Source organism: Nansenia antarctica (genome assembly GCF_963989245.1).
Source record: "Nansenia antarctica genome assembly, chromosome: 5".
Taxonomy (NCBI): domain Eukaryota; kingdom Metazoa; phylum Chordata; class Actinopteri; order Argentiniformes; family Microstomatidae; genus Nansenia; species Nansenia antarctica.
The window spans coordinates 45,029,493-45,101,581 of NC_137690.1; the positions used below are offsets into that span (position 1 = coordinate 45,029,493).

At 44.9% G+C, this 72,089-nt stretch overlaps 1 protein-coding gene across 1 annotated transcript; it reads right to left on the reverse strand.

The window, feature by feature from the left end:
* Positions 1-32,916: 32,916 nt before the first annotated feature.
* Positions 32,917-53,754, reverse strand: LOC308158042 (PR domain zinc finger protein 1-like; the record flags this gene model as incomplete). The annotated part of the gene is made up of 6 exons (XM_080531633.1): positions 32,917-33,519; positions 37,280-37,408; positions 37,540-38,444; positions 41,056-41,299; positions 50,047-50,166; positions 53,584-53,754. The coding sequence occupies 6 exons, from the start codon at positions 53,752-53,754 to the stop codon at positions 32,917-32,919; spliced, it is 2,172 nt and encodes a 723-aa protein (XP_080387759.1).
* Between the last annotated feature and the right edge of the window lie 18,335 nt (positions 53,755-72,089).

The following is a 72,089-nucleotide window of genomic DNA, read 5'->3' on the forward strand; positions in this document are numbered from 1 at the left end:
CCTGGTTTCTTGTTTTTCGCCGTCTACCTTGTTTTGTGTGCCCGTCTTCCCCCGGAGGTCTCCGCTTTTTATTTTTCTTCTTTTTTTTTTCAAAGTATTTTTGACCTTTCGCCGACCTCCGCTGCTTTCCCCCCCGCCACCTCCCGCCTCTCACTGCCTCCACTACCGGATTACAGTATCCATCGCCTCCGCTACCGGACTACAGGATCCATCGCCTCCTCTACCGGACTGCAGTATTCACCGCCTCATCGTTCCTGTCCCCCGGCTTTGTGTTGCTGACCGACCCGCTGCGCGCCGCTCTCAGACATCGCTGGCCTGGCTGTACTGTGCCACTACCCCCGTCCCGGGAGGTAGCCACCACTCCCTCCCCGGTTCGGGGGTTGCCATCTCCGCAGGTGAGTGTCAGTCCTTCCCGGCCTTCACTCACTACTGCAGGTTTTGGTCGCTGGCATGGCACGGTTAGGCTGGCTGGCCGCGCGGGTTCAGTCCCAGGCTGGCAATACAGATGACAACAACAACAACAACACCACGCTGTCACTCTGGTCCACTGCCATGTTTACACAACCCACTGCCCACCAACTACTAGTCACTCCCAACCTATCCACTGAACTGCTCCCACCTGTACTCTGGTTTCATCTCCAACTTGGACTCACCCTCCTGCTGCTCCTATCGTTTTGCCCTGGACCCCCGCCCACCATACTCACCTATACTGCCACTAACCTTCACTCACTGAACCATAACCATCGCCTCACTGCTGCTGCTGCCACCGCCGCCACCAAGGCAGGCATTCTCCGCCGCCGCCGCTACATCCACCGAGGCTCCCAGCAACATCGACACCGGACTCTACACCACCCTGAAGGCACAAGCATCCCCTCATTCTGGACTAACTCTCGCTCACCTGTCATCACCCCACACCGCACCGCTGACCCCTCAAACCTCCGCTCTCTCCCTCCTGCTCCCCCATCCATCTCCCTTGCACTATTGAACACTCGCTCTCTCTCCAACAAATCCCCTGTCATATCTGAACTGATACTGGACAACAACCTGGACATACTTCTCCTCACTGAAACCTGGCAACAACCCTCGGACTACTACTCACTCAACCAGGCCACCCCCCCTAATTACACCTACATCGCTAAACCCCGCCTCTCCAAGCGAGGGGGTGGTCTCGCTGTTCTCCACAAACAGACCCTAACTGTCACTGTACTGGACCTCAACCTCCCACCCATGTCATCCTTCGAATACCTCGCCTTTTCACTCCCCAACTCCATAACTGCACTCCTACTCTACCGCCCACCGAAGCCACACCCCTCTTTTCTGTCTGATCTCTCTGAACTCCTCACCATTGCCTCTTCCCTTTCTACCCGTCTCTTACTCACCGGTGACATTAATATCCATGTCGACCAACCCAACTCCAACCTCACCTCTGATTTCCTCTCTCTCCTTGATTGTTTCCACCTCACCCAGCACATCAACTTCCCCACCCATGTAAAAGGCCACACACTCGACCTTGTCTGCTCTGCCTCCCTACCCATATCCAACCCCCACCCTTTTCCTTTCCCACTCTCTGACCACCACTGCATCCTCTTCTCTGCCCCCCTGCCCCTACCGCGCCACCCCATCAAACGCACCATCTCCTTCCGTAACATAAAATCTGTCAACCCACTCACTCTATCCCAGTCCATATCTTCTGCCCTCCCCACTGACTCCACTCCCACCAACCCGGAAGACTATGCCACCTTACTCAACTCCATTCTCTCTGACTCCCTTGACTCACTGGCCCCCTTGAAAACCATCACTGTCTCCTTCACCACCTCCTCCCCCTGGTACACCCCTGAACTACGCACCATGAAACAGACCGGCCGCCAACTTGAACGACTACACAATAGAACCCCACTGTCCATGCCGAAGTCTACAAGCAACATATCTCCTCCTACCGTGACGCACTCCAAGCTGCCAAATCTGCCTACTACTCCACCCTCATCAACACCTCCAATCGAAACCCCCGCAACCTCTTCTCCACTGTCAAGACACTACTCCAACCCCCGGACAACAACACAACTTCCTCCCCTGACCTCTGCAACTCCTTTCTCCACGCCTTCAACAGCAAGATCTCCCACATCAATAGCTCACTGACTGCCTCCATCTCCAACTCCACCACCCCCGCCCCCCCTGCTGTCATCTTCCCCCCTCCTGACTACCCTCCCCCTACTCCTCTCACTACTTTCTCCCCTATTGACTCCTCCCTCATCACTACTATCATCACCGCCTCCAAAACAACCACCTGCTCCCTCGACCCCCTCCCTACCACCCTGACCAAGGCCTGCCTCCCTGCCCTCATCCCCCACCTCACTGCCCTCTTCAATCAGTCACTATCCCAAGGCCACGTTCCCTCAAGCTACAAACTTTCCGCTGTCACCCCCATTCTCAAAAAGCCCACTCTTGACCCAGCCAATCTCTCCAACTACCGCCCCATCTCCAACCTACCATTCCTTTCCAAAACCCTAGAGCGCGTTGTCGCTGCCCAACTTCACTCCCACCTCCAATCCAACAAACTGTATGAACCCCTTCAATCTGGCTTCCGCCCACATCACAGCACTGAAACAGCCCTGGTCAAAGTAATCAACGATCTCCTCACCTCTGCAGACTCAGGTGCCCTCAACATCCTAGTTCTACTAGACCTGAGCGCAGCCTTCGACACAGTGTCCCACTCCATCCTCCTTCAAAGGCTGCGCCAACTGGGTGTTGAGGGCACCGCCCTGGACTGGCTCACCTCCTACCTCACCAACAGACACCAGTTCATCTCCCTCTCCGGTCACACCTCCTCCTCCTCTGTCACACAGGGGGTCCCACAAGTCTCAGTCCTCGGCCCCCTGCTCTTCCTCTGCTACACACTCCCCCTCGGTAACATCATCCGCCAATTCAACCTGGACTTCCACTGCTACGCTGATGACACACAGATTTACATCACCACAAACTCCACCCAGAACCCACCCCTCACTCACATCGAAACCTGCATCTCCGCAATAAAAACCTGGCTCACACACAACTTCCTCAAATTGAACAGTGAAAAGACCGAAGTCATCCTCATCGGCACCAAATCCACCCTCAATAAAACCGGACCCATCACACTCACCATTGATGACACTACCATCACCCCCTCCCCCCTGGCTCGCAACCTCGGCTTCATTCTGGACCCCACCCTCTCATTCGATCCCCACGTCAGTTCCATTGTCAAGACATCCTACTTCCACCTCCGAAACATTGCAAAAATCAGACACTGCCTCTCCCCCCCCGCTGCTGAATCCCTCATCCACGCCTTCATCTCCTCCCGCCTCGACTACTGCAACTCCCTACTCACCGGCATCACCTCCCGCTCCCTCCATAGACTCCAGATGGTCCAAAACTCTGCTGCACGCCTCCTCTCAAACACCCGCTCCCGTGACCACATCACTCCTGTCCTCCACTCTCTCCACTGGCTCCCCATCAAAGAACGTATACAATTCAAAGTCCTCATCCTCACATACAAAGCCCTCCATAGCCTGGCCCCCCCTTACCTGACTGACCTCCTTCTCCCCCACCGCCCTACCCGTACCCTCCGATCCTCATCCATTGTTCCCCTCACTGTCCCACCCTCAAAACTCAAAGGCTTCGGTCACCGTGCCTTTTCACGAGCCGCACCCCGCCTCTGGAACTCTCTCCCTCAACCACTCAGAGACTCACCCTCACTCCTCACTTTTAAATCCCACCTCAAAACCTACCTGTTCTCCCACGCCTACAGCCTCCCCTACCCCTAACCATCTCCCCCATCCCTGCCACCCCCGCCCCCCCCCTGGACATGCATACAACCTCCCCTTCCCTGTTCGTTAACTCTGTGTTCTATGTGCTCATGTTATCTGTTGCTTGATGTTTCTGTGTTTTCCGTTTTTCCCATATTGTCAGCGTCTTTGAGCCTCGGAAAAGCGCTATATAAATCTAATGAATTATTATTATTATTAATAAAAATCCTCCCTCTTGATTGATAACCCTCTTTTTTCTCGATATAGGAATCTTTTTGCCAGCTATGATTTTCAGATTAGACTTAACCTTTGACAGTCTTTTAAATTGAGTCTTTGATAGAGGAATAGTACCACACAGCACGTTCAATGCCACTTCACACAACGCCTGAATTAGATCTTTTGAAGCATTCTTTAAAATAGCCCGTATTTCCCCCGGCTTAGATTTCATCAACAGTTGTAGTAGCGATAAATGACGTTCTAATCTAGCAGACATTTCAGCCACTCGTCTTCCTCTGTTTGTACACAACCTGATAAGTGGAGCATAACGCTGTTCTGAGACGATAGGCCTCTGGCGTTTTAGCTTTATAATCAACCAACAAATACCCATAAGGGGCATCTTTAAATGACTCCATAAAATATTTAGTATTACCAGGATACATTTGTCTAGCCAATACAGAGATTTGATTATTATCACAGGGGTTTTTAAATAACACTAAATAGTTTGTGTTCAAGCTAATTGTCCTACTGGTTTTACCCTGGAAAAACAAATTCTGTACTAGATATAAAACACTGAGATTTCTATGGTGAACATACTGGGTAAAAACCTTCTCAACTTCGAGGCTGTTACTGGCGTCATTCATGACGTCGTCAATGATTAACAAATTATTCTTGGACACCGGCAGGATTTCATCATTGTCTAGTCTTTCGGGAATCCCCTCGACAAAATTGATATCCCTAATCTTTAACAAATCTTCATATAACGGTTGCCAGCAAGCATATATATATACAATATTTTCAATGTGATGCGAGAGTAAAAACTCTGCATTAGCTAACAGCTCCTTAACAAAATAGGTTTTACCCGAGTTAGAAGGGCCCGACAACAGCAAGCTGAACGGATGCTGTAGTCTAAAATCAAAATAACTATTGACAAAATCGGACATGATTCAAAAACCATACGGTAAGGTTGTGTAGTCTTGCATTAAAACCCTTTTGTTGTAGACTATTCTAAACCTCTTGACAACGGTTGTGTTCTTCAATGTGAGAGATTTCTTAACACGTACAATATTTTCAGTGCGGGCCAACACATGACTTGTGCTGTTCCTGTCGGCTACGAAATTATCAACGAGCCCCACCAGAGAGTCTAGTTTAACAACTTTAGAATTCTCAGTGTTCAGGGTAATAATACCTTTAACTTTCATGCATGTAACACCCTTTAAAGTTCGATAACCATATGTTTTAGGCCCCCCTGAACAAAACTCCACAATATGGTCGCCGCCCCCTATCTCGTCAGTTAAATCACCCAAGTATGGTCCTAGTGGAGGGACCCAATCACCTGGCTTTGTTACAAAGATCACCGAATCCGTGTCACTATACAAAAGTCTGTCATCCAGTTTATTCATCAGATTATACAACTCGAGCCTAGCAAGGGCAGTTGTGAAAGCTCCTAGAAAGACATTGATATCCTTTGTATTCCATAAAGCCCCGTCAGCATGAGCCCACTGGACCAATGCAACTGTGTCAGATATGAATGCAAAGTATTTCAAGTCCACATCGGCTGAAAATATGTATCTAGCAAAATCTTCAGGATCCTTCAACAATTCAGTGTTGGGGAGATTCTCTCTCATGGAGAATCTACCCCACAAGCTGTTTAGGAGTAGTTTGTTGATAGATCGTCTGGCCTGATTTAAAACTATTTTGGAAGGATCGAGTCTTATCCCTTCCTTGGCGTAATAATTATCCACATAGGTTTGCTTGTCGACATCTGACACAACATGTTCAGGGTACCCACTGGCTTCCTGCTTATATTGCAATAATTTTTTTACATATCCTGCAAACAAGTCATCACTCTTTTGAGCAAAATGCCATACTTCGTCTACCCTGGTGACTATGTAACCAAGCTCTATAGATTTTAACAATTCGATACTAACCCAGGTACCTGAAATGGCTCTCTCGTCATCTGTATGGGTACACAACCCTGTCTGGTTCTCACTCTCTGCACAGCTGCAGCACAATGGAAACATTAGTTTACCTCCGCATCTATAGGGTAGAACTGGGTGGAGCAAACCTCTGGGGGGTAATACAGTAGCCTTGATTAAACCGTAATAATTCTCCAGGGACTCAAAATCGTTGAAGATGATTTGGGGGTGACCCACCGGGTAAGACTTACAAGCTTGGCAGAATGGGTATAACGATGTGAAGTCTAGATATTGTATCTTCTCATCAACACTAGCCTTGTGGTAGAGTTTATAGGCATTAGTACGGCCCCCGTAGAGAGCGTCCATAGGTTTCAATCGTTCTGTGTGTGTGTATGTTGACATGAAATTAATAACTTGCTGATCATGGCGTTTAGCCCTCTGCCATTGGCATTCCCACATGATTTCGACAGTCAACCCATGAACCCTCTCAAGTGTCTCAGCTCTCACATCGGCCTCTGCCCTAAAATCACCATATGTCTTTTGAAGGAGAGGGTTTAAATGATTTGGATCATGTTTACAATTGTGTCCATGGTGGAAACAGCCGTTAAATTCCAACGCCACTTTACCCCCGTCTTTCTCATAATAGCTGTCAACGTGGTATGCACCAAACTTTCTCTCCCCATCGTTTAAAGCATGCTGTACACAAACAGCTCGAGTGTGTTTAACATACTCCAACCATTCAATCGACACAGCAGAATAGGTCTTGTGTTGTTTTATGTACGCATTGTCATAAGTCAAGGCAACAAGATCCTTTGGCAGGAATTGTGTTTTGTAAACAGCCATGCAACAGGCGGCTAGTGTTGTTTGGTTAAATGGATCAACATCTGTGCACGCCAGGAATTCAAGACGGTATTTTAGACAAGCCTCTCTTAACAATACAACATCATTCACACCATATGCATGCAACTGTTTCTGAAAGTCAAACACCTCATCTTTGACCCCCTCATACCAACTGTCAAAAACCTTTTGATCCTTATCGGACATATACTCAAAGCCGTACATGTCCTTTGAAGGGTATGGGCCTATGTATCGATCATTCACACTCTTGTTAAATTTGTGAGGAAAAAAGCCTTTATCCTGTGTCACTAACCCGGCTCAGAGAAAGTGACAAAATAGGGAGACAAGTCGAGGGTAAAGGTAAATTATTATTTTATTAATAACTAAAGAATATAAGTAATGGAGAAATGGGATGTGATAGTCAGTTTATCAGTTGTGTAGGGTGTGGGTGAGTGATCTGTAATGTGGAATGTTGTAAGGTGTAAACAAAGGAACAAAACGTTGCCACTAACAAAGGAGTAACAAAAAGGATAACCTATATGGAGAGAGAGAGAGAGAGACTGATCCCCAACGCACAACCTAAATAGGCACAGGTGTGCTACATCAGCCAATCAGGCCTCCTCTCCCCACTGCCATCCTGCAACACAATCAGAACAAGACAGCAGTGGAGGGAGGAGACCGTAACACCTGGGTTTGTAAGTCAAATGCAGCAACGGTCTTTGACAACCTCATAGGTACAAAAGAATAACTGTCAATATAACGCTGGTTGAACACAGCATCAATCATTGTCACCAATCGACCCCCACTCATTATGATTTTAACTACCAACCCCACGCTCGATAAATATTCTGCCAGAATATGATGGTCAAACCTTGCAGCGTTATGAGCAATGAATGTGTAGCCCTCAAACAAACTGTTTCTGAAATGTTTGACAAGTTTTTCAACACAATCCTCGCCCGTACCATGAAATTCTCTACCGTCGTATGTCATAGCACAGACAAAATTAGCAACATGCTTGCCGTCTTCAAATCTAGTTTCAAAATCGTAGAAGATTAGTTTGATGTTTGGCTTGGCAGCTTTCATAGGCTGTATAAAGCAGTCATGCTTGGAATTTGGGACGAGATTTACCCTGCAATACTTGCATTTACCTATGACGCATTTATGCTTTTTACCTGCGCGGTGATAAACTCGGTCGCAGGTTTTGCAAAATATCAATGTATTGCATTGTGATGGTAGTGTGCTACCACTGGGGGTGGTCATACCCTCTTTGTGTCTGTTGTAACATTCTAGGGAATGACACCATCTGTTACAATCGCAACAGTACACCCACGATTTACCAGTGTCACAACAACCTTCCGTTGCACACGTCGAGCAATGAATGAATGAATGGACTTTATTGTCATTGCTACAGTACAGGTACCAAACAACGAAATTTAGGAGGGGTGGCTCCCCTGGTGTTAGGAAAGGGGAAAAAAAACTTTTAGAAAAAGAATAAAAATCACAAGAAGGTAAGGAGCTGGTTTACATAAATAAAGGCTATGTACACAATCCACTGTACTATACTGCACAATGATGGGGACAACGATGCGACCTATAACTATTGTGACCTTGGCAACAATGTTTACAGAAATAGGAGGTCCCCAAGAACCTGTGGACACTAGTTATTAAGTGGTAATGATTGTCTTGCAGGTACAAGTATGCGTTATTGTTGTTTGACGCGCTACCTGTCATAAACCACTGCATCTGGTTATTTACATTCATGGTTACTACCGCTATTTTAACATCTAATACCCTCTCAAACAAGGCTATGTCATCAAGGGCTATTTCAGCATCCTGTGTAAACCCTGCCTTTGCATGTATTTCGGTCGCTATGCGGGGGATAGCTCTGTCGGACACTTTAGGATTCATATGTCGGGCTAGACAGTGTGAGAAACACATATTGTCTGCTGTATTGTTTGGAGAGTATACATTTAGTTTCTTTCTGTGTGGTATTCTGTAGTACGAAAGTAGTTAGGAAAGAATGAGACCGGGAGACACGCAGTTGCTCTTCACTTCGCACGTTTATTCAACTCCTTGTTCTTCACATCCGTAAGTGCATACATCACTTCCGTCATTGCATACATCACTATCATACTAGCGCCCACTGGCGGTATAAACAGGACACAACATTTCCCCCTTTCTTAAAGGGATTACAGTACTCAAAGAATGCAATATTCTGTAGACTGGTGTCAGTACAATTGAAATAAAATGAAAACTAAGGAAATGAAAATGAATGAATCAGCAGAATGAATAACAACAATAAACAGTTTATGACAGTGAAACATGAAATGAACATTCACTTTTGTCATTGCATTGTAGGACCTTTTTGTACTAAGTTAGAACCGTGTTCTATCCTACCCTTTTAGTACGTTCTCTACGGCACAAAGTCTACCAGCCACCTAGGTGGGTTTCTGACTCTAAGGTTCCTTCTTGGACCTGGTTCATTAAACACATTCTCTGTCTCGGGCACCATGAACTCCTCTAGCTCAATCTCCTTTTCACCACTGGTGCCAGACAGAGCATCCTTGGGGAAGCGTGTAAGCTTGGATGCATTCCATTTTCGACCATCACTGAGCAGGTATGTATTCTGTCCTGCTTTACTAACTACTGTCAGCGGTTCTGTGAATCTTGATGATCCCTTTTTTACATGCTCCGGTCTGCGGACACGTACGGTGTCATTCACTTGGAACATGGGCACTTTCGCTCCCCTCATTCTGTCTGTGTACTCCTTACTCTCCTGTTGCTTGCGACTCACTGTCTCCTGCACTTTCTCATGTGACTTAATTTGTTGTGAGACAGGGAGGACATTTAGTTTTGTACGCATCTTTCTGTTCCTCAGCAACTCAAAGGGAGTAGCTCCTGTAGTAGCATGCGGCGTAGCGCGATAGTTCATTAAGAACTCTGTTACTGCATGTTTCCATGGCTTGTGCATTCTCTCAGCCGTCTGAATACACTCTTTGAGAACTCGATTAAATCTCTCAATAGCCCCGTTGGCTCTTGGATAATAAACACTGGAACGCAGGTGCTTTATCTCTCTCTCTCCCAGAAAGCTTGCAAAAGCATGGGAGGTAAACTGACATCCGTTGTCAGAGACCAGGAAGGAAGGGTTACCTTCACGACTAAACACTGTAGTCACCCTGTCTGGCTCCTCCTCCACCTCTCCTGTCGAAGGCAGAGGGAGTCTGGACAAGCAGTCAGCAGTCACATTACGTTTCCCTGGATGGTAAGTGACATCATAAGTAAAGCATAGTAGATGTGCAGACCATCTCGCTATTCTCAGACCTGCGCGACCCGTACCCCTGGAAGTGAGTAGGGTTGTCAACGCTTGGTGGTCTGTGCGTAGGACAAAACGATGTCCCCACAGGTAGGTTCTCCACCTTTCCACCGCCCAAACGCATGCCAGCGCCTCACGCTCGACGGTAGAGTACTTTCTCTCTGCAGGAGAAAGTGTCCTGGACGCAAAAGCTATGGTTCTCTCTGTATTGTCTGGGTGAATCTGGCTCATTACAGCCCCCAATCCATAGTTAGAAGCATCGGTAGTGACATAAGTAGGTAACTCAGGATCATATAATGCTAAGGTAGGACTCTCAGTAATCAGTCTCTTAACCTCAGTAAAACTGGACTCTGCATCCGCTGTCCATTCAAACTTAGTGTCAGTAGATTCCCTGAGTGTAGCACGTAGCGGTTCCACCACAGTAGAGAAGTCAGGTATGAATTTACTATACCATGATGCAAGTCCTAGGAAGGACCGCAGGGAGGATGTGTCGTGCGGGGCAGGCGCGTTCGCCACAGCACTGACCCCGTCTTGGTCAGGATGAAGACCATCTTTGGACACAGTGTGGCCCAGGAAGCGCAGAGCTTTCTGGTTGAACTTACACTTGTGCATGTTCAGTTTAAGTCCCACTTCATTTAGAGCATGTAGCACTCTCCGTAGGCTGACATCGTGATCCTGCTGTGTGATGCCGTAGCAAATCACATCATCCAGGTAGGCCTGTACGCCTGGCAGGCCTGTCAGTACAGTCGACATCATTTTCTGAAAAGCTGAAGGAGCAGAAGCGAGGCCAAATGGCACTCGGCAGAAACGAAAGAGACCCTCATGCGTGATAAACGCAGTTAAATCACGGCTATCTGGATGCAATGGCAACTGGTGATAAGCAGAGGCTAAGTCTATAGTAGAAAAGACTGTGGCTCCACGGAGCTCAGCGAACAGTTCATCCATGTGCGGTAAGGGATGACAGTCACTGATGATTGCCTTATTAGGTTCTCTGAGGTCAACACACAGGCGAGGCTTTCCTCCCCCCTTTCTCTGGGTCACCACTATAGGGGAAACCCATGGAGATGCGTCTATACGTTCTATAACGCCTTTTTCCTGTAGATCTGCGAGCTCATCGGTCACAGCCTGCCTCACTGAGAACGGAAGCCTCCTCAGTTTCTGCTGTACTGGCACAGCATCTGGTTTAACCTGTATTTTGTGCATAAAACCTTTTGCACACCCTAACTCCTGTACTAGAACCTCTGGTTCGGTCTGTGGAGTGGTACTCTGTACAGTAGGTGCTCGGAGCACAGTAGGAGAGCTAGCAGGGCTAACAGTAATAATTTTGTTACCCTCAATGCACATCTGCAATGCTACAAATAAATCTAGTCCCAGCAATGCATTTCCTGATTCAACCACTATCAATGAACCTGTAACTGAATGTCCATTATGAACAACTGTAGCATGCATGCAACCTTTAACAGGAATTTTCTCTCTGGAGTAAGTAAGCAGATTCACTGTAGGCTCAGCAAGGACACATGTATGGAAAAGTGTCTGGTAAGTACTCTCTGGAATAATAGAAACAGATGAGCCTGTATCCACTATCAGCTCAACATCATGGGAATGATAATTTGCATCAACTCGTACAGTACACATAATTTTATCATTCACGACGGCCCCCTGCATGTAAAGCACAGTAACGTCATTCACCACTACCTCACGCACCTCTTTTTGAGCCGATCTACACACCTTGGAAAAATGTCCAACTTTTCCGCATGTATTGCAAGTCACCTTAACCGCCGGGCATGTAGGCTTGTTAGCTAAGTGTCCTGTGGATCCGCATCGGAAGCAGGCGCGCTGATTCCCAGTTGTAGCTGGCTGGTTGTAGACCGTGGCAGGTGCAGTCGTCGTCGGAGCTTTCTTCTTGCCCTTGTCGAACCTCCTCCTCGTCGGCTGTTTCTCGATGGCTCTCACCGAAGCTGTAGCTCCAGAGAGAACGTTGGAGTTCCGTAGTCCAGCCTCGATTTGTAAGGCCATTGAAGTAGCTTTGTCCAGAGACAAGTCCGATTCAAGCAAAAGTCTGTCTCGTATGCGTGTATTAGCAACACGCTCAATCAGTTGATCACGAATCATTTGTTCCTCCATGGCACCAAATTCACAAGCTGCAGCTAGCTCGCGTAATGAAGCAAGGAACTGATTAACCGTCTCGTCAGGACCCTGAGCTCTCTGTCGAAATTTGTGACGTTCAGCAATCACATTCACCTTAGGAACAAAGTACTTTTTCAGTCCATCCACGGCAGAAGTGTAGGTAACACCCGTATCCTTTAGAGTGTAGAACAGTCTTTGTCCTTCGGTCCCAAGTGCATGGAGAAGAATCGCGCGCTTTCTTTCCTCCGGCCATTTTTCTCCGGTAGCATCAATTATGAGCATGTAATTTTCAAACATTCTCAACCAAGTAGGAAAAGAAATAGCAGGTTCGCCTGGCACAGGCATGAACGGTGTAGGTAAGGGTACGGAAATAGCCATCCTCGTCGCCAAAAATGTGGTATTCTGTAGTACGAAAGTAGTTAGGAAAGAATGAGACCGGGAGACACGCAGTTGCTCTTCACTTCGCACGTTTATTCAACTCCTTGTTCTTCACATCCGTAAGTGCATACATCACTTCCGTCATTGCATACATCACTATCATACTAGCGCCCACTGGCGGTATAAACAGGACACAACATTCTGGTCAAAATCTCATCACGTGCTAGTCTGGTCAGCTGTTTTGAGCGGCCTCCACCACTCATGTTACATACAATAGAGACTACAGCTTCTAAGCTATCATCGACCATAATATTGTCATTACTCTGTAAAATCTTGCCAAACTCTTGTAAGATTAACTCACTATCGTAACCCTGTTTATTGTTTAACAGTCTGTTAACAGAGCTCTGTATGCTAGAACCTCTTATGGTAATATTCAGAACTGCATTATCACCCCCCACCCTTCTGCTAAAATCTATGATCTCTGTCATTCTGGCTGTTATGCCATCCATATAATTAACAATGTAATTCGTAGCAACCCCTCTAAAATTGAGATTTCTGTTCAATGTTAAACCCCTGAAATGGGGTCTGGCTGTCACTCTGTACTCCCCCACAACCCCACCGTACAACCTAATGTTTTCAACATCTCGTGAATTTAATGAGTCACTATTTGCAATATTAACACTGGACCCTACACCACAAACCCCCAGGGCACCACCTATTTGACTGGCTGGTAGTGTAGTACCACCGTCTACACTATGTCGACTGTTAAATGCTTTAAAACCCTGATTGATTAACTCTATGCTACACACATCTGTTGTGGGGCGTGAGGCATCACCATGACACTGGCTTGTTAAAAACATGCTGTCTCTGTTTGCCATATTAGACTGATCAATTGTGGCTTGTTGTGTGTTAAAACTCACAAGTTCGCAATTAATCATGCTAACGACGTCTATGCTACACCCATCTGTTGGGGGTTCTGAGGCATCGCCACAAGGCTGATTTGTTAGAAACATGTTGTCTTGTTGAATATTAAAACTCACAATCTGTTGATTGATAAGTCTAATTGCCTCAATATTAGCCATAATTGTCTGTGTATCTGGACAAACCCCAAACCCCTGGATGTCTGTTCTACGCCTCTTGTCCTGAGGCTCCATTATCAAAAAGTATGAAATACAGATAAATCAATATTAAGAAATGAGAAGGTAATTAAGAAGAGTTAGATGAAAATAATAAATAAAAACAACTCATATTTACACAACACTACTCCTAAATATGGATGGCTTACACCCTATGTCTCTTTGAACTATTACCATCTGTAAAACTGGTCGATGCTTGGGGGGCATGACCCAATTCGACATCTCTGGCCTCAGCCACAGTAGGGGCTTGTTGAATTCTCACGTTTTTAAAAACAGTCATAACAGCCGTATACACTGACACCCAATCGAGGCTAGTCAGCACGGATAGTTTACTAGTCAGGATTGCTACATTGGTTATCAGGTCTGTCGTCTTGGCATAAATTTCACCCAGCCAGACATTTTTACTATGTATCATATGTTCTAAAACATCCGCTTTGCTCTCTAGCCTTTGCAAATATTGATGCGTGGCTACTGTATTAAGCCTCACAACATTGACAACATCTTCCTGATAAGACTCCACATTACTCTCTAGCCTTTGCAAACATTGGCTGGTTTCAGTCGTAAGTAAGATAATATTGTCAATAGCATCCTGGTTACGTTTCACAGCTTGCTGTAGATCGTTAAGACATTTTGCATTAACAAACCCCTGCTTTTTCAATGCAGCCAACAAGTTACGATTATGCAGAACACGACCTATTGAGTTCGGGGTTATCTTTGCAACACATGGTTCAGACCTGGGACGATGTTCAGCAACATTCAACAAGCATGGAGTCGACCTCAATCCTCCTCCTCCGACTAGAACTTCAAGTGGAACTTCTCCAGGGCTGATCGCTGGGATGTATGGAGGGCTGTCCAGTCCACTGTCTGACGAATGGGGTGTGTTGTTGACCCTCTCAAACACTCGTTGAAATCTATGGATATAAATAGTTTCAGTATATTGTTAGAAATACTTTGTCACACATGTTTCAAAATCATTCCTTTTTCTGTTAATCTTCTCAAACATCATACATGTTTAGATCAGTGTCGTCCTGTTCTCCATCCAATTCGCCTAAGAAGATTCTACTGAGGTCATCGTCGTCGTAGTCTCGGACCCACACAGGCTCAACAACAGCAGTGTTTTGCAGTGTCTCGGGAGCAGATAATATTGCGTCCCAAACGTGTTCAGGACTATCGCCCAGGTCCAGAATACCAGCGTCAAACCTGGGATGCACGCATATAAATACAACCATATTATTAAACAGTCACGACTCCCCACACACACACACACACACACACACACACACAATCCTCCACAGCGGTTTTCATTTTAATAACTTGTATACAGAGTGTAAACATTATTTGATTATTAAACCAACCCCACACACCCACCAGAACACCCTACACCCTACGTATTAAAAGGCCTTTGTAGAATATTTTCTTTGTTTGGTGATTGTCAAAAATGAGGAAAAGGTCCTGAACAAAGTTAAGACTATTTATTCAAAAAAGACAGGATCGGGTCATCAGGTTACACAGGATAAGGTTACACACAAACAGTCAGGTCGGGGTCCGAGGAACAAAAGAGACTGAGCTTCTGTGAATTCCTAACTTTATACCCAGTGGAACCACCTTTAAGCCCTCCTCTTCCTGCTAAGCTTTTTACCCCAACAAGGAGCTATCGATCGGTCTTTACCCTTTGTGTGTGCCTATGTGTGGGCGCGTGCGTGTGCGTGTCTGACCATCTGTCGCCAAACCTCCTTGTCTCAGAGGAAGGGCCTAAATGCCCTTGTAGGCCCTCAAGAGAGGTCAACCCTTTATAAAGCTATATATATTTATAATCCGTGTTATGTGTGTGTTTTAGGTAAAAATATACGACACATCCCCCCTCGGACCACCCAGAGGGTGTTCCGAAACTAAATGATCACATAAAACAAAACAAAAACACAAACCTCACCTATCGCAGCTAAGAAATCCAGCTAAAAAAAATAATCAGATATTAGATTTAAGATTACTCATTCAATACTAATTACAGTTCTGGTCAACACAATTATTAAATCACAAAGGCTGGTCAACACCTAAGTATTCACTGATTTACAAAAACCCTTTTACTGCTTAATTCTCAATACAAACTATTCTGCTATTCCTAATCAAAAGCTGTGGACATGACCTAACTTGAAATAAAAAGATGTAAAACACGAATATTAATTACAACCTGTAAAGAAATCGACTTGTTATTTGGAAGGAATAAAATGATTAATTATTAATTACAATCTGTAAAGAAATCGACTTGTTATTTGAAAGGAATGCATAATTAATTAGACTTAGTCATTGACACTTCATTGATGTAAACCTGTGAAAGAAAACGTTATCATTGGACTATTACAACCCAATTGATCAAAGTTTTGTGAAAACAGAAAATGAAATGATCTGAATAATTAATTCAATCAATTTGTAATTAATTAAATTAATTGAAGTATTGTAATATATTACAATCATTTACAACCATCCATTTATTATTGTATAGGACTATTTCATCGACCTCAGATGGATCATATCAGATGGATGCACTGAGGACCAGTGTTCCAAAATGTCTTATCGTGTTCCGTCCACCAGATGGCGGCAAGCAACCGACAATGTCTTATCGTGTTTTGGCCAGCAGATGGCGCCGGCAGCCAACAGCTCTATCTCACAGAACGACTCTATCTTTTAATCTTACCTAAAACTCACAATCTATCTTTTACTTTTAACAAACAATGTCCTCTTTTCGTGATCCAGCGATCACAATTTTATCGCAGGGAGGGGTTTAAATGAAAAGTAGGGGTATTCACTTTGAATTACTTCACTTTCGTGAATTGAATGCCTTTCTCTGTGTGTGCGCTTCGCGCCTGCAATGCGCATGCGCGAGTCTAAACTGCGTGTAACCTCACCTCTTTTCCTAGGGCTCGCGAATGAATTCTATCGAATATCTTTAAACTACTTTAAATATCCTGATGATCAATTCACTATCTTTCTATCTTTTAAAATACTACAATCTATGTGTATGGATTTATCTTTATCTTTAAGAGATGAGTAATGAAATCAATCAAACTCAGCTTCCCTTTTGTCTACAAGGGCTTTCTGCTGCATGTACGATACTATAGCCTATTGTGCGCGTGTGTATTTGAAAAAATGGAGGACAAAGGGGGGAGAAGGCAATTTAACAATCCTTTGTCTTACTTACCGCCTCTGAAGAAAACCGCTGTGGACTCTTAGATTAATCTTTACAACATAACATTGCTTTCCACAATAATGTTATTTTCCACGACACAGCAATTTCAAGATTATCTTTCAATGCAATTTTACTATTAGTTACCGAACTAAATCTTATTCAAATACTCATACAATGTGTATGCTTCCTACAGTCTCTTCACAGAGATATCTAAAGGCCCTGTGTGTCCGCGTGTCTGAGCGTGCGTGTTTCTGCTCCGCTAACAAAGGACAAAGGACAATGCCAATGGCGTCTAAGACACACTTCTGGCCACAGTTCTGAAGAATTGATTTCTTAATCTGCTTCAAATACTGCTCTTAATCTCATTCTAATATTCTCCAATGCTCATGCTCTCCACGTTTTTTCTCCGTGTTCTCAAGTAAATGAACAATGTGTATCTTAGAATAGAGCTATTTCCTGCTCACAAACACGGACTATGCTCTTTCAAACTAGGAATTCAGATTCCATACAATAACACAATTATCAGACTCTGTTCTGATCCAACACACTTATATTCACAAAATACTTAATATTGCCAACCCATCAACCCAACGTCTCAGGTTAATTTTCTGTCGGCAAGGCCTTCACAAAGGACCCTATAACAGTACGTCTTCCTGTTATACCACACACACGATAAAGTATCGTACAATTAAAACGTATTTACAAATACAGGCTTCACAACCCGGCTCTTTGTCTAACCCCTACCCAATCATATACTTCAACACATCAAGATTCTTTTAAATATAGCTTAGAATTTCAACCAGTGTTCAAACACCTCCTCCGCCGGCCTAGCGGAATTTCAACGGAGAGGGGAGGGGAAAATCCCTTGAGACTCACCTAGTTTTGAAATGAAGAGTTTGAAAAACGGCCGGTCATCCGAAACTATGGATCTTCTGGATTTAGGCTCGCCACATATGTAGAATATTTTCTTTGTTTGGTGATTGTCAAAAATGAGGAAAAGGTCCTGAACAAAGTTAAGACTATTTATTCAAAAAAGACAGGATCGGGTCATCAGGTTACACAGGATCAGGTTACACACAAACAGTCAGGTCGGGGTCCGAGGAACAAAAGAGACTGAGCTTCTGTGAATTCCTAACTTTATACCCAGTGGAACCACCTTTAAGCCCTCCTCTTCCTGCTAAGCTTTTTACCCCAACAAGGAGCTATCGATCGGTCTTTACCCTTTGTGTGTGCCTATGTGTGGGCGCGTGCGTGTGCGTGTCTGACCATCTGTCGCCAAACCTCCTTGTCTCAGAGGAAGGGCCTAAATGCCCTTGTAGGCCCTCAAGAGAGGTCAACCCTTTATAAAGCTATATATATTTATAATCCGTGTTATGTGTGTGTTTTAGGTAAAAATATACGACACCTTACCTTACATATTAACTTCCATGGCGATTTCGGGGGCTCTGAATGCACTCGATGCTGGAGAATTCGTCAGGACTTGCGTTCTCTCGGAGTTTACGAAAGTGTCTGCATCAAGATCTGTCTTATATAGCATTTAAACAGCCGCCCTCCGAACGTCATTGTGTGTATTGAATCATTCTCGAACTTATTTAAATGGTGTTGATCTGAACAAATGGTTCTCGGAACAACAAACGGTTGTAATCTGTCGAACGAACTCACGCTGTGACAAACACGTCTCAAGCTCTGGCGCCTTAGCTGCGTCGTTTGAAAGCTTGTATATCAATGGGGACACATCACTGTATTAACACATACACCTTGATTAACCAACCATTATTTTAGACAGACGACTGGGTCACAGTAAATAATGACATACGAATAATTGTTCTTCATGTTAAAACATTTTATTATAATCGACACATGCCATAGTGTAAACAATCCCACACACCCACACACCAGGGTTTCCGTTAGAAAAATTTGCCGTCGGACATCGTGTCCGGGAAGAATTCGATTTACCGGACAAACGTGATATATTCCGGTCATCATATTAAAATATAATTAAAAAATGTTTTTTCAAAATCATATTTTTTTTTCCAAATCTAATATAGCTGTTTGTCGCGGTGATTACTGTTGTGTAGCGGCCTATATATGCCATTTAATGTCTATTTCTCATCCGATACGATTAGATGCGAGCTATATAATAATATAACATGATTTGACGCATGCGCGCTATGCCATGCGTCAAATCCAGCGCTGAACGGGTCCAGCGCTGAACGGGCGCCTCACTGGGAACTGAACAGACAGCATCGATCAATGAACGGACTCCACATTACGTTAACTGAAGTTTGTTAAATTGTTTGGGATTAATGTGAGTTCTCTATTTTCTCTTTCCAGTTTTACCCTTTTTTTTAAATCAATAAAACAACGTCATTTCTATAACCAGGTCTCGCTGTTTGGGAAGGCATTTCGTTTAGCTCGGGAGTATGACAATGGGGAGAACATAACTGTTTATTGAGAAACAATTGATAGGCAGTCTGGGATACGTATATAAAGAAATACCACAATGTCTAGATGTATAACATTTTATTGAACAGTAACAGTGCAAGCATGTAGGCTTCTGGCGTGACACGGCTAGCCTAATTTCCGTTCATATGCCTTTTATCAGATAAAATAAAATAGAATAAAACTCTTTGAAAATAAATAGGCTTTAAATTAACTTGCAATGCGTATGTATAGGCTAATTTCCGTTCGATGTTACAGCCTAGGCCTATCGCCTATGCCTTTTCTCAGATAGATAGGGGATAGCCTTAAATAAAATAGCCTAGAGTAAAAACTCTGAAAATAACAATGGCTGCTCATATAATTCAGCTAGTACTTATTAGGCCTACGTCGCTTTTTGGCAGCATTGAAGCGTGCAGCTGCGGACTTGAAATCAAAGCTGCAAAGTGTCTCTCCGCAACTTGCAATGCGCATTAGCCGTGTGACCTTGCCCTCCCCAAGGCGACTTCGGTCCGCAGTTTTAATTCGGTTCTGCAGAGAGAATCCTCTCTCTGCAGGCACACTGGAGACGGGAATCAAGCAGGCTATCTTGGCCAGTGTGGCCCACTCTGGGTAAATTTCGCTGAAGTCTCGGATGAGGACTTCGCAGGCTGTTGAGAAACGCAAGCCCCCATAACCACGAAGCGCTGTCATGACACCGATGGCATCTCGTTGCACGTTTGTGGCATCGATGACCGGGGCTGTGGCTGGTGCTGAGTCATCATCGCTGGTCATTTCTTGGCCAAAATGACCAATGATGGTCTGGATGGCCGGTTTAGCATATTCTTCAAGCGCTGAGGGGAATGAGTGATAATGAATCAGTGATGGCCTATTTTTTTTTATGACAAAATGACATCAACAGCCAGATTAACTGAAAAGTAGGAAGGTTTAAATGTTATCCTGTTGTTTTCATCATTGTTGTTATTATAGCCTAATAATTATTATTGTTATTATGATGATGATAATTATTATTAGCCTATGATGGGCGGCGGCCATAGTCTACATTTCGCAATTTAGACAAGCATTTTAGGTTATTCAAAAAGGATAGGCCTAAGAATTATACTATGCATTTTGCAACCAACTTAATTAAACAGGCTAGCTTCTACTTACCATCCTGCGTCTGTGGGTATTGGGAGGGGTTCAGAAGGATGTCGAAGCTGTTCAGTACATCTAGGGAATCTTCGGGGAATCGCTCGTGTAGTGCATCTACTAGATGCTGGATGTAGCGTGCTCGGGCATTTTTAAACGCCTGAACGGACCGGTCACCTACATGTGTCACTCTGACATCATTGTACAGGCCGTCTTGGCAGTCCGCCTGGAACTTCACTTCTTCTGGGCCTGGGGCATCTCGTAGCTGTGTTAGTGCCGCTACGGATGCGTGAACCATTGGTCGGATCATGGCCAGATTGACGTCGTCTTTCTGGAAAACCAAGTTCAGTTTGGTCATCACCGGTAGCACATCAGCCAGTGCGTGAGTCCAGGCGATAAAGCTATACGGCTGGATTTGACCTAGGATGCCTTGGGCTTGGGCATTTCCTCCCACAGCCTCTTGATTTAGCTCCATCACCAGAGCAGGCCAGTTGCGTTTTATACCCTCCACTGCCCTGTGCAAGGATAGCCAGCGGACAGCGCACGGCTGCTTTAAGCTCGTCATGTCTTCGTCGCTGAGATCTGCTGTCACCTGACGGAGGCGATTGGTCCTGCTGGCTGAGTGCTTGTAAAAGGAGTACACAGAAGCAGCTGTGCGCTTGTAGGCTCCTACCTGGTCAACAGCCTTTGCCGCATCTAGCGCGGCCAGCGCAACTCGGTGGGCACCACAGTGCACCTGAATGGAAAACGCACTCTGTTTCTTCAGAAGAGCACCAACTCCAGCACGCTTTCCCATCATTACACTGGCCCCATCCGAGCCCAGGCCAATGACGCGGGACAGCTCCACACCTCTCTCGCGGAGCACCTCCACCACTTTGTCAAATATACACTGTGCGGTCCCGGAGTGCACATCATAATTGCCCAGAAAACATGTCTCAACTCTTCCTTTTATTTCCAACTTCACGTATATAATCAGCTTCTTGTCCACGGTGATATTTACTGTCTCATCAATGATAATGCCAATGAAGTCACTCCCCTTTAGCTTTTCATCCAGCTGATCCATCACAACGTCTTCTAGTGCCCTTTCCATGTCATCAACAGAGTCGCTGTGGCGGTAAATGCCCTCAGTCGAGACCAAATCTGGAGCCTTAACTGCTTTCAGTAGCTCAGTCAGACCCACATACTGATGACATGCGATGCCATATTTTGCCATGTGAAAGGCAACTTGTAGCTGAGAGTGCAGCTTATTGTTAGCCGTTGCATTAGCCTGCTCACAGTGGCCTTGCATAGCGGTTTGCTGTTGCCTCAAACTGACCGCCGATATGTGGTCACTGCACCGACTGTGATCAGTGAGAGCCGACATTCTCATATTAGTTGCTCCTCTCGTGAATCCATTATTCCTCCCCGATGTTTCGCACGGAGAGCAGAACATTTTTCCGGCTTCCTCATCTAAACGCAGCCAGGGGAACGTTTTTTTCCATTCAACTCTGAATCCACGAGACTTCTTGGCTGGAGGAGCCACGACGGCGTCAGCCGCCGCGGCCGCCGCGGCCTCCGTCTCTTCAGAGTCAGACTTCTCCTCAGGCTCAGACTCATTGTTGCTTGGCTTCATGAAATAATTCCTAAGCTTACTTTGTTTTGCCATCTTTCCATTAATGTAATCGCTCGCTATGGTGCACTTTGAGCTGCAACGTTTGCGTATTACTATGGTGGACGGGTTGCCAGATAGGCATGGGTTACCGCCGAATGGGCTACTGTGTTTAAGCGGTAATAGACTGGTTAAGCTGTAATCCCATCTGGCATCAATCCCATGTGGCACCTGTGCGCTGTTTCGCATAGGCCGGCCTACACATTAGGAGTCATCATCATGCCGGTGTCAAATCATATCATAATAAAAGAAATACATAGCCTATATATTCGTCTTTTTTAAAATAGAAGGAATCAGAATGTGAACTTTAGCGAATTGTATTCAAAGGGAATTATTTTCACCGGACAATATGTCCGGACAATATGTCCGACGACTTTTCAATTTGTCGGACTTCAAAAAAAATTACCGGACAAAGTCCGGCAATTACCGGTTAACGGAAACCCAGCCACACACACACACGTACACACACACACACACACACACACGCGCTCCACACTCTCCGTCTGTGTGAACAAGGCTGTGAAATGCGCTTGCTAGCAGCATTGTAGCTCATCGTCTGAGTAATGTAGTAATTTAGTGACCGACGAACATTCAAAAATGTCATTTATTTCAGACATTAATTTCTCCATGATCAACCATTCACCCCACGTAACATATATCTTGAGATGTCTCCACATTGCTACATGTTCCATGTCAAATGTATATTTTTCTCTTCCAATACCATAACACAAGGCCACATTTTTCATTGCATTAGTCGGTTTGTACTTAGAGCCACTGTGATTAATGTCCTGGATGCAGCTCAAACAGGCATAATATGTCATTTTAGTATTGTCACCAACCCACAATGTGTGCCAGGGGGGATCCGTTTCTCCAGCCATTTTAGGCATTACAAGACTACGTAACATCCTCCAATCTCCTGCGCTGAAAGGCATCAAAGGAGTCTTATGATTGTATTTTTCTCCAGATTGTAGCAAGTAAAGCTGCACCATTCTATCATCTTTGTTGAAGGAATAGCCTGCTGAACGACCCTCGTTCAAACTAACTGACCCGGTGACGTTCCCCGCCTGTGATCTCCTGAACAAGGCGAATGTCTGATCGGGGAATCTCTTCTGTCTCTTCCGCGGAGCCAACACTAGAGCCCCCAGACGATCGACCTCGTCGTCTGATACATCGTCTGGTCCATTGCCATTGAAGTCCATGCATGCGAATCCACCACAAGTATCCATTGTTGAGCCTCTGACCGTTAACTGATGCTAGACACAGCTATTCTATTTAAACACATTTCAAACCCTGCTAGACACCTCCTACTAACACTCACGTCAGCATTCGTTTTGGGACAGACCTCATATTCACACCTTCGCCAAAGGGGGGTGTTCTGAACAAATGGCGGGGGGCAATTAAAACCCCCCTTCTGTAAAAGATCAATACCCTTTGATTTATGACCCCCCCATATAACATCAAAGGAAATCGAGATCAAAGAAATGTATCGAATATACACTAGCAGTGTGTTTTTCCTCCGTGAAATGGTTAGCTGTTGCAGGTGTTCCTGCCCTAATTAACGCAAGCTAGAATGACAAATCTCACAGGTTATGGGCCCAGAAGGGAAGGTGGAACTAGCCGATGGTACAGATTATGCTTCGACGGGGAGGAAAATAATTACGAGTGCTAAAAGAGACAATCTTGAACAAGCCAGATATAGACGAGAACGATGAAGACGCCAAAGCCGAAGCCGCTACCGGGGCTGATATTAAGAAAAATGAAGAAGCGTATGCCGAATTAATACAGTTTTTGGACAATAAAAGTATTTCTTTAATAATGAGAGAAGCTGCAGACGACGGTAGGACAGCATTGCAGATACTGAGGGATCACTACGCTAGTAAAGGGAAGCCACAAGTGATTAGCCTTTACACTGAGTTAATCCAACCTGGTCTCACACGGCAGCCGTCAGGATTCGACGTCTGTCGTTCGTCTCCAAACGTCGAATTCCGACGAGAAAACGAGCTCTGAAAGCGCAGGGGTGCGCCTGTTATGTGCGCCTGTCGGGCTGCAAGATACAAGCGCTTCAACGTTCATTCATTTGGAACTGCGAGAATGAGTAACGTTAGGCCGATTGCACTTGCATTAATAAAGCGTTATATAAATATAATTAATTATTATTATTATTGCCTACAGCTAATTGTTACAAGGTGAGAGCTGAAATAACATATGTGTAAAGTTAGCCAGCAATAGCTAGACTAGATATATATAGCTAGATATAGTCACTATATAGTCTAAATGCAACCTGGTCTCACACGGCAGACGTCAGGATTCGGATGTAATATTAAACTCCCATATTTATTCTTTAAACAAACAAATCTGGGGGAGTGGTTGGAGTTAACGAGATATTGTTCCAATCCATTACCTGGCCATTACCTGCCTGTGAAAAGTATGAAAAGTTTGCATTGCCTAGCGTGTAGGCCCGTGAGAAATTGAGAGCATATAAATCACTAGATGCCTACAACTACGCAATCTGTGGTCATGTACAGTACATCAAATACCATGACATAGATTCTAAATAAGAACAATATTCCATTTGCTATTCAGATTCCCGGGTGGCGTTATTTGCCGATGTCCGTATACAGATTCCGGGGTGGCGTTATTTGCCGATGTCCGTGTGAGTCGTCCGCGAATACATGCGTCTTCCTCTTTGCTGGATTTGTCTGCTTGACTGCATCACGTTGTTTAATTATAAATAAGAACAATATTCCATTTCTTCATTTGCTTTAATGAAATGACAATAATTAAACAAGTCCTGAGCAGGGCGAACGCAGGTGTAAACATTAGAACAGTAGTCTATCTATTTCCCTTTCCGGTGCGTGCACCTAAACATAATATGACCGTAGTGCAATATTCCCTAGATTCAGACTTTTATGTCTTGAAATCAGAAGTCCTCCCAAGCCAAAGACAAGATAGGTTGTCTTACAATCCGTGCGTTTAATTGCAAGCTTCCACATACAAAACCGCCAGTTCACCGAAGCTCTCCTTTCCTCAACGCAACACCCGCCCCCCCCCCGTGACCTCCACCAATCACAGGAATGCATTGGCACACAACACAGATCACAGTAACAGTGCTAACATTGAATTTCTGAGCATTAATTGCAACATTAATGAACATAATTTTACACGGTTGCTACAATACTTTACCTGATATAAAATGGGCGGCACATGCACAAGCATTGTTTTTTTATCTTGTCCTCAGTCCAGTTGACGCCGCCTGTTGCTCTGAAATGGTCTGATCCTGATGGAATTCGGTAGAACTTGAGTCCGATAGTCGTGGAATATCGATTCTGACAACCGAACACGCAACAATCAGACATTTCTTTATGCTTTATGCTAGTAGCCGTTGTAAGCTATTTTAAGTGTACCTAACTCTATGGAGGGTGGATCGTGCCACATTTAAATGCAATACACACATCGGAATGCAATACACACATCGGAATGCAATACACGTGTAACACTAAATACAATGCAAAAATACGGCATATTTGTGCCAAAATAAAATCAATGTGTATTACATTTGAGCGCAGCGTATTACATTTGGTCATGAGTGTATTCCATTGAGCATGTGTATTATATTTGGTCATTAGTGTATTCCATTGAGCATGTGTATTACATTTGTAATAACTCTCAAAAAACACATACGAAATATTGTTTTAAGTACAATAAAGCTTTATTTCTTTTAAGAACATGTGGAGTGCATCTCCAGCAGTGCGATATCTGTAAACATACTATCTGTAGACTCTCCGCTCAGGGTTGCCAGATGGGATTGACAATTTCGAGCCTAACCAGTCTAAAAACAGCTAAATCCACAAAAAACCAGCCCATCTGGCAACCCTGTCTTCGCTGCTTCAAACTCTTCCACCGACACTCGAATGGAATACACTCATGACCAAATGTAATACGCTGCGCTCAAATGTAATACACATGCTCAATGGAATACACTCGTGACCAAATGTAATACACATGCTCAATGGAATACACTCATGACCAAATGTAATACGCTGCGCTCAAATGTAATACACATAGATTTTATTTTGGCACAAATATGCCGTATTTTTGCATTGTATTTAGTGTTACACGTGTATTGCATTCCGATGTGTGTATTGCATTCCGATGTGTGTATTGCATTTAAATGTGGCACGATCTACCCTCCATAGAGTTAGGTACGCTTAAAATAGCTTACAACGGCTACTAGCATAAAGAAATGTCTGATTGTTGCATGTTCGGTTGTCAGAATCGATATTCCACGACTATCGGACTCAAGTTCTACCGGATTCCATCAGGATCAGACCATTTCAGAGCAACCGGCGGCGTCAACTGGACTGAGGACAAGATTTAAAAAATGCTTGTGCATGTGCCGCCCATTTTATATCAGGTAAAGTATTGTAGCAACCGTGTAATAATATGTTTATTAATGTTGCAATTAATGCTCAGAAATTCAATGTTAGCACTGTTACTGTGAGCTGTGTTGTGTGCCAATGCATTCCTGTGATTGGTGGAGGTCACGGGGGGGGGGGGGGGGGGGGGGGGGTGTTGCGTTGAGGAAAGGAGAGCTTCGGTGAACTGGCGGTTTTGTATGTGGAAGCTTGCAATTAAACGCACGGATTGTAAGACAACCTATCTTGTCTTTGGCTTGGGAGGACTTCTGATTTCAAGACATAAAAGTCTGAATCTATGTCATGGTATTTGATACGCTAGGCAATGGAAACTTTTCATACTTTTCACAGGCAGGTAATGGCCAGGTAATGGATTTGAACAATATCTCGTTAACTCCGACCACTCCCCCAGATTTGTTTGTTTAAAGAATAAATATGGGAGTTTAATATTACATCCGAATCCTGACGTCTGCCGTGTGAGACCAGGTTGCATTTAGACTATATAGTGACTATATCTAGCTATATATATCTAGTCTAGCTATTGCTGGCTAACGTTACACGTATGTTATTTTAGCTCTCACCTTGTAACAATTAGCTGTAGGCAATAATTAATTACATTTATATAACGCTTTATTAATGCAAGTGCAATCGGGCTAACGTTACTCATTCTCGCAGTTCCAAATGAATGAACGTTGAAGCGCTTGTATCTCAAAATGTGGCGTAACTGATTAATGCAAGTGCAGCCCGACAGGCGCACATAACAGGCGTATCCCTGCGCTTTCAGAGCTCGTTTTCTCGTCGGAATTCGACGTTTGGAGACGAACTACAGACGTCGAATCCTGACGGCTGCCGTGTGAGACCAGGTTGGTTAATCTCTCTGAAGAAAGCTAGCGACGAGACCGCCACCGACTACATTATTCGGACAGAAACAGTGATCACAGCATTGAGAAATGCCGACGAGACTCTTAGTGATGGATTGTTAATTTCAATGGTGCTTAAAGGCTTGCACGAGACATTTAAACCTTTTGCCATCCACATTACAAAGAGAGATGACTTTTGGTGAGTTTAAAACCAAGCTGCATAGTTTTGAGAGCACAGACAAATTTAACGTTACAGCCAACTCAGATGAGGACAACGTTATGAAGCTCAGCGGCATGACGGTGCAAGGGCGCAGACGTGGGCGAGAGAAGGACCGGAGTCCGGAGATGACCTGCTTCAACTGCGGCTTGAGGGGACACAAGGCCAGGGCATGCCCAGACACGCGACAGACACACACAGCGGGCAGAGCGACAGTCACAGTGGTGCAGTTTTTGCGCCAACTCCACTCACGCAGACGCAACGTGCAGAAGGCGAGAACGGGACAACATGAAACAAGCAGTGGACGACGAGGATCATTTGTTTGTTTTCAAAATGACCGACTGTCAGGTCAGTGGACTGAAAAAGAGGGGTCTTATGGTTGACTGTGGAGCGACGTCCCATATGATCACAGACATTTCCAAGTTTAAGACATTCAACGAGACATTCCAGCCTGAAACCCATGTAATGGAGCTGGCTGATGGGACCAGAGCAGAGGGTGTTGCGCTCAAGAGAGGAGAAGCGGAGGTCTACTTGCTGGACAGCGAGGGCCGCCGGGTGAAAGCCACGCTCAAGAGGGCCCTGTTATGGCCAATTTTACTTTAGGCTTTTATTTTGGATGATTTGTGTTTAATGTTTTGAGTTATATTTATATTTCATGATTAATGTTTATTTTATGTTTTTGGTTATTTATGTAAAGAATAGCGTTATGTTTTTGGTTATAGAAGTATTAATGTTTTAGTCGTAATTGAGTGTCACGTGGTCAGGTGGCCCAGGTGTATTTATGGAGTCAATTAGCAGCACCTGGGGGGATGGAAATAGGTTAGACTGGCAACAACATTATTTTGACCACGACCACGATCACTCCTTTCTGTAATTACATAATTTACCGTTCGCTTTATGACTTTTCGTTTCGTTTGAATACTTTGGATTACTTTTCGGACAATAAATATTTTACATTTGTACAATTTACAAGGAAAGCATGGCGTGCGTGATTATCCAACCCAGACTATTACTGTTTTCATTCACATGGTGGAATTGGCGGCTACAGGGCACTCTTCATCCCCAGTGGGTTTATGCAATCAAGGATAATGCAGACACATCTGAGACCTACAAGGCAAGATATGTTGCAAAAGGATAATAGTCAGGTAGCAGAAATAGCAAGGAGACTTTCTCTCCAACAGCAAATGTGACGTCAGCACGTACCTTGATGCAAAATAGCAGTTCAGTAGGATCTAGTCCTCCATCAGATGGATGTACGGCTGACACCCCTCAGTCTTATGTTATGTTATGTTAATTTTATTTATAATGCGCCCCCCATCCAACTTTTACATCGGCCCGGGGAATGAATTTGAAAGCAGCACAAAAGGCAGTGTGCCAGGCGGTAGGGTAGATGGTGTAAAATATAAGGTTACACCTCACCCTTCTCTCCTCTGGTTCACTATAGTAGTCAGAGAAAATATTCTCTGGGTGCTGTCTTAAAATATTTTCTTTGTAGATCTTTTTGGCTTTAACACTAGAACCGCCATGACGTCAATTTGACCCAAGTGGGTTTTTCAATTGTACATAACTATGTTTTAATACAATATTGAAGTCCCCCCGTCTTTGACTTTTCCTAAAATGGTGTTGTGTTGCACTTCCTATTGTTGGTAAAGATACATCTAAATAAAAAATACAGGCATTTATACCTATAACCGCCACGGCGTCAAATCGACCCACATATAAAAATGCATTATAACCGCTATAGGCAACGGCACAAACAAAAGTCCCTCTACGCGGCATTGCATTGTTTGTCGTTGCCTAGCAATTACAATGATATGATTCAAAGTCTACTCATTCTCTCCGAGGGACTGCGTGGTTGGTCTGCTTATATCCTTACCCAGGTATGGGAAGCCATTCAGCAGGTATTTGCTCTCAACATCTGCTGCCAGCCAAAACTAAATTCCAAATGTATCTGGCTTGTTGGGCATATATTGCGTGAACCGGCACCTTGTTTTCGTCGGGAACAGCTGTTCATCCACGATGATGTGCTGCCCTGGCTTCTAGCATGAGATGCAGTTTTGCCTGAATCTCTCCCACACTTCAGCCATGAGCGCAAACCTGTCGGTGGTCAACCGGGAGCGTCGGGTCTCCTTCCTGTCAAAGCGCAGAAAGCGCATGATCTCCCGAAACCGGTTCTGAGATAATGTGGAGTTGAAAAAGGCATTTCCCCATTTCTCCGACCAGAAACTTTCAATTTCAATGTTTTTTCCGGCAGTATGCACCCCTCACATATAGCAGAGCAATAAATGCCTTCAGCTCAGCGACTGAGACATCCCAGGAGGCGCGCTTTCTTTCGTCACATTCTGTTGCAACATAGGCCGATGCTGTGGTTATTATGGTCCATTTGGGGTAGGTACTTTGTTAATTTAGTCTTTTTATGTGGTGAATGGCGTTTTACGCCTATCACACCACCCAAATATTTTTCTAATAGCCTACCCATTTCCAGTGTTATTTTTGACTGATTTACATTGACGTACAGGCAAAGCGATGAGTGTTGTCAAAGATACTTAAATTATAAAACAAGAGGACCAACACCATTTTATGACTTGAAATACTCATTTGTGAACACAATGCCTTAATACAATGACAGAGTACATTTTGTTGTAGGCTCGGATACTAGAAATGCCGTAGCCAGGCACAGACGTCCATTTGACCCGTTGGCGGTTTTAGGTATACGGCGCCCTCTGGCGGTTCTAGTGTTAATACCCTGTATCTCAGGTGAATATAGTATTGTAAGCTCATCTTCAAATTAGAAAAATGCTTCTTGGTTGAAAATGGCTTGGACCTCCATTATGACATCAGAGTTCTCAGCTATGCCTTTTCTGAACAAGCTAATGTTAAACTAGCACTTAACTCTAGCTTTTCTTGGTTCAAATTTGTATCAAGGTTTTATGAGAGTCCTTGGTTATTTTCAAAGGTCTTACCGTCTCAGAATTAGCCTCTGTAGTTAGTTAACCACAGGCAATTAGATGTTCTGTGATCCGATCTGTGATCCTATAATTCAAGGCAAAAAACTGCAAAAAAAAAACTCAGGAGCTCACTTTTCTTGCTTACAGTCACCAGGTGATGATGTCACAATGTGCTACATTTATTATAAAAGTATCATCAAAATAGTCTCTGACATATCAAGTATCCACATATGAGAACCTGTGTCCAAAGAATAACCTACAAAGACAAACATACTGTACAAAATCTACAAATGTCTTTACAGAGAAAAAAAAGACAACATTATCAATGTCTCAACATACAGTTCCACCATTTTGGTTTTGGTTAACAGGAGTCACATGGATCTAGTTCCAGCTTTTTCCAGTGCTAGCAAACAATAATTTACACATGTAAAACAATCTATCAGTTCTCACAGGCGAGCTTCTAACTCACACAGATGAGGTATTGGTGTGTCCATGGTTTTGGTAGACAACTAGTATCTAGAGTCAGTCAGCTGACCTGGGCAAATGCAGTAGTACAGCATTATTCCAAGTGCATTTTGTCTGGCTCAGATAATATCATATTATGGTTATGCTCTGATTTGGATGAAGCCCGTAACTATATGTGACAGAGTCTGATAATTTGGTCCGCATGTCGGCAACCAATCAAAATGTTCTGACTTTTCTTTTGAAACATGGAACTACGTTTCAACGTTGTTGAGAATCACTACACAAACCCGCTAGTCAAGCCAAAATACTGCAAAGCAATGGATTGGGTGAGTAATCTCCACTGCTACCTAGTTAACTATAACACTACTTTACATTGTTAGCAGGCTCACAAAACAAACTGTGTTAGTTGATTAGCGATGTGTCATTGATTTTCAATAATGCAGAAATGTATTACAATTTTTCAAAAGAAAAGTTGGATCATTACATTGAACCTGACATGAGGACAAAGCATTAGAATGTGTCACATATGAACACAATGCAAAGATAAATATGGGAGTCAAATGTCTTAACAACACACATACTTATATACTGTATACTGTGTACATCCTACAATGGTTTAACACACTTCGATCTAGAAATAGAGCAAACATGTTTTTCTTTGTACCACTAGTTTCTGTGCAGTAGTCTGTATCTCCAATACATTACTAGATGACTCATGCCGATCTACATCGACTCAGAATGTGTGGAACATGCCTAGTTTTGGATTTCCTTTCTATTGTTACATAACATTATAATACAAAATAACAATAGGAAAAACAGACCTGTTCATATTTTCTTTGATTCTTGTTGTTTTTTGGCAAATGCTTATTCACACAGTTTCAAGATCCCTGATCATTCCTTATAGCACAAATAAATAACAAACAAAGAAAACATATGATTGAAGCTTCTGATTGTCAGGGACACACTCATTAGTGCAGCCACTCACACTGATGACAATTAGTATTAGATGAGGAGTAGGTAACTATTGGCCTTAATAGACAATTGAGGACTTGTCCACTGATAAAATATGAGATCATTATTCCTGACAATTGTCCTGTGGTCCAAAGACCAATGTCCTGTGGTTTTTCCAAAACAATGTAACAAATGTGACAGCAGCTGGTGAAAACGGGAAGAAGTCTGCAACCAATCAAAATGTTCAGACTTTTATTCAGAAACATTTTAATGAATTTCAACATTGTTGAACTTCAATGACACACTCGCTAGTCAAGCCTTGTTAATGTACAGTAGAGGGATTACTCACTGAATCCATTGCATTGCAATGTTTTGGCTTGACTAGCGAGTGCATCATTGATTTTCAACAATGTTGACATTTTTCAGAATATCCGAACATTTTGGTCAGTTGCTGACTTGTTCCTGCTTTCACCAGCTGCTGTCACATTATAATAAACAATAAAAGAATCCCTCAATTGAGCAAACATAGAAGACAAGCTTGCATACAAATATGTTTATGTACAAAAACAAATGAACCCAATGGACATTATGTCAACCTGAGTGAAAACAGTTGCAAGTACTTCACAGATACGTACATGGAAAACACTCTCACTAAAGTGAGAGTCTGGGTGGAAGTGCAATGACTGAATGCACTGGCCGAGTCTTTGGAATGTTCTTCTTTTGGTACTGCTCTCATTGGCTTGTTATACTCTCTATTACCTCTTTTTTTCCTGACTAAGGGAAAGCAGACATTATTTGGCGATAACTTTCTTGCGAAATGTTCTCTGCACCACCAAATCACAAACTTTGAGGACACCCCCCCCACAATGTCACTCCCTCTTTCTTGTCTCACCGACTTCCCCTCCATGTCTATTCTCCTCTACTCTCCTTCTGTTTGTTCTCCCCTAACCCTAACCCTACTCTCCTTCTGTCTTTACCAGGGGACCATTAAAGAGGTGCACCACGCTGGCCCTCTCCTGATAGGCCGAGGGAGTGTTGTGTAATGCCGGGCAGGCGGTGGGGGAGAGGGAGAGGCCCGGGGCGAGGGCAGGGGAGAGAGCCCGGACGAGGGCCTTGAGCAGCAGGGAGGCTTCCTCCTCACCCTCCCGGGGCTCCAGGCTGCGAGCCGCCCAGCGCTCCACCGCCGCCTTCACCTGGGCCGCCCCCGCCCCTTCGGAGAGCGTGTCGGCCTCTTGGCTGACGTCGAAGCGCTCCACCAGCTCACGGACGCGGCCGTGGCCGTCGCCATTCCCGTCGCCGTTCCTGTTGGCCACGGGGCAGCAGCTGCGCTGGTGGAGGCGTAGGGTGAAGCGGTGCAGGAAGGTGTGGACGCAAAGCGGGCAGCGGTGGGGGCCGTGGCGGGGGCCGTGGCGGGGGCCGTGGAGGCGGCGGTGCAGCTTCAGGTGGATGTACTGGGTGAACCTGGCGCCACACAGCCTGCACTGGTAGGGCTTCTCACCAGAGTGGAGACGCAGGTGGGTCTTCAGGTTGCTGGTGCTGCTGAAACACTTGAGACACACCTGCATGGAGGGAAGGAACCAGGGAAAGGTAAGAGAGGTTAGATCAGATCAGATCAGCTCAGAACAGAAGTGCTTTTATTACATCCATGTACGGATACAAAGAGTAAACATTTTGGGTTCAGGTTAGGGCGTAGTGATAGGGATATCAATAGAAGGGAGATTTGATGGTTGTGATATTATCGCAACAGTGCTGATGGCTTTCTTCCATTGTCCTGTCTTCCAGACAAGGCCCTGGTATTGTGTGTCAGCAGGGTATGATCCTGGACTGGTTGTTTTCAGCAGTAGATTACATCGCAGAAGTGATCCGTGAAACAAACAGCAGGATGGATGCCATTATGAATGAATGGTCTTTATTGTCATTGCTATAGTACAGGTACCAAACAACGAAATTTGGGAGGGGTGGCTCCCCTGGTGCTAGGAAAAAAAAACAAAAAAACCCCTAAAAAAACAAGAAGGGAAAGGAGCTGGTTTACATAAATAAAGGCTATGTACACTATCCACTATACTACTGTATACTGTACAGATAAAACGACTAGGGTTGTCATATTGCACATAGTGTTATTGCACATTCATTTAAAGTGTCGCAGTTTGCAGGCTTGAAATGTACACATTTGTGCCTCAGCACTACACCTGATTTTTCAATCCAGCAGCTGCCATCAATCCGTCCAGACTGTCCAGGGCCCAGAACCTAGGTCTTTGCTGTGTTCAGGGCCTGGATGGCCCTGGGGTAGAAGCTGAGCTTCAGTCTGTTTGTCCTTGCGGCCATGGTCCTGTACCGCCTTTTCGAGGGCAGCCGGGCAAAGTGTTCGTACCCAGGGTGGGATGGGTCTCTGGAGATCTTGGAGGCCTTCCTGAGGCAGCGTGTGTTGTACAGCTCTTCCAGAGAGGGGAGGGGGGCGCCGGTGATCTTCTGGGCTGTTCTCACGACTCTCTGTAGCGCATTTCTCTCTACGGCTGTGCAGCTGGAGAACCAGTTGCAGCTGCAGTAGGTGAGGATGCTCTCCACTGCGCAGCGGTAGAAGGCCACCAGTATCTCCTGCTTGTTGTGTTCCTTCCTGAGGACTCTCAGGAAGTAGAGCCGCTGTTGTGCCTTCTTGATGATGGCTGCTGTGTTTTTCTTCCAGGACAGGTCATCCTGTATGTGCACCCCCAGGAATCGGAGGGTTGAGACTCTCTCCACGCTCTCTCCGTCGATGAGCAGGGGCTGGACCTCAGATTTTTTCCTCCTGAAGTCCACGATGATTTCCTGGGTCTTTGACTGGTTCAGCAGCAGGTTGTTAACCTTGCACAGCTTGCTCAGCTGCTCTACCTCATCCCTGTACGCCGCCTCGTCCCCCCCTGAGATGCAGCCCACCACGGTGGTGTCGTCTGCAAACTTTACGATGGAGTTGCTGGGGTGGACGGGGGTGAAGTCGTAGGTGTAGAGTAGGGATGTCCCGATCCGATACTGATATCGGATATCGCCGCGATATTGGTCCTGAATGCTGGATCGCGGATCGCACCAGAAAAAAAGGCTCCGATCCGCGTGCCCGATCTGGCGTGTCACTCAAGTGACGACAACAGTAGTAGCCAGTGGTCACGTGCATGACCAGGGCTCGATAGTGCGACTGACTACTGTCATGCGCAGTCAAACTTATGTGTATAAGCGATGAGGGAATGAAAACAGTGAACAGAAACGCGTGTCACAGAAATGCTTCACGCGAGTCCTATATGCGCTTAAAATGCGCATAAAGTTCGTAGCGCTGTGTGCTTCCGGTTTCATTACAAAGAGGTTAACCCTATATGTGCCTGACGTCTAACAACATTCAAATGACTCTAACTTCATATTTTTTCGGATTTCAATGTATGACACATCATTTGAAAGCTTATGATCTGTAGTTCCAATCCACAACACGTCGCATTTGTTGCTTTAATAAAGGCTGGCAGTCTTTAATTTAACTGTTGTTGGTGTGGACTATATACTGGGGAGGTATTTGTTATTATTCAGGGCTCAAAAACTTTATACAAATATCGGATCGGTATCGGTATCGCAGATACCCGAAGCCCAGGTATCGGTATCGGTATCGGTAGTGAAAAAGTGGGATCGGGACATCCCTAGTGTAGAGGTTGTAGAGGATGGGGCTTAGCACGCAGCCCTGGGGGGACCCAGTGCTGAGTCTGAGGGCTGTGGAGGTGTGGGAGCCCACCCGCACCCTCTGGGGGCGGTCGGACAGGAAGTCCTTGATCCATGCACATATAGAGTGTGATAGACCCAGGTCTAGTAGTTTGGTCACTAGCCTGTCTGGAAGGATGGTGTTGAAGGCAGAGCTGAAGTCCACAAAGAGCAGTCTCGCGTAGCTGTTTCCCCTCTCCAGGTGGGATAGAGTGGAGTGGAGAGTCGTCGCGATGGCGTCCTCTGTGGACCTGTGGGCTCTGTAGGCGAACTGGTATGGATCCAGGTTGGGCGGGAGGCGTGTGACTATGTGGGCCCGGACTAGTTTCTCGAAGCACTTCATGATGATTGGTGTGAGTGCCACCGGGCGGTAGTCGTTTAGGCAGCTCACCGTGCTTTTCTTCGGGACTGGGATGATAGTTGAGGTTTTCAGGCAGGGTGGGATGGTGGCCTGGGACAGGGACTGGTTGAAGATGTTGGTGAAAACCCCGGCCAGCTGGTCGGCGCAGTCCCTCAGCACTCGTCCCAGGACGCCATCCGGCCCTGAGGCTTTCCTGGGGTCCACCGCCTTCAGCACGCGTCTCACTTCATGCTCTGTGAGGGTGGAGAGAGTGGTGTTTGTGTTGTGGTTACCTCCGTTCGCCCCTCGTCGAACCGGGCGTAGAAGGAGTTCAGCTTTTCCGCCAGCAGGGGGTCGTCCTCTGCGGCTGTGAGCCTGTTGGCTCTGAAGTTTGTCATGTGCTGAACCCCCTGCCACACCCGCCTGGAGTCGTTGCTCAGGAAGCATTCCTCAATCTTCTCTCTGTGGTCTGCCTTGGCCTCCCGGATGCCGCGCTTTAGTGGTGCTGTACAGCAGTGTGCCCTGCCCTGCGAAGAAGGCGTTGTCCCTCTCATTGATCAGTTTTTGGACCTTCCCAGTCATCCATGGCTTCGTGTTGGGGTAGACCCGGACCCGTTTGTCCACGGTGACTGAGTTGGTGCAGTTCACTATGTGGTTCAGAACCGACGACGTGAACTGTTCCAGGTCCTCATGCTCATTCCTGCCATGAGGTGTCATTTAGGCAGATCTGCAGTGGAGCGGACCCTGCTGGCCAGGTTCTGACAGTCTTAGTGGTGATGGGAGCACTTTTCCTCATGGTAGTGTAGGCTGGGATCAGGAGGATTGACACATGGTCAGACATGCCTAGATGAGCTAGCGGTCTAGCCTTGTAAGCAAGCTTGATGTTGGTGTATACCTTATCCAGTGTTTTTTCTCCTCTTGTTGCACATTTAACATGCTGATAGAACTTGGGAAGTACTACCTTCAGGTCAGCATGATTAAAGTCTCCGGCGATAATATGGACTGCCTGTGGGTCCGCGCTTTGTTCACCACTGATGACGTCATATAGCCGCGCCAATGCTAAGCTACCATCCGCGGTTGGCGCAATGTAAATGTACATTGGCGTAATGTCCATGTAATGTACACTGTGTTGAATTTCATTATGACACGCGCATAGTTAGTGTTGAACAAAAGCACGGCGACTCCATACGTTACACACACACACATACACACACACACACACACACACACACACACACACACACACGCACACACACACACCGACGCACCTGGCACTCATGTGGTTTTTCTCCGGTGTGGACCAGGTTGTGTTTCTGCAGGTGGGCCAGCTGGGTGAAGCTCTTCTGACAGAGATCACACTGGAAGGGCCTCTCTCCACTGTGAACCCTCAGGTGCACCTACACAAACATAGAACTAGGTCAACGGTGGACTCCACACACACACACACACACACACACACACACACACACACACAGATATGAACAGGCACAATGTTGGTCACCTAAAGAAGGATGCGATAGACACTCACCTTCAGATTAGACAGCTGTCCAAAGGTTTTGAGGCAGACGTTGCACTCATACTTAATCTTGCCGTTCTGTTTCTTAAGGGGGTAGGGCAGCGATCTGTACCCAGGGCCTGCAGGGGGCTTGCGGCTGCTCTTCGGGGAGGCCAGGCTGAGGTTCATGGCTTCATCGCAGCCTGATGGCGAGGGTTGGGCCATCTGCTGCTGGGAGCTGGGCTTGGGGAGAGGAGAGAGCTCAGGGGTAGCGGGAGCCCCACAAGGAGGCGACATATTCCGGAGACGCTCCTTCAACCCTCCGTGTGGAGGTGCTGGGTAGGGAAGAGACACCGGGAGCGCACCGGGTCGGCCCAGAGAGGGAAACGGATGTCCGTCGCTCCCCAGGTAGCTGCTGTACTGGACGGGTCCTAGCATCCCTGCGAAGGGTGGGGAGTATGGGGGGAGGAGGAGGCAGGGGTAGTGTGGGCTGTATCGGGGGAGAAGCTGGTAGGGGGGTTGGAGCGGTCTGGATGTGGAGTAGAGGGGGTAGGAAGATACTAAACCCTCTCGGTGGCCATAGAGGCCATGTAGATGGAGGGGGAGGTCTCGGTGTGGGGAGAGGGAGGTAAGGCGGACGTCAGCGAAGCCGTGCATGTGCATCGTACCCCAGTCGAGCTCTCTCTGCTCGGGCTGAGGGGAGGTGATGGTGTCCCGCTCCCTCAAGTCCTCCTCTTTATCCATCTTCTGGCTGAAGTCCATGACTTGGTCATCTGGTGTGTCAGGTGGGGTGTCCCTCTCCAACACCTCCACGTCAATCCTCTGCTCTCCTCCTTTGGGATTTCTCTCCTCCTTCATCGCCTCCTTGCTGAGCCAGGTCTGCTGAGGTAGGTGCTGCTTGGTGAACTCTGGCTCGTACATATCTCTGCTTATGTATTCTACGGAAGAACAGGCAGACACTAAATATCAGGCACAGTAGGTACATACAACTTGGAATCCTCCTGTTTGTGTATTTGTGATCCGTTCTTCATCACACCCTTAAGCCCAGTTCACATCTAGGATTCGCAACGCAACTCGAGTTGCAGCGGTCCGAATTACCCTGCAACGACCCTGTGACGGCAGCTGCAAGGCATCACCAGACATTTGACTTGTCAAGTCTCAGCAGAACGTCCCCTCGTTGGAATGTCTGCCAAGTTTTTTCTCTGCAACGTTCTAAAACTGACCCGTTGTGTTGAGAATCCTAGATGTGAACAGGGCTTTGGAGACGCACTCACACCTGCCCTGTCACTTGTTTATGGTAAACGATGATGCTTTCAGTTTTTAGATGACACTTCAAAGACTTTGAGTTTTTGTCACACATCATGCATAGCATGTGTGTGACAAAGGGTGTGTCATGGTGGAATGGTAAAACAATGATTGGTCCATGTTTCATTTTCAGACGTTCCTGTCCCAAGATGCTGACCACATGAGTATATTTCTCGTAAAGGACACAAAAGCAGGAAGAGAACAAATGAGTGTTATCGTGCCCATTAAGAAACAGCCATGTTTACACAGTATACATGATTATAATACGAGAGGAAGTATTATGTCATGCAGTGTTCCTCTTGTCAAAAGTAAAACAGCAAAGAGCTCTATACTGGGATTTCTTTATGGAACCATCTGCCTCTGCATATTAAGCAAAGCCAAAACAAAGCCACCTTTTTTTGGGGGGGGGAACTTAGTTTTTATTTCAGTTTCAGCAACTCAAGCCATCTTTAAAACAAATATGTATATATATATATATATATATATATATTACATATTTATTGGGAGAACTAATGGCTCACCCTTAAGAAAGAGTGGGTGTTTCCGTTTTGTTTTGTTTCACTTTATGTTTCCATGTTGTGTGTTTTTTATGCTGTGTTCTTATACAGTTTTTTATGCTGTTTTATGAAGTGTGATGTTTTGTTTTATTCATTTTATGTTTTATGCTGTGTGATGTTTTGTTTTATTCATTTTATGTTTCCATTAGGGATGTCCCGATCCCATTTTTTCACTACCGATACTGATACCTGGGCTTCAGGTATCACCGATACCGATCCGATATTTGTATTTATTGTTTTACTCCTGAATAATAACAAATACTTTTCCAGTATAGTCCACAACAACAGTTGGCTATTAAAGACTGCCAGCCTTTATTCAAGCAACAAAAACAGTACTCTGCAGTACTCAGTGACCAACTGGTTTACAGTTAAAACTATTTAAACAGCAGCATGTAGCATTGTAGAAAAAATAGAGTTACTATCTGATTTCTAGTTTTAGTGCCTTCAGGTTTTTATTCTATTTATCTTGTAGCCTAGTGACGCCTGCTGGTGAGACCAGAAACCAGTCGCAGAATTGAAGGGGTGTCAACAATATCTGGTTTTCGTTTTTTTTCATAACAGGCAACTTGAAGTTTCAAAGTACCGAGTCGATATAATAAAAAACAGTTTAACGATCACTAAATAGTTATAATCTGTGGATTGGATTAACTGTTCTCGTTTGCCGCAGGCTACCGGTAAGTGATAATGACTTGTAAACATACCTTCGTTTTAGGACGTGTTCAAAAGCAAGGACTGTGTGTTCATCTAATTATGTGTAGTTATGTGTTTTTTGCACATTCACATATGTTCTCTCAGCATGTTGTGATGATATAAAAACGCAGTTAGACGTTCCTAGCGATGTTCCACTGATAGCCGCTAGCTGTTAGCAGCGTTTGTTGTTGTTGTTTGATCAGTCACTTTTCTCCTGTCGTATTCCCATTCGGTGCACCAACATTCAGATACTCGTGTCGTCTTGAATTTTTTTCCTATTTCAATGTATGACGCATCATTTGAAAGCTTACCATCTGTAGTTTCATATAAATAACCGAAAAATTACTTAAGCAAATGGTTTATGATTTCACCAGCTGGCATCATGACATTGTCAGACTCATTACACACAGGTAGCTACTAGCCAACTCTCATGCACGTGACCACTGACTACTACTGTTGTCATCACGTAAGTGACACGCCAGATCGGGCACGCAGATCGCAGCCTATTTTTTTTCTGGTGCGATCTGCGATCCAGCATTCAGGACCAATATCGCAGCGATATGCGATATCAATAAAGGATCGGGACATCCCTAGTTTCCATCGATGACCACTTTGGAAATAAGTGTTTTAAATAATGCTTTCAAGTACTATCCTCTGGACATTACTTAGTGTCATGATGCATACATTATTCTATTGTAAATTCCTAATAAAAATCAATTCAAAAAAGTTTGAATGCCAGTGTCATTTTTGCAGTTAATGTTTCTGGAACCCAATGATATAAAGGAATTGTGGAGTTCCCAAGTGTAAGTAGACCTGTTCTTTAAAAAAAAAGAAGCTAATTCATGTGAGGTACACAGGGCAAACAAAGTAAAGGGTCAGCAGGTGACTGTGGTAGTAATGATACTGTGAGAGGGCAGTGACTCATTTAAGATTACACTTACACACAACACACACACACACAAACCAAGTGAGTACACAGCAACATGGAGGAACTCACTGTGCTTGAGCTCCTCTCCTGGTTGGCTACACAGTCTGCGGGCGAACTCCTGGCTGTACCACACCAGCAGCTCCTGTCTGGGCTCCACCGAGCGAATGGTGTAGAAGTAGACGTCGTGGACGTTCTGGCAGGCCACCAGGTTCTGGTCGGAGAGCGAGTGAGTCGGGTTGACGAAGCGCATCCAGTTGCTCCCGTGGACGTTGTAGCCGTCGATGAAGTGGTGGAGCTGCTCACCGTTATAGATCTGAGAGGAGAGGGGGATGACGTCACACACACACACACTCCACACACACTTATATGTGACACGTTCTATTGTTTTGGTCCTCATATTGGCAACCAATCAAAATGTTCAGACTTTTCTTTTGAAACTACGAAAGTACGTTTCAACGTTGTTGAGAATCACAACACAGACCCGCTAGTCAAGCCAAAATACTGCAATGCAATGGATTGGATTAGTAATCCCCACTGCTACCTAGTTAACTATAACACTTACTTAAAATTGTTAGCAGGCTCACAAAACAAGCTGTGTTAGTTGACTAGCGATATTTACATTTTTTCTAAAGAACAGTCCGATCAGCGTATTTACATTTTTTCTAAAGAACAGTCCGATCATTATATCAGATCCCCATATGAGGACTATTAGAATGTGTCACATATAGTAAGCACAAGTATAAATAATACAGACCTCAACACATGAGAGGAATTTCAACACTTTGAAATTGACTGTTCTACTGTATACTTGTCTTGGCAAACTCAACAAGAAACCAAATACATTACCATTCCGTCACAAACAAGGAAAAAGAGCCCAATTTCCCCTCCCTAGAGAAACTCAGCCATCCCAACATGGGTTTGGCTCCCATTCCCCCCAGAGGAGAAACATGAGATGACAGTCATGGCCTGCACAGCTGAAATCAATTCACTAATCACCCAGCAGCTCACCTGAACAATCACCACTCCCTGCAGTCCCACAGTGGAGGATTCAGTTCAACAAACACACTGTGGTAGGAACATGTGCTATTGCAGTGCTGTGCTCAAACCAACTGTTTGCAGAGACCAGAGTGGCTGACGGTGAGATGACTTGGATGTGTGCTGTTGGGTGTTTGATATCAAGTTCAGTTCATGGTGAAGTTAAAGGGGCGGTACATAATTTTGGAATGTTTTATTGCATTGTAAATTCTTTCATATTGTTTCTTAGCCGCTATATTTTGTGTTTATACCTTTTCAAGGTTTTTCACCTACTACTACTGCTAAACTTATAAATCTGATGAAAAAGAGACAAAATTAAGTCCAAAATAAAATGAGAAAGATAATTACTGTCTGGTCATTGGATGCAGAAAGAGTGGAGTCCCAGTGAAACTCTGGTCAAACGGTCAAAGCCCTTTCAAGTTAGGGGAAGCACAGAAAACCAAAGATAACTTGACAGTGAAAAACCGCTCTCCAACTGGACAACCAGGAAACGGAGACCGGTGAATTGGAAAACCAGGATTCTCAAGCCAGCAAACTGAAACAGCAGGAGCAGCAAATTGGGACCCTGGACATCCAAGTTCACATTCAACTAAATCATCACAAGGCCTCACTCAAACCATCGCCTGCAACCAACTCCAAATATGGCCACTGTTGAGCAGCTCAAGACGGAGAGAACGACAGCAAAAGCAGCATTCACTCGTCTGGTCAACAGCATTACCAGGAACCATGAGGACACATCTGAGGAGGAACTCAGAGACAATTTCAAGGCACTCACAACAGCAGCTGACAAAGTCATGGAAGCCAATGACAATGTGAAGGCCAAACTTCACACAAAGGCAAAGGCAGAGGGAGAGACTGAGCTGACCGCAGTGCAAACTGCCGATCTGCCGAAGACTGCGACTGAGTGTGTGTTGAAGCTGAAGAGAGTTAAAAGTCTACTCCAGACGGCCCTGTGGGACAACTTTGGAGCTGATGAAATGTCCATAATTCTACAGGCAGCAGAGCAGCAGTGCAGGCGCACTACTGCGGTGGAAGCCAGTGAGGAGGATATGAACCAGGAGGGTTATGAATTCATGCTTAACCACCTGGAAGGACTGGTGAAGACAGCGAAGGAGGTGCACAAACGGTGGAAACAGTGGATCCCTGAAGAAGAGGGACGAATCCAGAATAACTTAAAAGATCTGGAACTTCAGGCCATCAATCTGGTTTCCAAGAAGGCTGACTTCATACAGAAGAGGATAAAGGACGAAGCCAGAAGACAACCGATTGCGCCCAGTCATCCTGTGCCAACCATCAAACTGAAACCAACGGCCCTTCCCAAGTTCACTGGCAACAAACGTGACTTCCACAGGTGGAGAAAGGACTGGGAAGCACTCCAGAGGCAGGGTGAACCGACTGGTTCCAAGGAGGTGAAGAAGGCCCAATTACTGGACAGTATTGATGACAAGATCATGAGAGACCTTCGCCTCACTACTCACAGTGCTGCTGATGACATCTTCCGTGTTCTGGAGAACCGCTATGGCAATCGGACATCCATTGCTATTGAAATAGTGGAGGAGCTGCAGGGCATGACACCCGTCAGAAGTAACCAACCACTGAGAGTCGTGGAACTAATCCAAGCTGTGGAGAAGGCGCTTCGAGATCTGATTGAGCTTGGAGACACTGGTGCTATAAAAAACCCTCTGGTGACCAAGTCCATCGAGGGAAAACTCCCAGAATCCCTCAAAAAGGAATGGCTTGTCTATGCGGCAAGAAATGCCGTGACTCCAGGCAACCGGTTCGACAGCCTGTTGACATTTCTCAAAGAGCAAGAAAGCATATATGAGCAGCTTGAACAACTGAGGGATGAAGAACCAAGCAGGAGAGAGACCAAGTTTGAGCCAAGACAGGCCAGAACAAAATCCACCAAGGCAGGCGACGAACACACTGGATGTGTTGTCTGTGGAGATGGGAAACACAGGGAGAAGCTCTACTTCTGCATGCAGTTCCGGTCACTGAAGCTAGCAGAAAAGAAGGCTGCAGCTAAGAAGTTGGGAGCATGCAAGAGATGTCTTGAAGTTCATGATGACAGTTCATACTGCAGAGATTACTTCCTGTGCACCAGCCATGCCTGCAAGGATGAACATGCTCCTGAGCATCACTTTTATCTCTGTCCTAACAAGAAGAATAACTCATCACAGAAAAAGAGCGGACCTGGTTCAGAGGATGTGAAAAGCAGGAGAAAGTACACAGAGGAACAAGAGGGGTTTGTAAGGAAGCTTTCCCCAGAGCTGGCAAAACAGTTTCATGATGTGTTCTCAAATGCTACATCAAAGGCTTTCAGCACCACAAAGGAGCAACCAGGCCTTCTAGTGGAGAGTGGATTGCAGGAGCTGCCAGTGATCATGATGCTTCTGGAGGTCACAGCAAATGCTGGAGAAAAGGTTGGAACATTAATCGACCTGGCGTCTGACACTAATTATATTACTCACAAGGCCGCAGTTAAACTGAACCTCAGGAGTGAAGACATCACTCTCATTGTCCATGGTGTTGGAGGAATGAAGACCATTGTGGAGACAAAGCGGTACCTCTTGAAGATCAGGGTGAAAACTCCCAAAGGCACTCTGAAATCACACCAATTGGTATGTTATGGTCTTGACAGTATTGCAGACATCCACAAAAGTGTTGATCCCAAACGGCTCCAGAAACTCTTTCCAGACATCCCACTTGGAGAGCTGACAAGGCCCGGTGAAATCAATCTGCTCATAAGCCACAGAGAAGGCCAGCTAGCACCTCAAAGGATCAAAGTTGTTGGAGACCTTGTGCTGTGGGATGGACCACTGGGGATGACGGTGGGAGGGAGTCATCCTGAGCTCTTCGAAGACCTCACCGTGTCAGCCCACATGTCCAAAGCACATTTCGCAAGATCATTGAGAACTGCTTCTGTGAGGTATGAGGAACTCACTGGCCCTGTTTCAAAGAAACATCCCAACACTCAAGTTCACGCCACGCTCCAGAAGTCAAGCACTTCAACCACCAACCGGGACTTCCTAGAGTGGTGGAAATGGGACAGTATCGGCGCAGCATGTGATCCAAAGTGTGGAGGCTGCCGCTGTGGAAAATGTCAACCCGGCGGCAAAGAAATGACTCTTGCAGAGGAGAGAGAGCTTGAAGTGGTAAGGAACGGTCTCACCTATGTCACCGAAGACAACCACAGCAAGGAGCCACACTGGCATGCCAGGTATCCTTGGGTGGAAGACCCGGTCTCCCTACCGAACAACAAGAGAACAGTTGAGGCTACATTTCTCAGAACAGAAAAGCGACTAGCCAAAACACCTGAATGGAAAGTGGCATACGCTGCACAGGTGCATGACATGGTCGGTCGAAGAGCTGCGCTCAAACTGCCTAAAGACACCATCACCAACTGGGATGGACCAGTTTGGTACCTCAGTCACCTCATTGCCCCTAACCCACACTCTGTCACAACTCCGGTAAGAATCGTCTGGAACAGCAGCCAAAGATGCAGAGGTGTGAGCATGAACGACCTGCTGACAGGTTCCTCTGGCGAGACGCTGAGGATGAAGGGCTGGGAGAATATGCAATCACAAGAGTGAACATTGGAGACAAACCAGCAGGGTGCATCGCGCAACTGGCAATGCGTGAAACTGCTAACCTCCCTCTCTTTGCCCATCTTGAAGAGGAGCGTCTAGTGATTCACAATGACAGCTACGTTGATGACATCCTCACTTCTCACAACAACCCAGACCAGCTAAAGATCATCACAGCCAATGTGGAGAGGATCCTGAGGGCTGGAGGTTTTGAGCTAAAGCCATGGGTCCTTTCTGGGCAAAGTGGGAGGAAGGAGCACACTGGTGAAGAGGAAAGGACAAAGGCAACGACCATGGTCTTACCAAACCAGATGTGTGATGATGACAACAAGGCGCTTGGCCTGGGCTACAGAGTCGAGGAAGATAAGCTCCACGTCATGATCGGAATCAACTTCTCAAAGAGAAAGCAAAAGATGAGACTGGGTGAAGACCTTCAGCAAGAGGAAATCAGAACCCAGACACCAAACCCTCTGACACGAAGAGAACTTCTCAGTCAAGTGTCAGCACTTTATGACCCAGTTGGCCTAGTAACTCCTGCCAAGCAGAAGGGAGCTATTCTGGTACGGAGAGCGTTCCAAGAGGCTAAAGCTGAAAGCGGTCCGGTCAAGGACACATGGGACATTGCACTCTCAGATGGCCTCAGAGGAGATGCAATCAACCTGTTCGAGGAGTACCATCAACTCAGCAAGGTCACATTCAACAGAGCTCTAACCCCCAAAGGCTTCACTACTGAACCACCATGGGCAATCACGTTCTCTGATGGAAGTGAGCATGCCTATGGAGCAGTGATGTACCTAAGATGGACCACAGACCAGGGTTCCATCATCAGATTGGTGGAATCCAAGGCAAAGCCAACTCCCTTGGACCACAAAGGTGATGCTGTCAAAGCAGAGATGTGTGGAGCAGTGTTCGCCTCTCGGCTAAGGAAGTTCTTCGAGCGGCACAGCCGAATCCAAGTTGGAAGGTGGTTTCACTTGGTCGACAGTCAAACAGTCCTTGGGGCAATACAGCGAGAAAGCTATGGCTACCAAACATTCTTTGCCAATAGGATTGGAGAGATTCAAAGCAGCACAGCAGTTCAGGACTGGTGGTGGATCCCTGGGTCTCAAAACATTGCTGATGGGATTACCAGAGGAGCAAGCCCTCAGGATCTGGATGAACATTCAGAGTGGCAAAATGGACCCAAGTTCCTGAGTCTGCCAGAAAGTGAGTGGCAAACCAAATCGGCTAAGGAACTAGCAACCACCGCCAGAGAAAGCATCAACAAGTTGCAGAGGAAAGCATTTGCTGCTGTGTTGACAAGGGCCCAGGCTCTGAAACAGTCCCCGGAAAAGAAAGAGCCCTCATGGAATCAGAACCAAATCCAGATGGAATAGGGGAGACCGCCAAGAAGGTCAGTTGTTCAAGATCTTCTGGACGTCAAACGGTTCAGTGTTCTGACCAGACTGGTCAAAACAGTTGCAATGGTCTGGAGAGCAGCAAAAAGGTTCCATGGACGAGATCAGGCCTTGGACAGCCCAAAGTGGGAGGCAGTCTCCTCAGGAGGAGCCATCTCTGTACAAGAGAGAGAAGATGCCCTTAGAGAAAATGTTCTTGCAGCACAAGAGGGAGCAATCTTTCCAAACTCCACCACTGACAGGCTGGTGGTCTACAAAGACCAGGACTCTGTACTGTTGGTCCTACTACCTGCTGAGGAACAGAAATAAACCTTGGCAGAACCACAACTCCAACGTCCCAGTGCCCTTACAGTTTGCCTACAGTCGGCGATCTTCCCGGTAATCCATGGAAAGATCGAGTGGGAGGTGTCTTGGCAAACTCAACAAGAAACCAAATACATTACCATTCCGTCACAAACAAGGAAAAAGAGCCCAATTTCCCCTCCCTAGAGAAACTCAGCCATCCCAACATGGGTTTGGCTCCCATTCCCCCCAGAGGAGAAACATGAGATGACAGTCATGGCCTGCACAGCTGAAATCAATTCACTAATCACCCAGCAGCTCACCTGAACAATCACCACTCCCTGTAGTCTGCAGTCCCACAGTGGAGGATTCAGTTCAACAAACACACTGTGGTAGGAACATGTGCTATTGCAGTGCTGTGCTCAAACCAACTGTTTGCAGAGACCAGAGTGGCTGACGGTGAGATGACTTGGATGTGTGCTGTTGGGTGTTTGATATCAAGTTCAGTTCATGGTGAAGTTAAAGGGGCGGTACATAATTTTGGAATGTTTTATTGCATTGTAAATTCTTTCATATTGTTTCTTAGCCGCTATATTTTGTGTTTATACCTTTTCAAGGTTTTTCACCTACTACTACTGCTAAACTTACTGTCTGGTCATTGGATGCAGAAAGAGTGGAGTCCCAGTGAAACTCTGGTCAAACGGTCAAAGCCCTTTCAAGTTAGGGGAAGCACAAAACCAAAGATAACTTGACAATACTGTTCATGGTCCGAAGATCAAATAAAGGTAGGACTGCAGTATCATAAAAAAGCATAGTATTCTAAAAATAACAATTACCTTTCTTCCTTCCACTAACCTGACATTAACCTGACATTAACCTGACGTTAACCTGACGTTAACCTGACATTAACCTGACATTAACCTGACATTAACCTGACGTTAACCTGACATTAACCTGACATTAACCTGACATTAACCTGACGTTAACATTCACTCTTGCCCCAAGACTCAACATACTGACACGCTGCCAATTGATAATCAGTGATATAGTCCATAAACACAGATATAAATCGATAAACAGATGTATAGAAAGTATAGAAAGCATAGTTCACCTCTGCCATGTACAGTAACGTTTTCTATATCCTCTTCTAATATGAGCTTGTAATGTTCCACCTGTTTTGGATGCTCAATGTACGTGTGTGTCCTGTGTCCTTCTGTGTGTTCCTGGGTTAATGCGAATGGTGTGAAATCTGCGTTATAATTACACACTGACAGGGGCGGGCCGAACTAGGGTGTTTACAAACAGTGTATTCTCTCTTTCTGTTTCTTTCTACTTTTTTTATCACTCTATCTCTCTCTCTCTCCCTTTTTTTCTGTCTCAATGGGAATTTCTCCTACACACACACACACACACACACACACAAACACATGCACACCTACACACACACACACACACACACACACACACACACACAGGATGAGGGATTGCACACTCACACTCCACACCTGAACTCGTGAGAGTGTTGACACATTTCATGAGCGAGTCACACTTTCACTTTCGCAGTGGTGGAAATTAACAGGAACTGGGTTTAAAGGAAATACCGCAAGGAAAAAAAATAAAGAAAACTCCTAAATGACACAAGCTACTGTGCTGGGAGGAGGAGGAGAAAGAAGAGGGAGAGAGAGAGAGAGATCACGGAAGTTGAATAGGACTTTGAGTGCTGGGAAGTCTGCTGTAATGACCGTGAACCACATTGATGTTTCTTGCATGAAAGATCCATATCTTTCTCAACATTTTGACAGAAACCGCAGCACACCACTGCACTCAGTGTGTGGAAGGCATTTTTGTTTCGCTAATGCGGTTTAAGTCACCGTCTCGATGTGAAACTGTTTGACCATTTTTTGCTTTTTCAGCTCAGAATAACCAAAACACATTCTAGGCCAAATTCCAAAGTCTCAGTTCCTGTCTCCTTCAAAAGACACTTCCCATAAGTTGTTGTTGCGCAATAACATTGAGACTTTCCCACTAAGAATCAATAGTATCCATATATGAATGTGTGTTGATGAGTCTACACAGTAGGGATTTATATGTCAGTAAAGTACTGTATTTTCCGGACTATAAGTCGCCCCCAGAGTATAAGTCGCACCAGTCAAAAAAATCGTGATGAAGAGGGGGAAAACATATATAAGTCGCACTGGACTATAAGTCGCATTTATTTAGAAATGTATTTCACAAACTCCAAGACCAAGAACAGACATTTAATCTGGAAAAGCAAGTTATTCAACTACACAATAGCACACAGAACAACAGGCTGAATAGGTGTCCGGTATGTTAACGTAACACATTAACAGTTATTCAGCTACACAATAGCATAAAGAACATACCTGGGAGGCTGAATAGGCTAAATTAACATAACAAGCCAGAGAGTCCGACAAGCAAGTTACCGGTAAGCAAGTTTACCAAGCTCCCGTTAATTTCTTCAGCGGTACAGGAGCAGCATATAGTTGTCACAAGCCCAGAGCGCCCTCTCGCGGTTGTAGACGGTAATGTTTACTCCTTGGTTCATGTCAGTCAGTATGAAATTATATATATTTTGATATATAAGTCGTACCTGACTATAAGTCGCAGGACCAGTCAAACTATGAAAACATTTTGACTTATAGTCCGGAAAATACGGTATATCGCTTCACACATGAGTTTGAGGATGTAAGTGTTAATCCTCCATCCCCAGAACTAGAACTCACTAACTAGTGACTCACCCTCCAGAAGTACTTCCTGTTGGCCTGTTTGGGGACGCTGTCTTTGGTGTAGATCTGACCCTGCAGGGGCCCGAAGCGAGTGCCTTGGGGGATGTACTCTTTGCTGAACACACCGGTCACCTGCGAAACAATTCAATATTCACAAATCAATGCATCGGTAGTCAAACAGCGGTGTCGGTCAATCTTCAAGACGACCTGAACATACCGAGCCAGACAGGAGCTCTTCTCACCCCCAAGGTGACCTACTTTCCTTGCTAACGAGTTAAACGAATGAGAGGAATTACACTTTCTCTGACCTGCTCCACTGACCTCCTGTCATAAACACAGAGAACGTCATGTACAGTGCCAGTCAAAAGTTTAGACACACCTTCTCATTCAATGGTTTTTCTTTATTTATATTTTGTACATTGTAGATTACTACTGAAGACATCACAATTATGAAAGAACACATATGGAAATATGTAGTAAACAAAAAAGTGTTAAACAAACCAGAATATGTTTAATATTTTAGATTCTTCAAAGTAGCCACCTTTTGCTTTTGTTGTGGTTTTCTCTCACGTATTCTAGAGAAGAGAATGCTGGGTGGTGTTCACAGTTTCTTTCCTGATTGAGAGAATGCCAAGAGTGTGCAAAGCTGTCATCAAAGCTAAAGGTGGCTATCACATTGTCACAAGTCTATTTTGATACCAGATGCCTCCCGTCGAGATCAGAGAGCTGGGACCAGGAAATTACAATCCTAAAATCCTCCCCATGAACACTGATGGGAATTGCGGACTGACTCTTGAGCTTTACTGGGATGTTGTAAAGTCCAGGGAGTCCTATCAGGCTAAAGCTGGGGGTCACTGTCATGGCAAGGAGCATCTGGGAGACGCTCCCATAGCGTGGCTTCTTAAAGGGCTTTGTTTTGAACCCCTTAACCCCCACAAAAGGAATTAGAATAGAGCCTGTCCCTTCACAATATACTGAAATGAGGACTTGGTTTTTGTAGCCAAGAATCACTTCCTTGTCGTCTAAAAGTGTACGTAGTTGGAAAGTTACCTTTTGAATATACTATCATTTAAAGTTTTCCTTCATGTTATATTGAGAGAGAGAGTGTGACAGAAGAATGAAGGAGGGAAAGGGAGGGAGGTGAGGCAGAGGAACTGTTGCATCGTCACAGAGGGTGAAGGGTGACAAGAATGAGTGTGACAGGGACATTGTGTGGTCCTGGAAATGCGTGACTAATGACTGCACAAAGCCAGTGCTTAATAAACTCTCAACCAGGTTTAGGGGACAGGGGGAAGGAGGGGAGGGGAGGGGAGGGGAGGTGGGGGGAGGGAGGGAGGGAGGGAGGGGAGTATCGCTCCTTGACTGGACCCACGCCATCACAGTATTATTGCCAAATGTTATTATGCTATGTATAGGCAAAGATGTCTAGATCAAAATAAAAGATATCTAGATAAAAAGAGTGGTTAGGGTTAGAGTTAGGTTTAGCTTAGAATGCTATGGTTATGGTAAGCGTAAGTTGGCAGGAGAAAGTATCAGCAAACATTAGCAACAAGAATTAACAAATAAAACCACTCTCAAAGCGCTTTTGTCAAAATTGTCCCAAAGCAGGTTCAAACCCATTTATGCCCTTCAACCACCAACCTACCAAAGCAGTCTTTGTTTTTTTATAATTAACCTACATCTTATAATGTGACAAATATAATTCTTCAGTTGTTATCAATAGCTGTGAGTGCTATGAACACCAATTTGCACCTGAGGATCCAGGGCCTCTCACCCACATCCTCCACTGCTCTACTCAGAGTCAGAATAGCTCTTCTTGCAGCCAAGAGAGGCAGCCTTGGATGATCCACCAAATGAAAGTTAATCATTGGAGCTTAACCTAGTTGCCCCCCACCCCCTTGACTCACCCCACGCCCCATCTGCCCTCTCTCAACACTGGCATGCTTCAGGGTGAGGGAGAGAGGTGGAAAGGGGAGGGAGTAGGGAGCGATACCCCTCCTCTCTTCAGATCAAATCAATTAATTCATCGATGTACACTAAGTTGTATGTGTGTGTTTTGAGCCATCTCTGGAATAAGAACCAGTTAACCATGTTTTACATTACATACTCAATTCATCTCAATGTTACTTTCTGTTACTATAAAATAACTGGATGAATCCTGAGAGAGAATGGTCCTACATGTGTGTACTTCTACAAGACAGGTCAGATCAGGTGTGTCCCGAAGACTGAGAACAAACAATGACACACACACACACACACACACACACACACACACACAAGGGATACTTTTTTTTTTTTTAAGAATTGTGAATTGAGAATTGTGTAAGAATTGTGCATTTCCCAGGCCAATCACTATTAGTCAAAGAGAACGATGGAGGTTTGCGGCTCTTTGCGGCTACTTGTCAGACTACTAAGAGTGTGTGTCTGGTGTGAGTGTGTCAGACGGGTTCATAACTTCTTCACTTCTCGCGTGCCTCTGCAGAAAAAGCACCCAAGAGAAGAAGAAAGAAGAGAAAGAAGAGGAAGAAGAGCTCACAGCTAAAGGAGGAACATGAGAGCATCTCTTCAGTTAGAGAAAGAAGGGAGTGTAGAATACAAACCACACAGAGTGTGAAGAATGACCAAATAGACCTGTGTCAAACAAATCTGTGGCCCAAGACAGGTTTACTTCTCATGAGGGGAGATTTGTAGCTTTCTTTCATGTTTTGGCACATACCTTCTCTAGTGAGTCACATGGACAGCAGTCAGTCAGCTGATTCTCTGACACACTAAGCATAACATATAGTGATCCTGACTCACCTCATGGGAGTCAGGAAACAAGAGAGGGAGGGATGGATTAAAGGAGGGAAGTGTTGATGCGATTACATTGCTAATGGGCTGGATCACCTGGTGGATGCAGAGCTGATGCCTGACCTTTCACTGTGTGTGTGTGTGTGTGTGTGTGTGTGTGTGTGTGTGTGTGTGTGTGTGTGTGTGTGTGTGTGTGTGTATGGTGAGGAGGCTTAGGCCCTTCTGAGTGAGGCAGCCATTATGACACACATCCACTAAAAATAGGACTGGAAGGAAATAGGAAATAGCCCTGGAAACTAGTCTGGCCCACGACCTGAAGCTGTCACTGACCCTTGCACTGTCCCAGACCTACTTTGGACACACATCGCACATTCATTACTCAGCAAAAAAAACTAAAAGGATTGTAACATTCAACAGGCATGAGTATGATGATGGTTAGCAAAATGATGTCTCACAATAAATGTCTTTACACACGTAGTTCAACAAAATGATGTCTCACACATTTCTTTACACACATACTTACCATCCCCTTGATTCAATACATTTGATATTTTGTTGTATCTTGTGGTACATATACTGTATATTGATCTCACTACACAGAAAACACTTGAATACTGTATACATAAACAGATAACAAGATTGGTATGATGTGATATGTACAGTACCAGTCAAGAGTTTGGACACACTTCCCCAGAATGGGAAAGTGTGTCCAAACCTTTGACTGGTACTGTATGTTGATGTTGGTACTGTAGTGTGTACCTCGTTGTCAGTGCTGTAGTGGAAGGTGAGGTTGCGGGGGATGGAGGTCATGGCTTTGGGTACGCCGAAGCAGGGGACGGACGTTTGGTCAGAGACGATGTAGGTGCAGTTGAGGGCGAAGTCTGCCTCCCCCCACTCACTCATGTCTCCTGGACTGGTCTCCAGCTTCATCATGTCTCCTGGACTGGTCTCCAGCTTCATCATGTCTCCTGGACTGGTCTCCAGCTTCATCATGTCTCCTGGACTGGTCTCCAGCTTCATCATGTCTCCTGGACTGGTCTCCAGCTTCATCATGTCTCCTGGACTGATCTCCAGCTTCATCATGTCTCCTGGACTGGTCTCCAGCTTCATCTCCTCTCTCTGTCCGTCACTATCTTCTCCTCAATGGACCAGGTAGGTTCGGTTTGGTTTGGGTTGCTTTGGTATTCAGGATTCTTTGGTTCACAACAGACTCTGCCCTTGTCTTTAGGTTGGCGGGTTAAAGCTTTGTGATCTGGAGGAAAGGTAAACAAAGAATGTTAAGGAGAGTGAGTGCCGTAGGCCTACCAGTACTGTTGCATTTTGTATTAAAAAAAAGTATTCATAGGTCAGAGAAGAAAAAAAAAGCATTAATAATAACAGTAACATGGAGTGACCTGTGACAGTGTGTTTCCTTTCACTTTATGATACAGTTGACTGTGAGGAAGACGCAAGTCAAAACGTCAGTCACCCTGTTCCTCTGCAATAAATGTGCAGACTGTATGAGTGCTCCGGTGTCTTACTTTGGGTAGTCTAATGGAAGTTCCCAGGTAATAGTTTTGCTATTATATTGTCCTCTACTGCTGAGCACCAAAACCCTCGGATCTTAAACTTGGCTGAAGTGCGTTGGACTTTACTTTTGGAACTTTAAGTCCTACTTGTTATTGGCAAAGGAAGATAATCCATAAGTTACCCAACTCTATCAGCTCAACATCTTCTCTGTACAGTACACAACTCTCTCATCACATTGACCCCCTGACTCTGACCCTGTTCTTCAAATGACCTGCAACAGTCACATGTTCAAAATGTACTTAGTCTTGTTTAACTGTCATTTAAAAGCAAAAGACATGAGTGTTACTGTCACAAGTGTTACTGTCTCATTTCAGTATAATTGTGTCAGCCAAAACACAGCAATAGTTTCAAACGTGATGTTTTAAGTGAAAGTGGCTTTATAATAAATTCAAACAACCTGTATTTAACATAACATTGAATAAATCTGAATCTGAACAAACCCTTCTGAAAAAAATATTTTTAATGAAGATCTTAAAAATGTTATCAAATATTCCAAATGCTTATCCTTTATTCATCAAATCGTCAAATGAAAAACTCCTTTCATAAACCCTGAGATCAAGTCTATTTAGTACCACCACAGCATCCAAATATAAGGAATCCAAATATCAGTCCACTTTCAGTATAATGATCCATTCCCTCATTGGGTAAAACATTCAGTTGACTTACTTTTCCACATTCATTCATCTGTTTGATCCTCATATCTGTGGGTAGGTCATGCCTTGCTCCCTCTCTCTTTTTCCCCATCACCAACTCTTCCACTGTCTTCTTTTCCCCTATTTCCAATGTCACTCTCTTTGTTTTTTCCTGGAAATCCTTTGGGGTATCTGTGCTGTGTCACTCGCCTCTGCCACCGAAACTCCTGAGCCGCCGTTGGGCCAGACCTTTTAGCCCATGCTCTCGTCCAATCAGAACAGAGGGGATTACTAGGAAGTGCGCCAATTGACACACAACCAGTGGCTTTGGACAACGGCGTCAATGTATCTCTTGGCCGCAAGTAGCCATGCACATCCATGTACACACACACACACACACACACACACACACACACACACACACACACACACACACACACAAAGGAACACTTACGTAAGACATCTTAATTAATTAATAAAAGGCTACCAGATGGCGGGCTTGTTGCCATTGATTGCCACTGATAGGCTTTTGCTTGGCCCTTAACGAGCAATCTGCTAGCTCAACCTTGGCTCCTCCTTGACCTATGGATCACCGGCGCCCCCCTCCCCTCTCTGGAGGAGCTGTACAAAACACGCTGTCTCAGGAGGGCCTCCAAGATCTCCAAGGACCCGACCCACCCTGGGCACGAACACTTTGTCAAGCTGCCCTCGAACAGGAGGTACAGGACCCCGGCCGCTAAGACAAACAGACTGAAGGACAGCTTCTACCACAGGGCCGTCAAGGCCCTGAACACAGAAAAGGCCTAAGTTCTGGGCCCAGGACAGTCCGGACGGATTGTATGGCAGCTAGTGCTGAGGCACAAACATGTACATTTTCAAGCCTGCAAAGTGTGACACTTTAAAATAATGTGAAAAAATACTTTCTTGTGAAATATGACAACCCTAGTTGACTATCTGTGCAGTATAGTACAGTGGATTGTGTACATAGCCTCTATTGATGTAAACCAGCTCCTTACCTTCCTGTGATTTTATGCATCTATGCTTTTTCCAAAATGTGTTTCTTTTTCCTTTCCTAAACACCAGGGGAGCCTCCCCTCCTAAATTTCGTTGTTTGGTACCTGTACTGTAGCAATGACAAATAAAGTCTATCTATCTATCTATCTATCTATATCTACCCTGTAATATCTGACCTCAACGTCCTCCTCCTCAGACACAAACACACACACAAAAACACACACACACACACACACACACACACACTGTTCTGTCCTGTCATCTCTCCCTTCATGTTAGGAGGCAGTTCACATCAGACTGTGGTGATGAGTCTGTGGTGACTGGTGACAACAAAGTATTGAGGCATAACTTGACAACACCCAAGGGAGGATAGCAATGGAATAAACAACTCAAGGGACTTTTAGTCTGCCATGGGAATTATGTAACAGCTAAACCACACGCAATGTCAGCACATGCTTTCAAGGTAGGTAGGTAGGCCTGTCTGGGTTTCTAGGTAGGCCTGTCTGGGTTTCTAGGTAGGCCTGTCTGGGTTTCTAGGTAGGCCTGTCTGGGTTTCTAGGTAGGCCTTTCTGGGTTTCTAGGTAGGCCTGTCTGGGTTTCTAGGTAGGCCTTTCTGGGTTTCTAGGTAGGCCTGTCTGGGTTTCTAGGTAGGCCTGTCTGGGCTTCTAGGTAGGCCTGTCTGGGTTTCTAGGTAGGCCTGTCCTCTGTAGTAACCATGGGTCGGCCAGGGCAGCACTGGAGACATTTCCAGCGGTATTCAAACAGAAGGTCTCTTTAATGGACCTTCTTTGGTGGGGCGGATGTGGCTCAACTGGTAGAGCCGGCGTCTAATGACCACTTGCAGCGGTTCGAATCCCCGGTTGGCCACGTGTGGAAGTGTCCCTGAGCAAGGCACTGAACCCCTAATCGCCTTCAATGGCTGTGACCTGTTGCCAAGATGCCCCCTCTAGAGCATTAATGCATTTCGTTATACTCTGTGGAATGACAAACTTTGAATCTCTTTCCCTTCCTTTTTTTTGATCCCTCTCTCTCCTCTACGCTACATTCCATCCTGTGGTTTTCTACCTCTCTCTGGAAAATTACCCATATTTCAAGTCGATCAGGTTTCTCTCTCAATATCACCACCTCTCTACCATACCTCTTTCACTCTTTCTTCCAACCTCTCTTTTTTCCCTCATTTACTATGCCTTCCTTTCTCTGCCCTTGTTCTCAGCGTAGTAAACAGTAAACAACAACAGAGAAGAGAGCCCTTTGGTAAAGAGGATTATGTCTCTCTGTATGCGTTGTTCCTCTACCACTGCCGACGTTGTCAGGGCTCTTGTCATTCAGCGCTACCCTGGCAACAGGAACCTAACCCTAACCCTGTTCCACTCAGCGCTACCCTGGCAACAGGGACCTAACCCTAACCCTGGCAACAAGAACCTAACCCTAACCCTAACCTCTGTCCGGTTCTGTCGAGGAAGAGGGCTGACCCATAAGAGATGGCTGACAGCACGTAGAGGGGTACATTGTGTATCATCTCTTGAAGGCTTAGTGCACCCTCAGATCCCTTTACCCAGGAAGATTATCCACCCTGTCTCCAACTGTAAATATATATGATTGTATTATTCTGTTTCATCACTAAAGTACAACAGGGTTATCCCCCCATCACCCCTCCTAATCTTCCACAGTCTTTTTTTGTGAGGCTGATTGTTTGTCTGGGTTTGTTTATGAGGAAAGGGTTCATATGAAGGTGGACCATATGACACGTTCTAGTGTTTTGGTCCGCATGTCGGCAACCAATCAAAATGTTCAGACTTTTCTTTTGAGACATCGAATTACGTTTCAACATTGTTGAGAATCACAACACAAACTCACTAGTCAAGCCAAATACTGCAACACAATGGATCGGGTGAGTAATCCCCACTGCTACCTAGTTAACTATAACACTACTTTACATTGTTAGCAGGCTCATAAAACAAGCTGTGTTGGTTGACTAGTGAGAGTGTCATTGATTTTCAACAACGTGGAAATGTATTAAACAATTTAGAAAGAAAAATCTGAACATTACATCAGATGCCGACATGCGGACCAAAACACTAGAACGTGTCACATATTAATTACCACTGAAGTGGCCAATCTGGGTTCATACAAACTCCATCCTTTTATTTGTATTATAATGACGTATGCAATTGGTGATTTCTTAATCAATCAAACCATTGTATCAACCCTTAAATAATGGTGAGTCAGACGAAAAACCACACAACCTCACAGCATTCCAATTGCCTCTCAATATACCAAGGAATATTTTTGACATGCTGAATCACTGAAGCCATAAAGGGTTGACATTATGACACATTGTCCAACAGGTATCACTTCTGAAGCAAACACTATTTTAATCTGTATGCATAATCCCAGTCAATCCATCAAACAGGCAAACCACCAGCCCAAGACAGGGGACGTCAATAGGGACGACAAACAGAACAACAGAGATTAGGATTCCTGTCATAAGTTCTCCATCTGTCAGAAGATCAGTACCGTTTGGTAAAAAAAAAAAAAAATCTTGCACCCACATCCCCCTCCTTTCTTTGACTGTCTTTTTTGTTCTTCCTTTTTCTGAGTTTCAGCTACCACTTACACTGACATAGTATTCCTGTGAGCCAGGGGGACAGTTGTGAGAACGGTCGGATACAGGATGAAGAGGGGTTAGGGTTAGGGTCAAGAGTTAGGGTTAGGGTGACGTCCATATTCCCTCATGGATACCTTTTGATACCTCATTGAACAAAGTGGATTCGGACCTAATCACTATTTTATTTTCACTTTCCACAACACATAAAAAAGATAAATGTATATCCTTTTTCCTTTTTTTTCAAAAACCTTTCCTAATGTTTTTCTTTTTCCCTTCAAGTTGATGTCAATAGTTTGAATCTTTTGTTGATGTGTAAACCCATAATTACAGTTAGGTCCGGACATATTTGGACAGTGACACAATTTCCATAATTTGGGCTCTGTATGCCACCCCAATGGATTTGAAATGAAACAATCGAGATATAATTGAAGTGCAGACTTTCAGCTTTAATTCAAGGGGTTGAACAAAAATATTGTATGAAACGTTTAGGAATTGCAACCATTTTTATACACAGTCCCCTATTTTCAGGAGCTCAAAAGTAATTGGACAAATGAACATAATCATAAATAAAATGTTCACTTTTAATACTTTGTCGAGAATCCTTTGCAGGCAATGACTGCCTGAAGTCTGGAACCCATGAACATCACCAAATACTGGGTTTCCTCCTTTGTGATGCTTCGCCAGGCATTTACTGCAGCAGTCTTCAGTTGTTGTTTGTTCGTGGGTCTTTCTGCCTTTAGTTTTGTCTTCAGCAAGTGAAATGCATGCTTGATCGGGTTGAGATCAGGTGATTGACTCTGGCCATTGCAGAATATTCCACTTCTTTGCCTTAAAAAACTCCTGGGTTGCTTACGCAGTATGCTTTGGGTCATTGTCCATCTGTATTGTGAAGCACCATCCAAACAACTTTGCTGAATTTGTCTGAATCTGAGCAGACAGAATATCCCTAAACACTTCAGAATTCATCTGTCTGCTTCTGTCTTCTGTCACATCATCAATAAACACTAGTGACCCAGTGCCATTGGAAGCCATGCATGTCCATGTCATCACACTGCCTCCGCCGTGTTTTACAGATGATGTGGTATGCATCGGATCATGAGCCGTTCCAAGCCTTCTCCATACTTTTTTCTTCCCATCATTCTGATACAGGTTGATCTTAGTTTCATCTGTCCAAAGAATGCTGTTCCAGAATAGGGCTGGCTTTTTTTGATGTTTTTTGGCAAAGTCTAATCTGGCCTTTCTATTCTTGAGGCTTATGAATGGCTTGCACCTTGTGGTGAACCCTCTGTATTTGTTTGTGTGAAGTCTTCCCTTTATGGTACACTTGGATAATGATATGCCTACCTCCTGGAGACTGTTCTTCACTTGTCTGGATGTTGTGAAGGGGTTTTTCTCCATGTAAAGGATCCTGTGATCATCCACCACTCTTGTCTTCCATGGACGTCCAGATGTTTTTGTGGTGCCGAGCTCACCAGTGCGTTCTTTTCCCCCCAGAATGTACCAAACAGTTAATTTGGCCAATACTAATGTTCCCGCTATCTCTCTGATGGATTTGTTTTTGTTTTTGCAGCGTAAGGATGGCCTGTTTCACTTGCATTGAGAGGTCAGTTGACTGCATGTTGTGCGTGTACAGCAACAGCTTCCAAATGCAAATGCCACACTTGGAATCAACTCAGACCTTTTACCTGCTGATAAAGAAATAATGAAGGAATAGCCCACACTGGCCCATGAAACAGCTTTTGAGTCAATTGTCCAATTACTTTTGGTCCCTTGAAAAAGAGGGAGCTCCATATTAAAGAGTTGTAATTCCTAAACCCTTCCTTCAATTTTGATGCAAATACAATTATATTAAAGCTGAGAGTCTGCACTTTAAGCCCATATTCATTATATAACTGTAACTTGAAGATGTTTTGGTAAACAGCTAAAATAACAACAATTCTGTCTGTGTCCAAATATATATGGACCTAACTGTATGTGGACCTTCAGCCTATTTTCCTTATTGGCATGGTTCAATCAATATGGTCTGTCATGTGCTAGCAATTTGCATAATATGATACTCTATACAACAGATCTTGATATTATAAATCCTCAAAGTAAACTACCGTACTACTACTATTAATCCTCACACTGGGACTGGGTTTCAAAATGACTGAATGATTTTAAAGTCATACATGGTGTCATTGGCCATAATGAAGAGGGAGCGAATGCTCCCACTTTCTCAGTGTGTTTGTTCACCCAAGACCAAGAGGACACAGTGACCTTGGTGACAGACTAAAACAGTTAGCCACAAAACTTCACACCTCTGAATTGCACGCCATCTATTTTTGTTATTCATTGTTGTGTGTAGATGGTTCTTTTTTGTTTGTTTTGTGATGCTCACCGAAAACTGAGACTGTGAGCATTGACAACTTTTATTTGGTTTGTATACATTTTTATTTTATTTGTGTTATTTGTTGTTATGTATGTTGATGTCTTTCTTTTCTCCTTTGTTATAAGTTCTGTGACGTTAAGTTGATGTCATTCTTCTTTGTTAAATGTTTTTATGATTTTTCTTGTTTATGTTCTGTGTGACCCCAGGAAGAGTAGCTGGTGCTCTGCATCCTAATGGGGATCCTAATTAATCAAATCAAATCAGAAACGAAGGATGGAAGCAGAGCACTGAGATGAAAACCTCCTTCCTATCTGCCCTCCATTCGGAGATAAGCATATAATAAGCAGATGATAAGTATACCATTTTGAACATTCCATCTAAAACAAAAGCCTGTAGAAATGGTTTGTGTGCTACTTTGAGGAGTTGTGGACACTCAGGGTGATCATCAGAGGCTCAGAGGTGGTCTGAGGGGTCTGGAAAGATGGAAGCAGCAACTCTCTCCCTTCAGAGATGTGCCTTCCCTCAGAGGAAGTGGAGCCACACTTGAGCAGAAAGTAACACAAACACTTCTATCAATATATTTGATAAACTATTGTCTTATTGAATGTTTATCTATTTACTCTTTATATTTGCTTTTATCTATTTACTTCTTATATTTGCTTTTATTCATTGTCTTTCATTTTTTTCTTTTCTTACTATGCTCCTCTTGCTGTTTTTTATAATGCTGTATGTAAAGCACTTTGAATTGCCCCAGTTGTATGCAATGTGCTATACAAATAAATGTGCCTTGCCTTGCCTCATCTATGGCTACACATGTTAACCCATACTCACTCACTCTCACTCTCACTCTCACTTTCACTCTCACTCTACCCAATTACTTTTTACAAACCAATCTGATGTGTTCTGTCCTAAACCAATCAAATTGCGTACGCCCTCAGAAGAAAGTTGACTACACTCTGTATTTGCTGAGACATCAAAACAAACAACAACTGAAGAGGGCTGTAGTACAGGCCTGGTCACCATGGTTACAGTACAGGCCTGGTCACCATGTTTACAGTACATGCCTGGTCACCATGGTTATAGTACAGACCTGGCAGAGCATCACCATGGTTACAGTACAGGCCTGGTCACCATGGTTACAGTACAGGCCTGGCAGAGCATCACCATGGTTACAGTACAGGCCTGGCAGAGCATCACCATAGTCACAGTACAGGCCTGGTCACCATGGTTACAGTACAGGCCTGGCAGAGCATCACCATGGTTACAGTACAGGCCTGGTCACCATGGTTACAGTACAGGCCTGGCAGAGCATCACCATGGTTACAATACAGGCCTGGCAGAGCATCACCATGGTTACAGTACAGGCCTGGCAGAGCATCACCAGAGAAGCCACCCGGCATCTGATGGGGTCAATGAGTCGCACATTTCAGGCAGTGTTTACATGCAAAGTATTGGTACTATACATGAGTGTTAATTTGGACATTTCATGAATCTGTCCCATCACTTTTTTGGTGGCCTGAAATTCCATCACTTTTGATGGCCAATATGCACTCAAATGTCATCAAATAAATGCTGAGAATCTCTACTTTAACCTCATAGTAATTGTTTGATTTCAACACAGCACTGTATATGCTGTGTATGGCCATGGGTGTTGCTAACTAGCAAACTAAAATCAATGTAAAATTAGGCTAGTAGGTAGTAGGTAGTGAGCCAGTATCACTTGTAGCAAGTCTCTTCTGTTATTTTTCCAGGAAAGGGTTCATATTAATGTGGAGGGAGTACACATATGAATGTGGAGGGAGTATACATATGAATGAGAAGTGAGAGCTCACACTTGAGAGCTGTCAGTGTGTTTGTTCACCCAAGACTAAAAGGATCCAGTGACCATGGTGATGACCGACTAAAATAGTTAGCCACAAAACTTCACACCTCTGAGCTGCATGCCGGCAGGAAGGATGGAAGCAGAGCACTGAGATCAGAACCTCCTTCCTCTCAGCCCTCGCTTTTGAGATAAGTAAATTATAGGTATACCCTTTTGAACTTTAAGTTCCATCTGCTCCCCTAACACAAAAGGCCTGAAGAAAGAGCTTCTGCACTACTAAGGTCATGTCAATGTGAAGCACATCTTTCAAACATTCTCTACTATTTAGTTATCTATTTTCAAGCCAGTTTTTTTTTATTATTGATTTAGTTTATCAAATGCTCATCAGAAAACTCTGGCAGGCAAAACTCTAAACTGTTCTCCATTATGCAGTCAATATGTACATTATTTTACCAGACCGTGGCTGCCTGTACCAAATGCCTGTCCCAAATTAAATGCCTCTGTGGAATGCTTCCTAGCATGAAACTCCAGGAAACCACCATCAATAACAGCAGACGTTGACCACACGCCAGGCATGTGCTGTCCAACTGCAAAACACACCCTGAGGGATGAGGGTAATTACTGTCTGTGTGGGTCAACAGGTGGGCTCGTCTATGGGGGAGGGGCCACCAAAGACCCCCAGTTAGACCTGACCACAGAGCCGTCTGTCAGACGGGGGGATTTAAACCCAAATCCACCGGATCAATAGAAGTGTTGGGTAATTAGGCTGGAGATGGGAGAGAGAGAGGGAGGGAGGGAGAAAAGTGGCTAATTAGGCTGGAGATTGGAGAGAGAGAGAGAGGGAGGGAAGGAGTAAGAAGAGTGGAGGAAAACAACTAGAACACCCTATGCTGATTCAGAGATGTCTAGACAGAGGAAAACCCCCAGCCAGAGATGCATGGAGATTAAAGCAGGTGAAGGACAGTAGATGATTTGTCACTGAGCTGCTCCTCTCTCTCTTATTCTCAATATAGCCCTCCTTGAGACTTCTCCTCCCTCCCTCCCTCTTCTGTTCGTCTGTCTCTTCCTCAGTGTCCACTTATGTCTCGCTTCTTGCCACTGTCTAGTTTTACCGCAATCGGTTTCTCTGACCTCAATCCTCCCCCCTGTCCTCCTTCTCCTCCTGTTCCATCTAACTCTCCTCCCCCCTGTCCTCCTCCATTTCCCTCTCCTTCCCCCTGTCCTCATCCCCCTGTTCCATCTCCCTCTCCTCCCCCTGTCCTCCTCCTCCTGTTCCACCTCCCTTTCCTCCCTCCTGTCCTCCTCCTCCTCCTGTTCATTCTCCTCCCCCTGTCCTCCTGTTCCACCTTCCTCTCCTCCCTGTTCCACCTCCCTCTCCTCCCTCCTGTCCTCCTCCTCCTCCTGTTCCATCTCCCTCTCCTCCCCCTGTCCTCCTCCTCCTGTTCCATTTCCCTCTCCTCCCCCCTGTCCTCCTCCTCCTCCTCCTGTTCCATCTCCCTCTTCTCCCCCTGTCCCCCTCCTCCTCCTCCTGTTCCATTGCCCTCTCATCCCCCCTGTCCTCCTCCTCCCCCTGTTCCATCTCCCTCTCTTCCCTCCTGTCCTCTTCCTCCTCCTGTGCCACCTCCCTCTCCTCCCGTTCCACCTCCCTGTCCTCCCTCCTGTCAACCTCCTCTTCCTGTTCCATCTCCCTCTCCTCCTCCTGTCCTCCTCCCTCCTCCTCCTGTTTCACCTCCCTGTCCTCCCTCCTGTCCACCTCCTCCTCCTGTTCCATCTCCCTCTCCTCCTCCTGTCATCCTCCTCCTCCTCCTGTTCCATCTCCCTCTCCTCCTCCTGTTCCATCTCCCTCTCCTCCTCCCTCCTCCTCCTGTTCCATCTCCCTCTCCTCCTCCTGTTCCATCTCCCCCTCTCCTCCTGTCCTCCTCCTGTTCCATCTCCCTCTCCTCCCTCTTGTCCTCCTCCTACTCCTTTTCCATCTCCCTCTCCTCCCCCTTGTCCTCCTCCTCCTCCTCCTCCTGTCTCATCTCCCTCTCCTCCCTCCTTCCTCTAACCATCATCACTTTGACCTAATTCTCGTTATTTAATCTGCTTCTTCTCCTCATTCGGACAACAATCAACCACCCTAATTGTCTTAATCCTGCTTGTCCCTCCCAGCCTTATGCATGCTGCTGTGGGTATACAAAACAAACCACTCATCAATATTTTGAGTACATGACTACCAAAGAAAAGAGGTATATCTGAAATAATAACCACAGTAATAATCAAAACATTCATAATAAAAAGAGATTATCTGTTGCTAACCTCTTCCTAACCTCCATCTGTTTAAGAGTAAGGAGGGGGCTGATCACAATGCTCCTCACTTGTTTGGGTGTCGGTGTGTGTATGTGTGTGTGTGTGTGTGTGTGTGTGTGTGTGTGTGTGTGTGTGTGTGTGTATGTGTGTATCTTTCGCTGACTGAGATTGCAGTGGCACATCTGGAGGGAGGTCAGCCAACTGGTGTCCTCTTCTGCAGACAATAACCTGGAACTCAAAAACACCAAGACAGTGGAGGTGATTAGGGACTTCTGGAAAAAGGCTCCAACTCACTCTCCACTGGTCATCAATAACTCCTCTGTCACGATAGTGGATGAATTCAAGTTTCTGGACACTACCTTCTCCAACAAACTAAAATGGGATAACAACATCACCCATTTAGTGAAAAAAGGCCTGCAGCGTTTGTTCTTCCTCCGTCAGCTGAAGAGACTTCACATCAGTCATCACATCCTGGTCCAGTTCTACAGGGCCGTCATAGAAAGCATCCTAACATCATCCATCCCTGTCTGGTACGACTCTGCGTCTGCCCGATCCAATACCAAGCTACAAAGAGTCCTACAGACAGCTGAGCGGATCATCGGCTGCCCCCTACCTCCCATCACAGACCTCCATAGTTCCAGATCATTGACGAGAGTATGCAAGATTGTAGCTGACCCCTCTCATCCAGCTCACAGCTTGTTTGAATTACTCCCTTTTGGACAGCGGTACAGGGCCATCAGGTGAAAAACATCACGCCACTTGAACAGTTTCTTCCCCAAAGCCATAGCCCTCCTCAATAACTCCTGATCATTGCACTCTGCACTTGACATGTTTTTGCATTAAGTTGTACAGTATATTTATTCACTCGTATTGGTGCTGTATATATTGTGTGTCTTGAGTATTGTTGTGTTGTCGTCTTGTTGTTGTATGTTCTGTAGCTTGTTCAGCATGGAGAATACCAGGTCATGTTCCTAATGCACAGCATGGCAAATCAAGTTGAATTGAATTGAAGGACATCATATCTGCTCTGACAAGCTCTCTCTCTCTCTCTCTCTCTCTCTCTCTCTCTCTCTCTCTCTCTATATATATATATATATATATATATATATATATATATATATATATGAATAATATTACCAAGTTCTACAGCATGGCAAATGCAGATAACACTGTAGAGGGGTTTCAAGACAGACTGATTTGTATACTGGGTTGTAATAATGATGACAGTTGTTGGTTACATTTGTGACCACTTATGATGTTTACATATGTTTAGACGTGAATCACTCTCTATGCTTGGGAGTCAAACTAATTGGCAGACCCATCTGATACCACTTTACAAGTGTTCTGGGTCCTATGTAGGGTGTCCACCCACTGGTCATAGAACGTGCGAAAACAGGGTTTTGCCAGGGTTGCGTGACCTAATCACCAGGGGCGGCTTTAGGATTGTAGGAGATCCGGGGCTTAGCCAAGAGGGAGAATATAAAGCGGACAAAAGGCACTGGAGAACACATATACATTCACACCCTTTATGAAGCAAACTAATTGTGGTGGTTCTGGGCACAGAGGGAGGTCAGCACACGTAGCTCCCCCTGCAGGCCAGAACGCGCCATTGGATAGCAGCTGACCTGTATTACAAAATAGACAGTAAACACACACACACACACACACACACACACACACACACACGTCAGTCACCATCATTTATATTTGTATAGAATTACATAATTGATGGGCTGAGGCTAGTTATGTTACAGTATGTATATCAGGGCAGACTCTGTGCTCACCACTTATATTGTATTTAGAGTCTTGTCCTGTGTTATATGACGATATATTACATGTATTGTTGGCCTGTGTATAGTATTGTGAAATCAAATTCCCCCTGGGACATTAAACAAACTTAGTTAGTTAGCGTTACATCTTAGGATAGATTTGAGTCATGTTTTGTATACATACATACTACCATAAGGGCATACTTAATGTGGTTACTCCATGTTTAATAGCTGTAATATTAACGTTACATCATTACGTTACATACATTTTTCACTTGTTACTCAGTCAACCAGAGTGCAGATATCAAAGACTATCAGCCACTTATTCACTTTATTTGTATAAGTATTATCCTTTGTTTGATTTCTTACCATGTACCTTGCTATGTTTCATTTTCATTATAACATAACGTTATGTTATGATAGCCAGCTAGCATTAGCAAACCGGAAAAGTAGTGTCAGTGAGTCAGTCACCTTTCTAATAAGATTCACAAACCTGAAACATCATCTGTCATCACTGCTGGTGATGTCATTGTCGTCAGCTGCTGATACTGCTGCTGCAACAGTTCTTGGCGCTTGTTTTGTTGAAAAAAACTTTCGGATATCCATCCTTACAATTTTGCAAGTCAGGCACTGATTGAGATCACTTCTTCTTCAGGGCAGGGCAGGCTACGCAGTACGCAGGCTAATGTCGCGCAGCTGCTGCCTCTATGTTGGACTCCGGTACTGCACGTTTTTTTCGAAAGTAAAACATTCGGGGCTTTTCAGAATACATCCGGGGCTTGAGCCCAAGTAGCCACCCCTTAGCCCCGCCCCTGCTAATCACCATTCAAAAATACATTTTTTGAAGATTTTGTCTTACATGTGTCAACATAAATGTCCATATGTATTATAGTTTTAGCGCTGTGTACTTGTATTCGATGTACTTCTTTATTTTAAGACTGTAATTTCAACGTTACCGTTGCTACTCAGTACCACTTTCAGCGGCGCCGTTCTAATCCCTATCTCCGGTGATTTCCCACTATTTACAAGCTCTGTTTCTTGCAATTTCCTCGGCTTGGACAAATAGTAATCAATTTAATGGAAACGTCAAATGTATGTAAGGCATCTTGACTTCCTATTGGCGTACCTACCCGCAATTCTCCTCACATCAGTTTATTTTTTCCTATGGCGTTTTTAAGGAGACACTTGAAAGCAGTGGTGTGCCGTCAGGGCCAGCAAGGCCTTCTCTGCTGGCCTAAACATCATCAGAATATACATTTTATTTAATATATTTTTTACACAAATATGTATTAATGATTCCCCATAGTCTATTCTCTTCATTTCATAGCTTTCCTCTTGGTTGCGCTGCTTCCAGTCTCCAATTGAGATTTGGAGGGCTGGCCTTTATGTTAGAGCTTTTATCCAATCAAAATGTGTTGCTAGGGGGCTCCCAAATCTGCCCGCCTTCACAACAGACGGTGCCGCGAATTCGACCTGTAACTTTACGTTGGAACGAGAAAACCTGTGGCGTTCCTAGTAAACCTACGTAGATGCGAGCAAAATCAACAACGGCGCCTGCTGGAAGGCTCAATCTGATGTCAGCACCCAGCACGTCTTTTGATTGGATACGCACTATTGAGATGCGTAGCAAGGTAATTTGCGTATCTTTATACCGTCTGCAATCAGCTACAATGGCGGAAGGGGGAGAAGAGGCAGATGTGGTGGCAGATCTTAAAACAACGCCATTTTCTAGAAGAACTTTCCAGGAAAAGATAGACATTATCAGAGAACGGCCAACCCCGACTCTTGCGAGCCTTTCTCAGCGGGGAAAAGGGTTTGTCCGGCACTTTCAGATCGCTAACTACGAGCGGTACCCCTGGCTCACAGGCTCCGAAAGGCACTGCAAATTGTACTGCTGGCAATGCCTGCTATTTGCAACAGATCGATCGGGTGTTTGGAGCCACACTGGTTTTGCAAACTTGAGTTGTCTAACCAAGGGAGCAACGAGACACCAAAGCACGGCTGGGCACTTACAAGCAACGGTGCTTTTGAACACCTTTGGGGACACTCGAGTGGATTTACAGCTCAACAGACTGTACAACAGAGTAATTGAAGTATTCCTGAGGAAAGAAAGGAGGATGGATTTTGTTTTCAAATGAAGTTGTTTTGGTGAGTACAAAGCATTTTATTTTTTATTTTATTTGTATATATTTTTGTCATTTTATTTCGTTATTTCATTTTATTTTCGTTTCAATATTAACGAATTAATATATAGGTAATTAAAATTCATTTTATTTTCGTTTCAATATTAACGAATTAATATATAGGTAATTAAAATGACAAATATAGGCTTATAAAATAAATGTTTGATGCGTCTGTTGCAGGTTGCAAGAGATGTGGAGATTACGTGGGTGGCGCACGTGAATCAGCTGTGCAGTAAAAGTACTCAAGGAGACTTGTTGAATTGTTTTGTCACAAAGTGCCTTTTATTTAAAAGTTTTGACAGTATCCAAGCGAAGCGATCTTAAAGATCACACTCTTCATTGTAAATGCGGATTTATTGATTAAAAATGCTTTGGAAATATTAATATAACTCTGTTGTACTTGTCTGATTATGTTAAGGTGATGCAACGCCCGGTTATACTGTGTTTCTGTCTAGTTTCTAGAGCCATGGCGTCATAATGATGGTATTAAGAGGTAGAATAATTCAGGTAGGACTGTGTCGGACATCACTGAAGGCCTAGGTGTGAAATGCACCGCCCGCCACTGCTTGAAAGATACGCATCGTTATTTAAATCTGATCGTCTTTGCGGATAGTTTTCTATTAAATTCAACTTGTTTTCTATCTAAAAATATATACATATAGATACATGTTTGTCTTGTAGCTAGCGAATTTTTATTAGAAAATGTTGCCTCCTCAAGCTCTGGTTGTAACTTCAAGCGGAGCCCTCGTCTACTCTCGCCCACTAGACGCTGTTTGTGTGAATGGTCTGGCTAACTTGTAACGTCAGCTGGCTCTCTATGAACTGCGTGATCAATGTTTCCATTTGCTATTAATATAGGTCTTAACATTCTGAAAAGAATGATATACAGGGTTATGTAATAAAAATGTATAGTTTAAGATAAAGCTGAATTTCATAATTTGTGTTCCATTTCTGCATAGCAGTGACCACTTGTTAGGTCTAGATTCTATTGAGATAAATTCCAGTAATTAGCATGTGTATGTAAAGAGGTAAACGTTGATACCTTTTGAACCATACATGATAGAACCATAGGATTTGGACCATTGTTTTTATCATACAATTCTCTATGTGATGGATACAATCTAAAGTGAAAGCAAAATGATATGTGTGAACACCCTATCCTATGTGTCAGATGAATGAGCACACCTAGCACACATTCTGTCTGCCATCGAATAATTTTTCCTTACAGAACAGTTGAATAAAGGCTTTATATGTTTATTTGGACCAGGAATATCCTATATGTGACTGCGACTGTTGAACTTGTAAACTCGAATTGGTCAAAAAGTGGGGGACTTCTGGTTGAGTAATGGAGAGGAAAGTCACATCATGCGTGTGCTCCATTCCCTTTTGCATATCGGTTTTCATGAAGCCACTTTTCAGTATTTCTTTTTATATACATAATTTTATTAACAACTCAAAGTCAGCTTTATTGTCAATCCAATATATGTACAGACATACAGAGGGTTGAAATTGCGTTTCCCTCTCATCCATGGTGCATAGCAAACAAAAACTGTTACGTTTTGGTATAATGTTCTAGATTAAGATTTGGGTTGGATCCATGTGCGGTGCAACTCAGATTAACGGAGGTCCACACAAGAGTAAAATAAAGGTTCTCTTTACTGAGATAATAACGTTTCAACAAACCTGACACGAATACCAGTCAAACACAAAGGTGAGCAATCAAGGGCTCCGAAACGCAAGTAAATAATGATAGCAACGCAAAACAAAACTTGCGACTAAGTTCGAGGAAAAATAAAGGAGAGCAAAACCCGGCTCCATAAACAGTCACAGCAAGGGCTAAACAAACACACTATATAAAGTCAATGTACCTGGGAAGCAACAGGCAGTAAAGTCCTCCGGGACAGGTTATACAAAGTCAACAAGGGATAGGATATTCCATAGGGTAGCAAAGGGTTCTCAACACGTAGACAACAATGAACAACTGACAAGGGAACAAGGAAATGGGACACACCTATATACACAGACAAACACTCACAGGTGACACTCATCAGATAATTAGTCCAGGGCTGGAGCACTGTCGCTCTTCGACCAGTAGAGGCGATGGGGAGTCCTCTTCGTTGACCCCCCTCGTAACAGTGCCCCCCCCTGACGAACGGCACCAGAAGTTCCCCCGGGTGCCTCGGGATGGAGCCGGCGAAAGTCCGTGATGAGGCTCGGATCCAGAATATCGCGCCGAGGCACCCAGGTACGCTCCTCAGGCCCATAACCCTCCCAGTCCACCAGAAATTGGAGGGGCCTACCCACCTTCCGGCAGTCAATAATCCTGTTAACCGTGTAGGCCGGCTGTCCGTCAATGAGACGGGGCGGGGGGGCGGGGTGGGGGAACCATGGGGGAATAAACCACAGGCTTGAGTAGGGAGACGTGGAAAGTGGGATGGACCCGCATGGAAGGTGGGAGTTGTAGTCTATAGGCCACGGTATTGACCCGCCGAACCACTCTGAAGGGACCCACGAACCGTGGAGCCAGCTTCCGTGACTCTACCCGGAGGGGAAGATCCCGGGTAGAGAGCCAGACCCTCTGGCCCGGGCGGAAGATGGGGGCTGGGCGACGCCTGCGGTTAGCCTGGCGTTGGGATCTTTCGGAGGCTCGCATGAGCGCCGCCCTCACCCGCTTCCAGGTACGGCGACAGCGGCTGACATGGGCTTGAACTGAAGAAACAGCCGCTTCCTCCTCCTGCTCGGGGAATAGGGGGGGCTGATACCCGTATTGACACTGGAACGGGGAGAGGCCCGTGGATGAACAGAGGAGGGTGTTGTGAGCGTATTCAACCCACGCCAGCCGCCGACTCCAAGTCGCCGGATTGCCGGAGACGTAACACCTCAAAACGCCCTCCAGGTCCTGGTTGACGCGCTCCGTCTGCCCATTAGATTGAGGATGGAATCCGGAGGACAGGCTGACGGAGGCGCCGAGGCTGGTGGCGAAGGCTCTCCAGAACCTGGAGGCGAAT